This window comes from Benincasa hispida, chromosome 2 (assembly GCF_027475165.1).
Source record: "Benincasa hispida cultivar pf3 chromosome 2, pf3_genome.v1.1, whole genome shotgun sequence".
Taxonomy (NCBI): Eukaryota; Viridiplantae; Streptophyta; class Magnoliopsida; order Cucurbitales; family Cucurbitaceae; genus Benincasa; species Benincasa hispida.
In genome coordinates, this window is record NC_143479.1 from 58,838,610 (window position 1) to 58,910,698 (window position 72,089).

Genomic DNA, 72,089 nt, shown 5'->3' on the forward strand with positions numbered 1-72,089 from the left:
AGTTGTTCCAAATATGAATTTGCCAATCACTCTCTATTGTGATAACAACGGGGCTGTGGAAAATTTGAAGGAACCTCAGAGTCATCGTCGAGGCCAAGCATATAGAGTGAAAATATCACTTGATCAGGGAGATTATGCATCGCGATGATGTGATAGTCACAAAGATCGCGATGGAGCACAATGTTGTTGATTCTTTTACAAAGGCTCTTACGGCTAAAGTGATTGAGGATCACCTGGAAAGTTTGGGTCTGCAGGACATGCGACATCTTATCTAGGGCAAGTGGGAGATGATACTGGGGTATGCCCTAGTTTATTGTATACTGTACTTGTTTTTATCTTGTATTGTACATTAGTCTCCTGAGGCATTAGAAGAAGTGGGAGATTGTTGGGATTGGTGTCCTAATTCTCTCGGAGTCTCGTAGTCTGTAATATATACACATTGTTATGAATAAAATAAAAGTTATTTTATCTGGCATTTACTCATATCCAATAAACAAAGCTTCATGATTATCGTATGTAAACTTAAGCATGTATATGAGATATACAAGTGGATCATGCCTTAAGTGATAATCTAAAAAGGTCTATAGTATAAGGATCAAGGAGGGATACTTGATCCTTGTGACACTACGAATATGGCCCATTTTGTAGAGGTTTACAAGTGTTGTGAATTACTATAGATGGTAGATCCTGACCATTCATGTGGAGACATGCGAGCGAGGGTGTCTTATACAAAGAGTTTGCATACAAAGAATTTATACAAAGGGTGTCCTATACAAAGATTTTGTATAAGACTGGACCACGCAATGATTCGTCTCTGTATATAACGTTGTTGATACTAGAGACTTACATCTTACCTAAACGACCATAAGTGATATGACCTTAATCTTGAGTGTTTTGGAAACTCCTACCTTTGAGGGTGGTCTTCTGATTAGTATGAGTGAGAGTGGCCAGATTGTCAACTCAACATACCTACCTTTTTGGGGATTTGTCTGATTTGGGAGCTGGAAACTCAGTTACATAAGATAGAATTCACTCCTTCCTTGAAGCAGGGGTAAGTAGATATATTTCTCCCTTAAGGGCTGATTCCAGGTCTTGAACATAGTGGCCACAGCTTCCCTTTCGAAAAGAGGACTTAGTCATGGTAGGACTATGACTTATGTTCACTAGAGGGATCGGTGGCACGTAAGGAGTTAGATGTAACTATAGGGGCATAACGGTTATTGGCCCAGCTGTACTTACTAGCGATATGTGAAGGATTATCGCACTGTTGATTGGTTGATATGGACACATAATATATCTGTAGTAAGGAGAGTTCAGCTATCAGTCTTTAGTGGAGTGGCTAGCAGTTAACAGATGGTGGATCCTGTGACTAAAGAGTTTAGTCAGTTATTCACATACCGTTGGAGATTCGAGCTACAAGTCCACAAAGTCCCCTTGATAGCTCAATGGATTCAAGTGGAGAATCAGTTCTTGGTGTTGATTTGAAGTGTTTAGATTGACAAGAGGAACTTCGATTATATATGATATGATCGATATGATGTATGAGATACATCAAGTGGAGGGTTAATGTAAATGAGATTTACATTAAGTACCATGAAATAGAAAAATAACTATGGTTTATATGTTTCATGAGATGAAATATTAAAACTAAAGGTTATAAATATAGTATAGTAAGTTGGTTATCATATATATTTATAATAATATTAATTATTGGATAATTATCTCTTTTTCTCTAATAACCAATTGTGTGGGAGGTTATTAGTGGTTTCATGGTAACCGTGAGATAAAAGGAAATTTTTTTTCCTAAATTTAGTGTGATTGAGATTTTCTATTCTCGAAAAGACTCACTGAAAGGCTGTCAAGTGGATTAGATTCACCAAACGATAGCTGAAGAGAGAATAAACGATCATGGAGTGATACTACATGATAATTCACTCAGTTGGCCATTAGTTAAATGATCACGAAGCTTCTGCTAAACGATCGCATAACATTTGTTAAATATTTGGGCATTGTCTATACGATAAACCTCTGTCATCTCCCACTTGCTCAATCGTTTACACGATTGTTCTTCTTCCAGTCTCTTCCTCTAACCAAGTCCAAATAGAGCCCACACTTCTGGATTCTCACACCGAGAATACCAAGGTAGTCATTATAGTGGTGTCGTACTCAACTCGACATAGTCGAGGTTTTTAGATGTCGTTCGCTGTGTTCGTGATCTTGGAGATCGTTGAGTTTGTAGTAGCTGTGATCGTGCTGTGTTGTGATTGAAGTGTTCAGCGTTCGTGATTGTTGTCTTGCTGATTGAATGAGCGTTCGGGATCGAGGGAGGTTGAAGATGAGTCTTCAAAGGTATGATTCTTTATCCCTTGATCTTTGTTAAGCATGCTGTAATTTCGTGCGTTGCATGACCAGTTTGTTTCCGTTTCTTGATTGTAATTGTGTATGTTCATATACAAATGAATTTTGGAACGATCATTCCGCTGCTCATGAAAATCCTCATATCCGATTTCCTTCATTCACAACTTAGACTTCATAACTTCATCACCCCTTACCTCATACACCACCCTTTACAGTATAACCACAAATAATTCAATGAGTTAATTTATATTAGGGTCTGTTTGGGGGCCTAATATCCTATGTGGGAAGATGATATAACCCCTATATCACTGTTTAGCCCACTGATATACCATCTCCCCTTTTCACTTCCTTCAACATGTGCACAGTAACCCTCATTTAACAATTCTCTCAGCTTCTCCACCCCCTTTCATATGTCTCCTCCCTTTTCATACCCGATCGTCACTCTCTCCTCCTTTTCTATGGCCCACTTACATTTTTATTTCTTTATTCTTTTCTTGAGTTTATTTCATTATACTTCGAGTGTAATTTTTTTTTCAGTATATCTATTTTATTAAGAAACCATGGTATTTCAATTTAGTTCCATGCACCCATTTTTTACCTTCAATTTACATACATCATTTTTCCTCCAATATCCTATGATAGAGTATATTAATAATTTATTACCTATCAATTATGTCATTCAAGTTTTCATTTTTATTTCCTTAGTATATCAATTATTTATCTGTATAATGTCAATTAAGAAAATCACAATATTTTGGATTAAATCTTTGTACACAATTTCTCAAAAATAAAAAAAATAAAAAAAATCTCTTCATATACAACATTTATATTCAAAATCTACTATTCAAAAGCCCACTATTAAACGTCAATAAAAAACTCATCCGTGAATATATATATGAGAAAAGTCTCAACAGAATTCCTAAAATCAAATAGAAGCAAAACTTTTTTCTAAACGTCTCACTAAAATATTTAACTGATCTTTCATAACTCTTTAGTTTTCGATAGTTTTTAAAACTTAAAGTTATAAATACTACTTTCACTCGTTTATTTTTATTTTATTTTTTATTTGTCTTACTTTTGAAGACTCTTTTCAAAATTCAAGTCATGATTGAAACTTATATATATATATATATAGAGAGAGAGAGAGAGATTTAAAAGTGGAAAAGGGTTTTAAAAAAAAGTTGGTACATCCATCCCTGACTTAGAATTAAATTTCATATTTTTAAATGTTGGTATTTCGTTGACTATTTATGATTAATCTTAAATTTTGATTCAGTTTTTTTTTACAACAATGATAAAGAATTATTTAAAAGACAATAATTGAATATAAAAAATGAATTGATACAATAATTGAATTATAAGTTTTTTTTTTTTAAAAAAAAAAATAGTATTCATACAAGAAAATTATTTTAGAGTACAAAAAACTGAACTAAATATCACTAACATATGAACTTTGCACACACAGACATATGAACTCAAACATAACAACTCTGCACACCCAAACACAGACATATGAACTCAGATAACACAACTCTACACCCAAAACATAGACATCAGAACTTTCTAGACATCAGAACTCCAGACAACTTATATCATCTCAGTGCCCGAAACAACCCCTTAATGTTTAACTAATATTAGAATAAAATTATGATATAAAAAATTTAATAAATTTAAACTAAATCAAAATTAATGTTAGAAACTAAGAATGTAATCTAAGCTTAAGCCAAATCGAGCATAATTCAACTAGCATATAGATGTATTTGCAATCAAGAGATTTGTAGTTCAAATTTTTCTTTCCTTATTGTACTGAAAAAAAAAAACCCGATTATTGTAAGGTGTTAAATTATTAAAGAAATAAGTTATTGTTTCTTTTAAAAATACTTTATAGTTTAGGGATATTTTCAAATATAGGAAACTGAGCCAACTTATTTACCAATGTAACAAAATGTCAACCAGTGATGGTATGATTAGACATGATAGACAACTATCTAATATTTCTAGCAGTTTTGCCACTTTAAATAATTACTCTATAGTTTACGTTATTGTAAAATTATTTGTATCTCATAGAAATTTTTTTCTTTTCGCATGTGTAATTTTAACTTTGAAGCTTGTGTATATTCAGTCTCAATATATCTAAATTTGTAAATTTGCCGCCATAGCATACATTATCACTCTCAGGGGCTGTTTAGATAAGGTTTTGTAGATATCTGATAATAAAGGATGTGGAAATAGAATATCTGGGGGTAAGATGTCTGAGAATCAAATATTGTATTTGGTTATTTATGAGAATGTAAATAGGATATCAAAGAATGTATTATACTTTTTTATACAATTATAAAATATAAAAGTAATAAAAAAATAATTTTAATACTCACTTTTCGTTTGTTAATTTATTTTATTACATTAAATCATTAAATCAATTTTAAAACCATTAAAATTTAACTAAATTTACCCACTCAACTTCCAGTTTAATATATTTATTATCAATTAATTTTTTTATTACACATTTATATTATCAATTTTTATTAAAAAAATATTGGTAATTAACTTAAATATCTATTTTTTTTTCTATAGTTCTGTTAATTGAAGAGTTAATTAACTAATTGTTTAATGTCAATTATAATTCTTATATATATATATATATATCTATATATAAGAAGCTAATATAAATTAATTGATTTTAAGTCATCAAGCAATGTTTTTAATTTTAAAAAATAACTATGATTATAGATTAAAACTAGAAGTACAAGTGTATAAGATTGTTTAATTGAAAAAAATTAACTTATTTTATTATTAATTAATTAATTCATAATTTTTTAAAGATTAATTATCAATTTTAATAAATAATTTATGATGTTAATATATATTATCAATAAAAGGAATTTAAGCAAATATAATTATGGGTATTCATATATTTTTAAAAAAGATTATAGTTTTTCATATTAATTCATAATAATAGAATAAATTATTATATTAGCATTATTATTAATAAAATTAATTATATATGTCAATTATAAATTTAATTTAAATATATTTATAAAAATTAGATAAATTAACTAATATCAACAAATAAGAAAAACAAATAAAATGAAAAGCCATTGAAAATGGAGAAAACCCATCTATTTAAGTTGTTATGAAAAACCTCAATGGATGAGAATATGAAATGACTTCGAATAAGATATTCTCATTCCCAAAGTTAAAAATTTGTACCAAACATGGTGGTAAAATATCATTTCCCATTCCCTCCTCTTATTCCCATAACCAAACAGGCCATCAATTCATTACCATAAAAGTAAAGTATCGTGAAATGTCGGTGTATTTGCTTGAACATACAACATTTTTTATTATTTTTTTCTTTTTTAAAATACCATTTTGACCTCTATATTTTGAAGTTTTCAGTCTATGTACTTTCAAATGTCCAATTTTAATCATATACTTTCGAAAAATCTTAAATTTAGTTTCTACTGCTTGTTAATTATTGATTTTTTAAAAAAGAAATGTTATCTATGCACAACTTCACTAAAAGTTGTAAAACCATATTCACAATTCATTTAATGCATGGAAAATTATTATTAGTATTTAGTCAATTTCAATAAAAATTAACTTTGAGAGACTAAATTTAAGATTTATTAAAAGTTTTCCTATCTCTCTCAACCCTATCACTAAAAATTTGAAAAGTCCAGAGTCTTTCCCAGCAAAATATTCCCGGTAGAAGTTTTATACATATCTTCTAGTATCATTTTTATTTGATTATATCCTATGAACCCATCTAACAATTCATACTTCGTTTTAGGACTAAAATTAGACATTTGAAATTATATAGACCAAAATTAATAAACTTTAATATACAGGAACTAAAACGATATTTTAACCTTTTTCTTTCTTTTTTTAATTTAACAACATGTGAAGTTAAAGAGATTCAAATTTCTAGCCTCTTGATCGAGGTTAGACTATAACTCAATCTGACATTTATTTGATTGTATTTAAACATTACAAATGATCCAACAATTACATAAAGTAATAGACCTCCAAGAATGATTTTAAATGTGGATCAAAATTTTGAACCTAAGAATATCATTTATTTCTATCTACATTAACAATCTTCATCATTGTGTTTAGCATAAATTCCACCCTTGGTTGCAAGGCAGCCTCAACAGAAAGTTTCCTGATGATATCACTATCAGGCCACAGTTCTCTTGACCAAAGAAATCCCTTCAGGATTCCCACCAATTTCTTCAAAAACTATCAATAAGTTGCCGTTTGGGCTTAACCAATCACGAGGAATGTGATACCTGAGATTTTGAAACGTTATCAATGGTGATAACCAGACAAAAACTTATAAGGTCATGTTTGGAAATGATTTTAAAATGGTCAAAATCACTCTAAAACTCATTTAGAATCAATTTTGACGATGTGAAAATTGTAGATAAAAGTCTAAAAGTAAACCTTAAATTGATTTTAAATGATTGAAAACATGTTTTAGAGTGATTTTGTACCTAACAAAAGTGATTTTAACAATTTAAAAAATTATTCCCACACGTACTAAATCAGTGTGCAACAATAACTAACCATTTTTGAGACGGTCCACCACAGTTCCACAAACATTTTTTCTCAGTAAAGAATCCAGTATAACTGCATTTGTTACAGTTACCACTTGCAATGTATGCAGGAAAATAGCGCCCAATGCTCCGACCGTTAACCCATATTTGACCTTTACTCATGCTGCTCGTATCTAAAGCTAACGGTTCATTGCCAGCCGGAGTATTGAAAGTGGTCTGCAGATTCGATACGTCAAGGAAGTGTTTGTTATGTTATAATCTGAAAAGTTTTATCACCATAGAAAAAGAAGTAGAAATTTATGTTAATTTGAACTTCTCTCACCTTGTACCATGTAAGGGGTTGTTTTTGAACCAACCATGAGCCTTTTGTCCATTGCACAGAATTACTTCCTTTAACAGAATGAAGATTCAAGATTTCTCCTTCCAAGCCAACCTGCACAGAAACATTAAGGATTACTACTACTGTTTTTCCAGCACATAGAACAAATCGTACGTAAAAGCTGAAGGTACATCGATTTGATAATGTACCTTGTAAGACCATTTATATTTTGACATGTCTCGAGTGCCCTCGTTTAGACCCTTCAATGTGACAGGGCCTAAAACGCCAGCATTCCGAGTATCATAATGCAGGCCAACATTCTAACATCAAACAAATAGGAAGGTAAGTTGATTTTATAATCAATAATAAGAAATATAGAAACAAAAAAACTAACCGGAAGACCGACAGTAACACTCAGCATGGAAAGCTTGTTAACTCCTTGCTTTAGATTAACGTATTTACTGAAAGTTATTCTGGGATCCTCCAAACTCCCATATACAGTTCCTACATTCAGAAAATAATAACGCTACGCTCTTAGAATCATTTAGCTAATGCTTGGAAGATCTTTAAGCTAAAAATGCGTGTGTTTAAAACGTACCAGATAGTTGGTCATTTATGAAAACATGCAAAACATGGCCTGCTGAATTGACAGTGAGAAGTGGCCATTGTCCGCTCTTTAGAAAGCCTTCATTCGAATCGATCCTTATACTGAGAAAGGTAAACATGAGACAGTAAGATATTATTGATTTTGTTTTCAACATTTTATGCTCAAAAGATGATGAAGCTGCATTAAGTATGGAGTTCTTACTCTGTCATGTACCACAAATAATCTGTTGTATCCCAGGTGACACTTACTTGCTCCACTAACCCATCCTTAGTTGTCGTATCATTCGCATAACCAGAGGCAGTTTCTTCTTTGTACGAAAGCCACCAAAACGAACTAATTGGCGTCATTTTTGCCTGATAACTTCTAACCCCAATCTGCAAAGATCCCTTGCATTAAACTTCATACTTCCAACATAGAAAAGATATCCAAATAATGCCACTTTGGCTTTTCAAGAGTTTCAAAAGTTCCAAAAGCCTATATTTTATCATTTTGATTCTTTAAACAGCTTTTTCAGAGGCAATGCTTAATTCTCAACAACCGTATAAGCATAAGAAGGTTTGGAATAAATGATTTTGGATCTTGTCTTACTCTTGCAGTGTTGAAAGTTACAGTTTTGCAGTCAGGAAGGATGCTGATGGACCAAGGTGGTAGATCGTATGGGTGATTCCAAAAGTTTACCCTTACAAAAGCTGATGTATCATAATTTGCTAGAAACGCAGCACATGCCCCTGAACTTGACTTGAAGACACGAGCCTTCAATAGTCATAGGAAAAAATCAAATTAGACAGTCTTTGAAAGAAAAATGCAATTGTTCATAGATATTCTTTCATCAGCTACCTCTTGATTTTTTCCAAGCCATGTACTTGTAGGATCTACCGATACTAAAGCAGGTTCGCTTTGCTTGATGGCTTTGTGCAAATCTCTCAGATGTCCCCATTTCGGTTCCCTTAATAGGCCTGTCAAATCCAATAAAGATTATCAGAGCAATAGAACATCTAATAACCTAATTTTGGGAGCTACTATTTCAGTATTTCTCAAGCATACCATATTCATCGATTGGAGCATCAAAGTCATAGCTAGTGGCGATGAAAATACCGGATGTTCGGCCAAAGTTAGTTCCTCCATGGTACTGGCATGTGAGAGAATTTTGACAGAGTTAAGGATGTGATATAATTTCCATTGATCAGCCAACCTTTACTGAATACTCAATAGCTCATTACCATATAATAATTGACGAGAGAACCACCATTCTGTATGAATCTTGCAACTGAAAAGGCCACGTCCTCAGGTGGCCTGTAAGGAGTTGGACCACCAAATGCAGTGTACCTTGAATATTACAGAAATGAGAAGAATGTCAATTCTAAAGGACCTATGACATGTAAGTGATCTAATCCCTCAAAAGTCAATTTCTTTTTTGTACAGAGGATAAGTCACTTACCAACCGCTCCAGTTTTCTGTCCATAATTTGGGTTTATAAATCTGGTTTGGTTTGAAATTTTCGCAGTAAAACCCATTGCAGGTGTCAATCTGAAGTAGAATCACCATGAAGATAAAAGTTTTAAGAGAGGAGAATGTAGAAGATGACAAAGAAAGGCTCTACAAGATTCAAGAATCTACTGGTTTAGTTCATTAAAAAAATATATATACTTAAAAGGAAGACAATCAAAGCTGTATGCTCAAGAATCTATAGGATTTTAACTGATCTAGAAACAAAGACAAAACTTCAGAGAAATCCCAGAAAGAACAGAAATAGGGGGAAAAAAGGAAGAGTATTTCATTTTTCACTTTCAAAGGGCTTAAGTCATTGAGAATACAGAAAATGACAAACTCACATAGTGATCAAAATAAGCAAGAGGCTGATATAAAAAAGACAAGCATGGGTCCAAGAGTATAAAGGGAAAATCCACCAGTTGAGGCAAGGAAAAAGAAAACAAGATCAAGTACAGTTAACATTGAAATCCCACAAAGAAATGAGGTTCACATTTCAGATTAAATGAAAAAAATAACTCATGAACTCATAAGGGAACAGTACCAAAGTTTTTTTTTAAACTCTCTTTCATCCCATCCACAGTTTGAACAAGCCAGACAACCCTAATACATGTTCCCCAGTGCAGAGGCATCCTCAAAAGGAAAATAAATTCACAACAGAAAGGGATTAGAATGGTTTACCACAGGGTCAGGGGCATCCTCTTGCTTGCACATCACCCATGGGACTCCAGTATTAAGACCTACTGCCATTTGAGCAGCCCATTTGGTGTAAGCTTTACCTGGGGCACCTATTTCCCATTCCACTGGTCCATATTCATTCTCAATCTGCCACCCAAAACATTGAGACAAACAATGTAAAAAAAAATTTATCACTGTTAATTGTTTTTACTGAATGGTCAATTTGCAGGAAACCCAGTTTTGAATCAGAGCAAAGAATCTTGTTCATATGTTTGGAAGTTACCTGAGACAAAATAATGGGTCCTCCCTGGGTGTGATATAACTTCTCCCACTTCATCATATCGACAATCTTATATACAAATTTTTGCATAGCCGCCTTCATTAAAGAAAATTAGATCCATTATTAAAATTATTTGCTTCGAGAGAGAAATTGGGGGGTGGGGGGGTTGTGGGGAGCATTTTCTAACCTTGAAAGGTTCATTGTCTGTCCTAAAGGCGATGCCAGGAACAAACTTTAGCCAAACAGGAAATCCACTGAATTATTGAAGTTAAAAATAGGGGTGACATCAGAACAGAGAGCCACAGAAAAACAGTTCATATATAGATTCTGGTAATATCCTTTTATTTTACCCATAGTTCCATTCTGCACAGGCATATGGACCAATCCGGAGATGAACATATAAGCCTGCTTGCTGAACCAGCTTTATAAATCTCACCAAATCGTATCTTTCCTCGAAGTAATACTGTATATTTGCAAAATAAAATATAAAAAAAAATACTAAAACAATAAATCCCAGAAAGCAAAAACAAAAAGTTTTCCCATCATACCTTGCCAGGAGAAGGTTCATGGCCATTCCAGAATACATATGTCTCTATAATATCCAACCCTCCATCTTTGGCCTTCTGTATGAGGTCAGGCCACATCTACAACCACCACAAGAACCCCAGCAAAAGTCTTAGAAAGAAAGAAATAGAAAGCACCTGCGATTCATCTTGGATGTATTCAAACCTGGGGTGTGCTTCTTGGGTAATGAATAGAGCCAGAAATCAAAATTCTTCTCTGGCCATTGATGATGATGGCTTTGTGGTCATAAGTCACAGAGCCTATTGTAGAACAAACCCACATAAGCAAACTAAAAAACAATAGCACAATCTTTGACATTCTGAAAATTTTGCAAGCCAGCCTCTCTGCTCCTCAACAGCAACTTGTTTTGTATCTCGCTCTCATGCAGAGATAAAATACGTTTTCAGTAAAAGAAAACAAAGGCGAGAGCATGGATTTCTTCTTCTTCTTCTTCTTTTTCTTTCTAGTCCTCTCTCTCTCTTGTTTTATAAAAAAATTGGCAGATAGAGAATGGGAGAAGCAAATGCAAGAACATTGATGGAATGGAGAGTTCTGCAAGAGCAAGGTGCTTTATAAGCATTTGATGTATGAGAAACAGAGGAAAGGACTATGTCACTGTCTTCTTTTAGAAAACTCCTCTGCCTCTGTCCTATTTTCAAGCCAAACCTTCTGGCATTTTTTTAGGATTAGTTCTATTGGATCTAAAGTTTCAATTAATTAAACAAGTCTTGAATTTTATTCATCATCATTCCATTTTTACTTCACATGAATACATATAAGAGTTGCTTTTTATAAGAATACAGGTAAGAGTTCTAATTTTTAATTTTAATTTTAATTTTTTTTTATCATACATGCATGTGAGTGCCCGTGTGCGACAATGTAGGTTTGTGAACACACTCATGGCTCCTTGAAATAATACAATATGCATATTTAACGAATATCCACCTGGACTTGCGATTTTAGTATGATTTAACATAATCAAATTTTAATTCACAGTTTAAAAAGATTTGTTATAAATATAAAGTCAAATTGTGTTCTGTAATATATTTGAAAGATAATGATAATTTTGGTTCAGTCTAGCATCTCTTCTTCTTTGCTTTCTTTTTTCAACTTCTTTTTGTTAGATGTTAATGGTACAAGCTTGTTTTAGGTTTTACTGAACTATTTTAAATTTTTTATTAATTTTGATAATACTTTAGGATGAATAGATGATAAGGATGTCAAGGAGATAACTTTAGTATTGCTATATTTATCTTAGAATATTTCTTATAACAATTTTGTAACTATTTTTTTAAAAAATAAGAATCTTGAAAGTGCATTTCACAAAAAGGATAACAACAACCTAAGGTTGGGCAGAGGTTGCCCCCTCCCAAAGGAAGTACTTACATAGGCTTTGCCAATCATATAAATTCTACAATAATATAGGTAGGGTAGTTAAGCTTGCAAATTATAAAATTTTGTAACTAATTTTAAAAAATTAAGCTTATTTACCGATAACTTTTCTCATGTTATAACTTCTAATCTACCTTTCTGCCTAATTTTTTCCCCTAAAATTTTAAAATTTTCAAAATTATTCATAAAAATGAAAAAAGAAAAAAAAAAAGGAAAAGTTACACCAAATATGACTGTCAATAGTCAAGTTAAATTTGTCACGATAAATTCTCTTCTTTAGGTAGTTTTATGATTGTTGTGTTTTGTAACGCCACTTGGTGTAAATGCTCCCCTTTTTAAAAAATTGTAGTCTCTCTACCATAGAAGATCATTGAGGTCTTTTTTGTAATCTACCACCCTATCATTTTATACATTTCATTCACCAATGAAATCTCAACAACTTCCTCCTCAAAAGAAATAGACAAGTGAAATTTTAGAAACCAAAAACTAATCACAAAATCATTATTTAACAAAAAAACAGATGATTTGGAAATTTTGAAAAACACACAAATATTTCTGAATGTGAACTTCAAGAAATAAAGGTAATATAAGGGATTTTTTTTTTTACTTAAGTAATAAAATTACTTGATCGGGGAGAAAACAATTCTGCGAAAACAACATGTACTTGACAATACTAAATCAAGAAGCCCTATATTAAGGTACTTCAGTATCCAACACTATCGTGTCAATTTTGCCCATTAATTAATTAGTTACTGCATCAAATTTATTTTAACATTCATCGTACAGAAGTCAATTCGCAAACAAGGACATTTCAATGAGAAAATATGCATATGATATAACAAATAAGAGAAATCTACAGAAAGATCCATACCAAGAAGACAAAGGCATACTGGTCCTCCAGTAAGTTCCTTGGCCAGACTCCGGATTTTTCTAGAAGATGTAGCTTCATAGCTGCAAATGATATTCAATGTTGGTTAGAGTGACCATGTATAGGTTCAATGAGAAGATGAAAGTTGGATTTCATCTATTTAAATGACACTAACATGACATCTGGCTCTGCCATAACAGAAAACAATGGAATGTCATTGTGTTAGATTATTGCATTAAAAATTGATATAATCAAACTTCAAACCAAATTTATCAATAATTATTGTAAATTAAGAGCAAATAGACTTCATTTTCAAAAACCAAAAACAAAAAATAAAATGGTTACCAAAGGAGCCCTCAATCATTTATCAGAGTTCTTAGCATTGTGTCTAACAGCTCCAAGTTTCTGGTGGAGCGTTTATCTACAATTATGCCTTTGTTAGACCCCCTATTATTAACGCATATAAAATAAGGGGTAGAAAAGGAATTATACCAAGGATAGTGAATGAAAATGGGAATAATCATAAAAGGGGCTTAACCGAATGGAGAGAGGAAAAGAATAATGGGAATGGTGGAAATAACCGTATGGAGAAAGAGGAAGGAAGGGACCACTGAAGCTCTATAAAACCAGAGGAAAAAGGAAGGCAAGGGTATCATCATTTTCAGAAGCTCCAAGGCTGTGGGAGCTTTGAGAGGAGAGATTGTCATCCCTCTCGAATAGGCTGGGTACCTGTTTCTTTTCCTTTTATTTCTTTTGCTGTATATCTCCTAGGTTTACTATGAGGAGATTCTTTAGTATCTCATCTGTTTGTCCACTGTTATTTTTTCTATTTCAATAATACGATAATCAGAGCTCTTACTCTATTCTTGTTCTATCCTTGTTGGGTTTGCTGAATGTAGGAATCAGATACCTAACAAATTGGTATCAGAGCCCACAAAAAAATCCTAAGGCGAATAAAGAAAATGGCACAAAAGCAAATGGAGGACAAAATGGAGGCGAACGAGAAGGAAATCGCAGGCATGAAGGATATGGTGTTAGGCCTCTACAAAAGCATAGAAAAACTCACCGAGGAAGTGAGGGAGAACAACTCGATCCGGAAGGGCGGTGAGTCAGGTATTTTGGACGACTCAAGTTGAAGGGGAAACTGAACGAAGTTGATTCAAACCAAAGACAGGGAGCTGGAGGATCTGACAAAAGCAAATACAAACGATTGGAAAAGCCAATCTTCATCGGAGATAACCCCGAGTCCTAGGTATATCAAGTGGAACACTATTTTGAGATTCACGAGCTGAGTAATACTGAGAAGGTAAAGGTTGCAGTAGTCAATTCTGCTCTAGACGAGGTCGACTAGTTCAGATGGAGCCACAATCGCCGTCCGATACTGACTTGGGATGAGCTTAAGAAAAGGATGTGCGAGCGCTTTCGTCCAATGGCAACAGGAAGTCTAGGAGCAAGGCTTCTCCAAATCAGACAAGAAGGTAGTTACGAAGACTACTTGAAGAAATTCTTGATCAATTCGGCTCCATTACTAGAGATGACGGAGAGCGTGCTGATGGATGCGTTTCTCAATGGGCTTGAGCCGTACCTAAAGGCTGAAGTCATCAATAGACACCCAGTGGGCCTGGACAAATGTATGAAGGAGGCCTAAGTAGTCAATGATCGAAATTTGGCACTAAAACTGGCTCTAAACGAATTGGGGATTAATGGGCCTACTAAGGGCGAAGCCCAAAACCAAGGTGGGAATAAGTCGAGTAACTACACAACCAAAACAAATCCTAAGGGATCAGAGGGTGGATCGACGAGACAAATAATGATTCCAGTTAAGGGAAACTACATGAAAAAGGAGCCACCAGTCAAACGACTGACAGACAGTGAATACCGAGAACGGTTGGAGAAGGGACTATGTTTTCGATGTAATGACAAGTATTCGCAGGGACACAGTTGCAAGATCAAGGAGAGCCGCGAATTGAAGCTGTTCATTGCGAACGAAGAGGAAGAAGACGAGGGAAATGAAGCAACCGAAGCAAGAATTGAAGAGATAGTAGAACTAGCATCGATGGAGATCATGGAGGACATGTAAGTTTCCTTACATTTGATAATGGGGTTCTTCAAGAGAGGGACGGTGAAATTGAAAGGCACGATACAAAGGAAAGAGGTTATTATATTGATTGATTGTGGTGCTCCCCATAATTTTGTTAACCTGAGACCGATCGATGAACTGAAGCTTCCAATTACAGGCATTGCAAAATACAAAGTGGTAATCGGGAATGGGGAGGCTGTGAAAGGAGGGGGATTTGAAAGATAGTGACCATCGAACTACAAGAATTGGTAATCATTGCTGATTTCCTTCCCATTGAGTTAGGGAAGATGGATGTGGTCTTAAGAATGGAGTGGTTGTTTACCACAAGATTTATAGGAGTTCACTGGCCATCTCTGACCATGTGTTTCAAGGAAGGAGACATAATAGTGATGCTGCAAGGGGACCCATCTCTCACGATAGCAGAGATTTCCTTAAAAACATTGACTAAGGAATGGGAAAAAGAAGATCAAGGGTTCCTTATTGAGTTCCAAAATTGGGAAACAGAAGAAGGGGGAGAATATAGGGAGAAAACGGTCAAACAACAAGGAGAAGCATTAATGGTCATGATTCAAGCACTACTTCAGGAAAACGAGGATATTTTTTAACTGACCACTGACTTACCCCCGAGACATGCCATTGATCATCAGATTATCACCCGAGAAGGGGAAGCCCCTGTTAATGTCCGACCATACAAATATGGACATCACCAAAAAGAAGAGATTGAAAGGCTCGTGGAAGAAATGTTGCAAGCTGGAATCATCAGACCAAGCCATAGCTCCTACTCAAGTCCCGTTTTGTTGGTTAAAAAAAAAAAAATGGGGGATGGAGGTTCTATGTGGATTATCGAAAGTTGAATCAAATCACGATAGCAGATAAGTTTCCAATTCCGAGTTACTCGACGAGTTCCACGGTTCTGCAATTTACTCCAAATTGGATTTAAGGTCAAGGTAACACCAGATTTGAATGAGTGATAAGGATGTGGAAAAAACGGCGTTCAGGACTCATGAGGGCCATTACGAGTTCTTGGTAATGCCTTTCGGGCTAATAAACGCTCCAGCTATCTTCCAGTCATTAATGAATCACATCTTCCAGCCATTCTTACGAAGGTTTGTGTTAGTTTTCTTTGACGATATTTTGATATATAGCCCTGATATCACAACTCACGAAACACATTTGGCTGTAATTTTTAGTGTCTTGCGAGACCACAAACTATTTGTCAATCAAAAGAAGTGTTCCTTCTGTCAATCTTGAATCCAATACTTAGGGCATTGGGTATCCCAAAAAGGCATGGAGGCAGACGATGAAAAAGTGCAAGCATGGTCAATTGGCCTCAACCAAAGAACGTGACAGAGTTAAGAGGATTTCTGAGCTCACACGTTACTATAGACGGTTCGTGTAGAATTATGAGTAGATAGCAGCCCCCTTAACTCAACTCCTCCATAAGGATGGGTTCCAGAGCAGGCTATTTAAGCTTTTGAGGAATTAAAGATAGCCATGAGAACGATTCCAAAACTTACTTTACCTGATTTTACTCTTCCATTTGTGATCGAGAAAGATGCATCCAGTTATGGAGTGGTGGCAGTGTTAAGCCAGGACGACGGACCAATAGCCTACTTCACCCAAAAATTATTCCCACGAGCTCAAGAGAAGTCAATCTGGCTGTGGTGCTAGCCATGCAGAAATGGTGCCATTACCTACTAGGGAATAAGTTTACCATCATTTCAGATAAAAAAAGCACTCAAATTCTTATCGGAACAACGGGAGGTACAACCCCAGTTTCAAAGATGGTTAACCAAATTGATGGGATACGACTTCAAAATATTATACCAACCTGGCTTACAAAACAAAGCTACAGACGTCCTATCAAAGCTACCAATAGAAGCTGAGATGTTTGTGTTAACCTCCCCTGCATTGGTAGAAGCTGACTTGGTGTTAAAAGAGATAGAGGGGGATGAAGAACTACAAAAGATTATTGCTATATTGAAGGAAGATCCGGATGGGAAGCCTAAGTATCAATTGGAGCATGGTAAGCTACTTTATAAAGGGAGGTGGGTGATCTTCAAAAATTCAGCTTTGATTCCTTCACTCCTCCATACTTTCCATAACTCAGTGTTAGGAGGCCATTTGGGTTTCCTCGGGACTTATAAACGAATGTCAGGAGAGCTGTTTTGGTAGGACATGAAGTCGGATGTTAAAAAATACGTAGAGCAATGCGAGATATGCCAACGAAACAAAACAGAGGCTTTGAACCCAGCTGGTCTGCTATAACCATTACCTATTCTAGAACAAATTTGGGAGGCGCTGACCATGGACTTCATTGAAGGATTACCTAAATCTGAAGGGTACAATTCCATTCTTGTGGTGGTGGATCGATTGAGCAAGTATGCACACTTCATCAGGTTAAAACACCTTTTTTCTGCAAAGCAAGTAGCATAATTATTTGTCCAGGAGGTGATAAGACATCACGGAGTACCAAAATCCATAATAACTGATAGAGACAAGATCTTCCTCAGCCATTTTTGGAAAGAGTTTTTCTCCATGATGGGAACCGTTTTGAAAAGGAGTACCTCCTTCCACCCTCAGATAGATGGCCAGACGAAACGAGTTAACAGGTGTCTTGAGACGTACTTAAGGTGCTTTTGCAATGAGCAACCTTCGAAATGGAGCAAGTGGATTCCTTGGGTAGAGTTATGGTACAACACCACCTTCCACACCTCGATAAATACGACTCCCTATCGGGCAATTTTGGAAGGAAGCCACCTCCTCCGCTATCTTATGGTGAAAAGAGGACTACAAATGATATGGTAGAACAACAATTAATGGCTAGAGATGCCGCTTTACATGCCTTGAAGGAAGACTTGAATATAGCTCAAAACCGAGTGAAGAAACAAGTTGACCGTTACAGAAGAGAATTACAATTTGAAGTAGGAGAAGAAGTGTTCTTAAAGCTACAACCATATGGACAAAAGTCCTTGGCAAAGAAAAGATGCGAGAAGCTGGCTCCCAAGTACTACGGACCTTACAAAATTTTAGAAAAAATAGGGCTGGTGGCTTACAAATTAGATCTACCCCTAGAGGCCAATATACATAATGTCTTTCACGTTTCTCAGCTGAAAAAGAAGCTCGGACAGAACATCCAAACGCAACAACATCCCCCGACCTTAACAGAGGAGTTTGAATTGCAAGTAGTACCTGAAACTATTATTGAAGTTCGTTGGAACAGAGACTTGGCTACAAAGGAATGGTTGATAAAATGGAAGAAGCTGCCGGAAAGTGAAGCCACGTGGGAGCATGCGCACTTGATTTCAGAGCAATTTCCTAATCTTCACCTTGAGGACAAGGTGCAATTCGAGACTGACGCTATTATTAACACATAAAAGAAGGGGTAGAAAGGTCAAGGTTCTTCGATCAAGACCTATCAACAGGATTCCCAATGCGTGAAAATAGAACACCTTTCAGGAGTATCAATACCGTTACATGAATCGTAAATGCATGAATAGCTAAAGAGTGCTGTCAAAGTTTAGTTAAGAATACATTTCTTTTATTAAGCTAGCCGAAGATCTCTTTCCCCTCAAATCTTCTGATCCTCTCAATATCAATCCTAAACTTGTTTTGAATCAAAAAACATGTGTGGTCAGACATTGTTGCAGTCCATGTCCTCCACACCTCAGCCCCAACCAATGTCATTTCATGAAGATGGACACTGGCTTGGGGGCGGGCGCTTATAATCGATTGAAGTACAAGTGCTTCGATCAGCATGCATGACTAGGTGCTTTTTGTTTCACAATAAAAGACCTGGACGATTATCCCTACCCTCCGTAGCTTACGAGTTTACGTCCATCCCTGGTCGGGTACAGCGGATATGCTACTAATAAGTAAGAACCCATCTGTGACAACATAAGTAATATATATGGTAAGACCTCCTCTTTCTCTTCCAATAAAAATCTTTCAATATATCGAAGTGCTGCTATTTTCTTTCCTATAAAGCTTGGGCCCACACACAAACTAGTAAGTAGCCTTTTTGTTTCTATAGCTTCAAAGCCAAAGAGGAAGTTTCTTCTGATTGGAAGGTTTTCGTTGTAGCAGTAAAGAAGAAGGAAATTTCTGCTGCTAAAGAGTTGTTTCAATACCAAAGGAATAGGCCGCTTTCCTAATCAAAAGATAGGAGAGCACCCCTTCTCCCGACTTAACCGAATGGAGAGAGGAAAAGAATAATGGAAATGGTGGAAATAACCGTATGGAGATAGAGGAAGGAATGGACCACTAAAGCTCTACAAAATCAAAGGAAAAAGGAAGGCAAGGGCATCATCATTTTCAGAAGATCCAAGGCTGTGGGAGCTTTGGGAGGAGAGATTGTCGGCCCTCTTGAATAGGCTGGGTACCTGTTTCTTTTCTTTTATTTCTTTTGATGTATATCTCTTTGGTTTACTGTGAGGAGATTCTTTACTATCTCATCTATTTGTTCACTATTATTTTCTCTATTTCAATAATACGATAATCAGAGCTTTTGCTCTGTTCTTGTTCTATCCTTGTTGGGTTTGTTGAGTGTAGGAATCAGATACCTAACAACCTTCCTCCCAAATTTGCCAATTTCTCTTACTATACCCATTTGTGCAGGCAAGAAAAGAGAAGATCAGTGAGAGAATGAAAATTTTGCAGGACTTGGTTCCAGGTTGTAACAAGGTACTGTTTATCTGTTACTTTGTGTGCAAGTAGCCATTGGGGGAATTTTAAAAAACAACCTTGAACTGTGAGAGTAGGTACAATTTAGAGTTTGATTTCTAATTTGATCAATTTTAAAGCCAAACAAATTACTGCAATGCAATTCCTGCCATTAAACACCTGGAAACTTATTGGAGGAGCTTGGGTGAGAAGTTGACTTCTCTCTCTCCTAAATGCTAAATTTAACTGATCTAAGGCCACGTTTACTTTCTAGTAAACTTAACCAATCAATTATAATATGAAAGTGGGCCCATAACCCACAGGTCCCAGGATCGATGATTTGTTTGATCAGTTTCAAGGTACAACGGTGTTTTCCAAGATCGATTTACGTTCGAGATATCACCAGTTGAGGATTAAAGAGAGTGATATTCCCAAGACTGCATTTTGGGCATTACGAGTTTATTGTATAGTCGTTCAGATTGACAAATGCTCCTGCTGTATTCATGGATCTGATGAATAAAGTGTTCAAGGAGTTTTTGGACACTTTTGTTATAGTCTTTATAGATGCTATCTTGGTTTATTCCAAGACGGAAGCAGAGCACGAGGACCATCTACGTAAAGTCTTGGATACCCTAAGGTCGAACAAGCTATATGCTAAATTTTCCAAATGTGAGTTTTGGTCGAAGCAGGTGACTTTTCTAGGCCACGTGGTGTCTAGAGATGAAGTTTCAATGGACCCGCAAAGATTGAAGCGATTACTAGCTGGTCTCGGCCTGCTACAGTTAGTGAGATGTGCATTTTTCTGGGGTTAGCTGGTTATTACCGGCGGCTTGTTAAAGATGTCTCTCGAATAGCTACACCTTTGACCCAGTTGACGAAAAAATGAACCCCTTTGTTTGGAGTAAAGCTTGTGAAGAGAGTTTTCAGGACCTTAAGCAGCGACTTGTTACTGCCCCTATTCTTACAGTGCCAGATGGATCAGGTAGCTTTGTGATTTACAGCGATGCCTCGAAGAAAGGGCTAGGGTGTGTGCTTATGCAACAGGGTAAAGGTTGTCTTAACCTCAGAACCAGTTGTGAGAGAATACCCTGATGTGTTTTCGGAGGAACTTCCAGGTTCACCTCCACCCAGGGAGATTGATTTTGCGATCGAGTTGGAGCCAGACACTATTCCCATATCCAAAGCTCCATATAGAATGGCTCCGGCCGAACTGAAAGAACTTAAGGTCTAGTTGCAAGAACTGCTTGATTAGGGGTTCATATGACTCAGTGTATCCCCCTGGGTGCACTAGTATTGTTCGTAAAGAAAAATGATGGATCGTTACGCCTATGCATAGACTACAGGGAGTTGAATAAAGTAATCATCAAGAATCCTAGTCTGAATCCTGGACCTGGGGCATTACAGATGGTATCAGAGCGGAACCTCTCCCAATAAGATGTCGTCCGACCCGAGTTTAGGAGAGGTACATGAATGAACCGATATTACATCCAAACGAGAGGGATCCTGAGGATATGAAAGTATGGTTAAGAAAGGCTAAAAAGAATTGAAAGTTACTACCTATACTAACAAGGTGTACCTTCTTTTTCGATGGTTCAAACATAAGAACTCCAAAGTTAAGCACTTAACTTTGGGCAATCCTATGTTGGGTGACCTCCTGGGATACTTCCTAGGATGCATGTGAGTGAGGACAAAGCATGCGGAAAAGACCAATGTTGGTTTGTGGGGAGAATTTTCACTTCTAAAAAACATTCAAGACAAGGGAGGATGACCTAGCCAGGTCGTAGGGAATGTCGGGGCCGAATTCGGATTCCAAATCCTGGGCCTAAGGCGTTACAATTTTTCATGATACTAATTATCATCTAAACATAGACAATAAATAGAAACTTCAAATCCTCATGCTACCTTTTTAATCTACTACTAGAAAGAACATTATTGACCATATTACTTATCAGTTTCCTTCAGTAAAAGAAGAAATGACTATTTACTCATTGTTCCGATCAGGTTCCACATCAAGCATCAGAGATTCAGAAATGTAGGGTAACTCAAACCCTTTAGATGGCAGGAGGTCCACCAAATACAAGGTGAAAGCTGATGCATAACATAGTCAAATGATCTCATCTACAACGAAAGCAGATTGAAAAAATTCAAGCACCACCATCATCAATTATTCCAACCATTATGCATTTTGCCAAGCATTCCAAGACCAATAGGATGATAAAAAGTGAATGAGATGGGACTGGGTAAAAAAAATATTTTGAAGACTCGGCTAAAGATCAAAAAGCAAAAACTTCAGCAACTAAAGATCTAAAAAAATACTTTGAATTCTATGTAAACGTCTAAATAAAAAATCATTCCAACAAGATGGTTAATAAACTCAAATTAACCACGCATTTACATTTGAAGCCAAAGGGAAGAAAAACCGAGCAATACTTGAATTCCAAAAGGGAGATGCTTCACACAATACTTTGGGAGAAAATGTGGAAGCTGATTCAGATCAGAGAAAGGTTTGACAAGGCTAAGTGATGATTAAGTTGAACGAAACAATCCAGAGCATCAACCAAGAAATTCTACGATGCTCATCACCCACAGAGGAAAAAGTGACGTCTTAAAATACTGATTCTATCCATCTCTAAATTCTCTTTCTGGAGGAATTCCATCATTAAAGGAAATGAGGATAAATTGTCTTCATTTTTCTTTTCAAATAAAATTCTGAAAATATTGCAAGAAAAGAAATTCAAGACAGAGGGCAACTTCACTACTTCTCAACCTAGTAACAAGTGAAAAAAAAATCCTCAACATCAAACAAAGGTCTGGTCCTTGTGGAATCTAATCTACCTTCCTAGAGCTGGGAATTAACCTCCTTGCTCACTATTAAAGGTTGAAGGTTCCTATAAATGGAGGACTTCTATTGAACGAGAGTACAGTGGACTCTTCTTTATTGATGGTCAAGTTGACCCTCGTTTGCTGGAAGGTATGAACATGGATTTGAGTTATGGAAATTAGTTCCACCCTGAGTTTTATTAAAAGCATGGAGCCTCCTAAAAAACTGCTTCACTTTTCAACGCATTCGAAATTCAATTTCTCATGGCTTTCCATTATTAGCATGAATGGTGGCACAGTGGAGAGATTATTCAATTCTTCCTCTTAATAGCCACTAGATGTAAATTCGATAATCTACATGCCCTAATAGCCACATTGTGGCAATCTGTGCTAGAGACAACCTCCAATATATCTCCACAATGGTATGAGATTGTCCACTTTGGACATAATCCTTGTGGCTTTGTTTTTTGTTTCACCCAAAAAGTCTCATGTCACTAGATATAGTTGTTCTCACTTATATAATTATTCCCTTATTTAGTCAATGTAGGACTTTGGTCACACTCTAACAGTCTTAGAACTCAAGGACACAGTTGTAAACCTATAGAATAGATCCTGTTCAAGTAAAGCCGTCTCACTCTAACAGTCTCTTCAAACAATTTCTCAACGTGGTATCATAAAATGTGTGAAAAATGGAAATGAGGATGATATTTGATCAAATCGATAAGTTTGCATATTATCTCCTCCCGGACCAAACAATTGATCTATCTTCTAATGGTTTCATAGTAATCAAAAAGAATTAAGCAAGCAACAAACGGCAGAAAGTAAACCGTGAAATCTACTGGAATAGAATGAGGAGGAAAGCAAATCCATCATTTCACATTGAAAAACTAGCATAACCCAGATTTCATTACGCTACAAGACACAGTTCCGATTGAACTTACATGACAAAGGAAGCGGCAACGATGAGGCCATGGAGGCGACCATTGAGACCCCAGTTGGGTACCACGATTTGAGGAGGGGACTGGTAACAGGTTTGGGCGCCTGCAGAAGCCATAATCAACGAAGTTACAAAATGCGAAATGGAAAAAACATCGAAATCAACAGAAAAGTGTTGGTAAAGCAATTCAATCAACTTCAGTTTCAACTCACCATCAAATGCAGTGAGGACAACGAGATTGGTTCCAAAGAGATGCTTTTCCCTGGAATTGAAGAGCGAAATCGAGCTAGAGAGAAAAGATTTGGGACTGTGAAGCTGAGCTGAATGAAATGGACCAATTTTGACTAAGTTGTAGTTTTTTACTTTTGAACTACTCTAGTTTTAAACTTAAAAAATTACAAACCAAGTCGATATATTTTGAAAAATAATTTATAATCGTATAAATTTTAAACTCCGAATTTTATCAAGTTTTATCCTCCATTACATTGTGTTTGTATAAACATCACGTGTAAAACTTATAATTTTATCCATTAAATTCTTAAATTTTTACAAGTAAATTAATTTAGACATTTAAATAAGATTTTCTTTAAAATTTGTTCATGCTTCAATTTTATTAGTTTATTTTATTAATCTGACATGTGAAGAAGTAATTTGTACATGTTAATTGATACAATTATTAGTTTATAGTTTAGGATAATACAACCTCCAAAGTTTACAAGTCTTTCTAACTTTTTCTTTTGAAACTCCGACCTAAAGAGTGAGAGTGCATATCAATTACTCGAAGCTCAATTGACATAAAGTTTGTACAATCGATCTCAATGTTAAATGTTCGATTCTCTTACTCTACATATTGTCAAAATAATAATAATGGTGATGATGATAAGGGAAAATATATTTTCTTGTCATTAAGTCAAGAGTCTGATTTCTATTTGACTTTAAATTTCAAAATGTTAAACTTTTAGTTCTTAAGTTTAGGGCAGGTTTGTTTCAAAGATTTTGTCATGTGATTACATGAAAACTCTTGTTTGTTTTACAATATTTCACTTTTTAAAACCCATAATATTATTATCTAAATAACTTTAAAACTCATCTGACATGTTTTCTAATACCCTCCATACAGATGAGATTTTATGTCTAGGAGATGAACACTAAATGTATAGCCTATAAATTAATTAATACTATCAATTTTAATTAATTAACAAATATAAATATATTGTTTAGATTTAATACATTTCAACTAATAAAATTTATTATTAATCAATACTATTCTAATTCATTTATAGTTATTCAATTATGTTTAGTAATTAAATTATAATTTAATTAATGTTGTTTTCAAATAAAGGAAAATTTATACGGAATGGTAAAGGGGTGAGTCATCTTATTTATAAATATAGCAAAATGTCATTTTCTACTAGTGATAGACCATGATTTTAACTTCTATCACTCAGTCAAATGATAGAAGTCAAAATCATGGTCTATCACTGATAGATATTTTGTTATATTTGAAAATTCAATTGTTTTACTATTTAAAATTGGGAGATTTTTAAAAGTAGAAAAATAAGGGAAACTATTTATACAAAATAGCAAAATTTTAATCTTTTTTTAGAGGTTGATAGAAGTCTGTCTGATAGAAATCTATCATTGATAGACGCTAATAGAAATTTATCAGAGTCTATTAGTGTTTTTTTTTTCTATTTTTGTAAATAATTTGATATTTTTTCTATTTGTGAAAATTTTCCTTTAAAAAAATTACTCATTTAATTATTGTTCAATTTAAAAAAAATAGGAAAACTATAATGGATAGAAAAAAAAATGTAAAGGTATTTGTAAATATAACAATGATTTTTAAAAAATTGCAAATATAGACAAAAAATTTAAACCAGATTCTCAGGTTTTTTATTTTTACGATTTTACACTCATTTATGTATCAACAGGTGTATCTGATATACTCTATATTTCGGTAAATCAGTCAATTAATATACATTATATTTGCTATATCAATTAACTAATATATTTTATTAAAAGAATATCATTTATACAAGTGATATATCATGACTTTAACTATGTTGTGGTCAATATTGTTTGTTCGATTAAGATAAACATTACTTTTATCTTTTTTTCGTGTTGATATAAAGTTATTTTCATTCTATTAGTTCAATTTTGATGTTGATGGTATATGTTAAATGCATTAATTTTGTCAAGTGATGTATCAAATATAAATTATATTAGTTAATTTGTTTTATTTTCAAAATTTTTATATGATTTTAATGGTATATAAATTATATTTATTTGGTATATTAATTATATGACAAATATTTCTTATTTCGTATATTAATTGATTGATATACCTAATTTAAAAATTTTAAAAAAAAAAAAAAAAAAAAAGATATATCAATGATATTGTCAATATACCAAATATGAAGTGTATCATTCAAAATGATACTTAAAGTTTAACATTGGCATTTCAATTGTATATTAGTACTCATTCAAAATGAATTGTAAGTAGAACATTGGTGTATCAATAGTATATCATGGTCAGCTGAAAATGCAATACTAAGTAATTGGTATACCAGTAATTTATCAACACTCATTCAAATTTTGTTTAAATTATAACATAGATGTATCAATAGTAATTGAAATTCATTTTATGTACATTTTTATTCTCTCAATAGTATATCACTCATGATCTAAATCTATTTTAAGTATTGTATTGGTGTATCAGTAGTATATCAATATGAAGGAACCTGTGAAGGTCTTGAACGGAAACATGGATCGTCCCATTTTAAATTTTCACAGAACGCAAAATTACATAATACAAACATTATGCAATAACAGTAAATTTACGGCATGCTATCAAAATTAAACAGGAAATAAATTAGGGTTTCAAGTAAACCTCATCCTTGAAGAACCATTCTTCACGAATCCTTTTCTCTGGTCATGATCTACCACGAACTAAAAGACCTCCAACAATGAGGACAACACCACAATAGAATCTTATATTCTCTATTGGGATAAGAATAACTAAGGAGTTTATTGGGCTCTTAGATTTTTTTATAGGGAGAGATTGAGAGGAGAGAAGAGTTTTCTTGAGAGGTTTTCCAGAGTCACACACAAAGATTGAATCTCCTGTATTCTCTTCTTTGAAGAAGAATAAGTCACCCAATCAAACACACCTCACACACGTAAAAGGTTGAGAGATATTAGGGGGAGAAAGTTATAACTCCCTCCATTTTAAATTCAAAATTCAAAATAAAATTTAATAAATTAAAACTAATTTCAATTTATTTAATATATAATTATACATTAACTAACTTAATATATAATATATACTTACTATATGTTATATCTAATATAATATATAACCTATAGTTTATATTATATCAAATACAATATAACCTATAGTTTTTATTTCTCTCATTAATACATGGTATTTAATATAAATCTCATTTATATTAAATTTAATTATATGAAACCAATTCACAAAATTAATATTTGAATCATATTCAAATATTTATTTCCTCTCAAATAAACTTTATATTATAATGTATCAAATACAATATAATAATTATATCATATATAATTAATTCCCTCAATTAGTTTGAACAATTCAAACTAATCCAAAATTGATTCTCATTAAATCCCTGTTGAGCTACAGAGGGGACCTCATGAATCTGTAGATTGAAGCTCTAATGGTACTTGAATAATCAATTAAACTTCTTTAATTAAATTATTCAACGTCCATTAACTGTCGGGCACTCCATTAAAGACCGACAGCTGCACTCTTCGCACTACAGATATATTTATGTGTCCATTGGATATAACCAGTCAACAGTGCAACAACCCTTCACAAATTGATCGTAAGTACAGCTAGGGCAAAATTATCGTTTTGCCCCTGTAGTTACATCTAACTCCTTAAGTATCACTGATCCCTTTAATGAATAATAAGTCACAGTCCAACTATAACCAAAACTTCTCTCGAGTCAGGAGAGGGTGTGGTGCCACATTCTAGAGTGGTCATTCAAACCGCAAAAACTGAACCATTTCTAAAAATCGAATCGAACTGAACCGAAAACTCAGTGAGACCAAAGAATGCGGTTTGGTCCGGTTTGAAGAAAAATTGAATTAATTCGGTTTGGTTTTGTTTCAATTTCGATTTTCGAAATTGAAACCGAACCGAACCGTTTATATATATATATATAAAGATTAAAACCGAATTTAAAACTAAACCGAACTGAACCATTTTTTAATTAAAAACGCATATATACAGTTTGGTTCGGTTCAGTTTGAACCAATAAATCGATTCGATTCGATTTTACATATTAAAAAATTTGGTTCGATTCGATTTGACCACCAAACAGAACTGTTTCCACCCCTAGCGCCAGAATCATCCCTAAAGGGAGCAATTTATCCACTTACCCCGACATTGGAGAATGAGTGAATTCTGTCTTGTGTAGATTCCCAACTCCCCAATCAGATGAATTCCCAAAGGCTTATTGAGTTGGCGTTCTGGCCACTCTCACCCATACAAATCAAATGACTGTTTTCATAGGTAGGAGTTCATAACTCACTCAGGATTCAGATCATGTCACCTATGGTCATCATGGTGAAATGTAAATCTCTATTATGAATGGAGTTATATTCTAAGATCGAGAAGCTTGCTTTAATCCATAATGGACTGATTAAGCTTGCAAACCTTTTGCTCTTGACCTTGGATTATGAATCCTTTAGACTACTCCACATAAATGGTCTCCTCAAGATTGCCATTCAGAAAAGCAGTCTTGACGTCTATTTGCAAAATCTCATAGTCATAATATGAGGCAATGGATAGAAGGATCCGAATAGACTTCAACATGGCAACAGGTGAGAAAGTCTCCTCATAATCAACTCCCTAAACTTGGGTATAACCCTTTCCCACAAATCTAGCCTTAAAGGTTTTCACCTTCCCATCAGTATCCCGTTTTCTCTTGTAGATCCACTTGTAACCTATAGGTTTAACACCATCAGGTTGATCTACAAGATCCCAAACACAATTGAAGTACATAGGTTCCATTTTGAGATCTATAACTTTGATCCACTCATCTTTGTCAACATCCTCCATTGCCTTCTTATAAAACAGTGGATCCTCAACATCTCTGTCAACTACCATAGCTAGGATTTTTGTTAAACCCATATAACGAATAGGCGGGTTTGTAACCTTTCCACTAAGTCGAGATTCCTTCAACACTTGAAGTGGATTTGACTTACTAGATGAACCAACTTCAACAACTCTTGTTGAGGTGTTGGGTTCTTCAACAACTCTTGTTGAAGGTTCAATAGTTTTCTTAGAAAGCTCATTCAACACAACCTTACTGCGAGTTTATGCTTCCTTATGTGGTCCTCTCCTAAAAATGTAGCATTTGTCGACACAAACACTTTATTTTCTTTAGGATCATAAAAGTAACCACTACTCGTTCCTTTAGGGTAACCTACAAATAGACACAATTTTGAATGAGGTTCCAATTTCTTAGGATTTGCCTCAAGCCTCAAGCACATATGCTGGGGAATCCCATATTTTGAAATGGTGTAAACTACCTTTACGACCATTCCATAATTCTAAAGGTGTTATCTTAACACTCTTGGATGGAACACACTGCATTATCCTAAAACGAGTCAGGTAAGGAAGCATAACTCATCATAGACCGAACCATAACTAACAGAGTTCAGTTTCCCCTTTCTAATACACCATTCTGCCAAAGTATACCAGGTGCTGAGAGTTGAGATACTATTCAATGTTCTATCAAATAGTTCTTGAATGTAAAATCCAAAAACTTTCCACCTTGATCAGATCAAAATGTTTTAATCGTTTTATTTAATGCATTTTCAACTTCAACCTTAAACTCTTTGAACTTTTCAAAGGATTTAGACTTATGTTGCATTAAATAAACAAAGGATTCAGACTTATGTTGCATTAAATAAACATACTTATATCTTGAATAATCATCAGTAAAATTAATGAAATTCAAACCCTCTTCTTGCTTTAACATTCATTGGACCACAAGAGTCTGAACGCACAAGTTCCAAGGGTTCTTTATCCTTATGACCTTTTCTAGTAAAAGATTTTTTAGTCATTTTGCCATCAATGCATGACTCACACATAAGTAAAGAATTTTCTTCTAACTCGCTTAGAAGTCCATTCTTAACCAATCTCTCAATCCTATTGAGATTGATGTGTCTTAATCTTAGATGCCAAAGACGGGTCTTTTCCTTAGGAGAAATTTTAAGTCTTTTATTTTGAGTTGCCATAATTTTAAACATTTCAATATTTAGGAGGGCTTTAGTTGCTAACGGTCTTAGCACATGTAAACTATTTTCCAGCTCAACAGAATAAATATCTACACCATTCTTGAAAATAAACGTTTTATTTACAGAGACATTAACAGTATAGTTTTGTTTAATCAAACACTTCACAAAAATTAAGTTCCTTTTTAAATCAGGAACAAAAAATACATTTTCAAGTAAAATATATTTATTCTGTAAAGTAAGCTGGAGACGATGTGCCCAGTTCCAACACGCATCGTCATCTCCCCAGCTACCAGTTGCCTCCAAGAACTAATTCCCTGAAATGAAGAACAAATATCGTTAGTGGCCTTGAATCAATTATCCAGGCAGAATTATCATTCTCTACTAAACAAGTCTCCAATACAAATTAATCATATTTAATTTGTTTGGATTTCTTCTTTTTTGCCAAGTATTTGGAACAATTCCTCTTCCAGTGTCTCTCGTGGTTGCAATGGAAATAGATTCCCTTTGCAGCCTTGGCTTTCTTACCCTTTGATAACATCGAAAATGTGCTATCTTCTTCTACTTAACTAGAGGTTATTAAGCTACTTAATATGTTTAAATCAATTGTTTTGTAGGACTCGAGTGTACAAGTGGTCGAATAAAGTGTTCGGGACAAAAAGACATTAAAATGGCCAAGATAGGAGCCAAATTGAACAAATGAAGAAAGAAGACCAACACATTAAAGGATTCTGCCCTGCCGAGTGTTGCAACGCTCTTCCAAAACATAAGCTCAATGCTCGCTTGATGCTTGAAGGCAGTAGGCTCGGGTGCAGAGCAGTGTTGCAACACTACTCTAAGGTTGCAGTGCTCCGAAGATGGAACAATGCCATCGTTGCAACGCTAGTGCAACGCTTAACCCCAACGCTATGCGGCAAAATGGTAGCATTGCAATGCACAACCATACTGTTATGACGCTACGTAGTTTGATGGAACTCCCACCTCCGCGCGTATGCAACCAAGTGTCAGGGGTAGCATTATAACGCCAACTTAATGCTCAGCAAAAATGCGCCGCAGCATTACAACACTCTCCCTAGCGTTGTAACGTTGCGACAAACTTATAAATAGGCCATTCGGGGCCAACACTTAAGACACACTCGAATAGACGGCCACCCTTATGTTACCTTTCGATTTCTTCCTATGTTTTCACCAGAATTCTGAATCTTCTTCCCCTTTGAGCATTGTAATGGACCGGGATGAACCACCTCAAAATTGGAAATACAAATTCTATCTATTACATATTTCCATCGAGCAAACTGGTTCATAGGCGAACTAAGTCTTGAACCGTCCGGGCGAAGCTCCCCATTGTTTAGTAAATGCGGCCAGGTATACGATCGATTAGTTATGATTGAATACCAATAACTATGCGATGAAGCATGAGGTACCCGATCGTTTAGTGCACAAGACAAAAACACGCGAGTGCTAAACGATCATTTAGACGACGACGTAGCTGTGAAGCCCGATCGTCTAGACGATCACTTAACAAGCGCTCAAGTAAATGATTTACTATATGATCGTGTAGTCACGAACTAAGTCATGAAGCTTGCTAAGCTACACGATCGTCTAGTACGCGCGCATTAACCTGCTTCCAAGTATCCGATACTCAACGATCGTCTACCCCATCATTTACACGAGCCGACCAACGCTTGGTCGTCTTCATCCTCAAAGAACAACAACTTCTTGCTAGAAGCTTCTTCACGAACGACTCACAGATTTAAACTCTTTAAAATTATAGATAGATAACAGTTAATACACCAAAAAATGCAAGGGTCCTTACAATTAACTTCAAATGTAAAAGAATTTAAACAACTAGAGGCTTCATCCCAGAAACTCCATTAATCTCACATCCATAAACTATTTAACGTTTAAACAGAGAGCATACATGTTTTTTACCCATCGAGAAAGTAAATGTAATTCTTTGCATCAATGAATTTGGAATATCAGAACCTGTCTCTGATACCAATTTAAGGAACTCTTATACAAGAGTACCTCTGAGCGGAAGCGAGATCGTTCCAAACTCATTGTAACAGAATTAATGCATTCACAATCTACTAGATTAGTTATGCAATATACAACAAATTACAGGCATGCTTTGAAACTTAAACAACAAGAGAGCAAGATACGTACCAGTTGAACAATTTTTCTTTACCAAAATCTCGCTCTCGCCAAGGTCTACTCCTTTCGCTCTCGTTGAGAACGTATACTCCAGTCGTTCACCAAATCACGATCGTCTACCCACGAACAACCTCTACACAAACACAGCAATAGGGAGGACACCACCACTTAGAACCCTCAGTATTCTCGGTGTGAGAATCCAGGAGGTGTGGGCTCTGTTGGATTTAGCAGAGGGAGGAGGAAGAGAATATCGTATACCACAATCAAGCAAGTGGGAGAAGGCTGATGTTTATCGTATAGATGATGCTTGATCGTTTAGGAAGTGGTACACGAACGTTTAGTAAATAGGTTGCGATCATATAAACGATCGTTTAGTAAGCATTCGAGCGCACGATCGTTTAGGAAATAGCTAGACGATCGTTTAGCAAATCCTATGCTATCATTTATAAAGAAGGTGCGTGTGTATACGATCGTGTAGAAACGTTGAGCTATCGTGTAGACTCTCGGTTTGCTATGCAATAAGCTGTATACACCAAACGTGAGCGAACGACCGATCTCTTGCAAAATGAAAACTATTTTCATTTTATTCTTCAGTTACAAAAACTGAATGAAACCTCCCACTATTACAGGGTTACGGAGAAAATGCCGGCACAATTATCCCATAATTGTCCAAATTAAATAATAAATATAATTATATTATATTTATTAACCTATGGTTTAATATCACATCGAATGCAACATATGAACCATAGTCTTTTCTCCTCCACTAGATATAAATCATATTTATATCATTTTCCTCCAAATAATGTATCTCATACATAAAGCCAATCATATCATATATAATTAACCAATTCAATCATATCATATATAATCGAACTTCTTCTTGTCAATTTGAACACGCGAACTTCTTCTTGTCAATTTGAATACTTCAAACTAACCCAAAAACTGATTCTCAACTTGAATTCATTAAGCTATCAAGGGGACCTTATAGACCTATGACTCGAAGCTCCAACGGTACGTGAATAGCTGACTAAACTCTTTAGCTACGAAATCCACCATCCGTTAATTGCCAGACATTCCACTAAAGACCGATAGCCGCACTCTTCTCACCACAGATATATTTCTGTATCCATCGGATATAATCAATCAACAGTACAATAACCTTTCACAAATGCTCGTACGTATAGTTGAGCCAATTTACCGTTTTGCCCCTGTAGTTACATCTAACTCCTTAAGTACCACTGATCTCTCTAATGAACAATACAACATAGTCCTACTATGTGTGGACACCTCTCGAGCCATGAGAAGGTGTGTGGTGCCACATCGTTCAAGCCCCGGAATCAACCCTTAAGGGAGTAAATCCATCTACTTACCCCTACTTCAAGGAAGGAGTGAATTCCATCTTGTGTAGTTGAGTTCCCAGCTCCCAAATCAGACGAATCTCCAAAGTGGTAGGTTTGAGTCGGTGTGGCCACTCGCATTCATGCAAATCAAAGGACCGCCCTCAAAGGCAAGAGTTCCCAACTCACTGAGGATTGAGGTCATGTTACCTATGGTCATCCTAATGAAGTGAAGTCTCTGTCATGAATGGCGTTATATAACGAGACGTTAATACTTTGTGGTCCGGTTTTATACAAACTCTTTGTATAGGACGTCCCCGCTCGCATGTCCCCACATGAATGATCAGGATCAGACTATCTGTAGCAAGTCACAATACTTGTAACTATTCTACAAAGCGGGTCGCATCCGTAGCATTACCAAGATAAGGTTTCCTTCCTATATCCATATACTACAAACCATTTTAGTTATCACTTAAGACATTATCCACCTATATGTCTCAATATACATGTTTAAGTTACAAACGACAACCAGGGATCTTAGTTTATTGGTTTGTGGTAAAACAAATAAAACATCCAATGTTCATAGACAATAAGTGAAGAAAATATTATATATTATACATCACAAGCGTTTGTTCAAAATTGTGTTTACAAACTATAGGACACGAGAGTTTAGGGCATCATCCCCAACAAAAGGAAGATAACTTAAAGTTTTGATTTCTTTTCTACTCTATAATTCCCATACTGACTTAGGCATTGGAGTCATTTTTCTTTGTTTTGCAAGTCATCTCTTCCTCGAATTACAAATTTACAGTTGTTGCCACGTGAAGGTCAGATGGGATTTTCTTGGCTAAACTTTGGCATCAACGATACCCATCAAATAAAATCAACAATTATAAAGGAAAATTGCATGAACTTTTTTTTAATAGAAAAAAACATTGGCATATTGTATAATAAACAATTATACTTAAAAAAGGCTTAGTCAATGTGTGCCTTTAGTTGGGTGTTGGAAAGCTAGACATTGAAAGCCCTAACATATTTTCTTTGATTGATAACTTTAATGACTCAGAGGATGCCTTGTGTCTACAGTCTGATAGAGACATTGCTAGTAGGGTTAATTCATAATTTGAAATTGTTATTGGAATCAACTTTGAAGTACGTGTACATTTTTACAAAGGTAGGTATCAAGCAAGGAATTAAATCAATAAAAATCACATCAATGGAGAGCATTCATAAGAAATACATTACGGTCACTTTGAAGTCACTTTTGTGAAAAGTATAATGGTATTGTGTACTTTGCTTGAATATTTGTATCGTATTCAAACATTACAACTTCGACCGATGATCGAATCATTACATAAGTTCCCACATAAATAAATTTGGGTCTGAATCCGGGATCAAAGTATTGAACCCAAAAATGGATTTTCCTTTTATATACATAGCAAACTTCTTCACTATCTACATTGGTATAAAAATGGTGTTTGATTATGGTATTCTTCTCCACTTATTCTCTTGCGAATTCGATCACTATGTATGTGTTCAGTCCGAGATGTGCAAAGCTACTAGCCTGAGTTTGGCAAGCGGTTCAAGCAAGCAACTCGAGATGAACTATATAATTTGAGAAATCTATGTGTATATAGTAAAACTAGAGGGAAATATGAGGCATGGTTGAGCTTAGCTGTAGGCAGCCTCAATTGAAAGCTTATTTGTGTTATCAGGATCTCTTAACCAAAGAAATCCCCCCAGGATTGCCACCCCATTCTTCAAAAATCACTAAGATGTTCCCACTCGGTTTCAACCAAGCACGAGGAACGTGGTACCTGAAATTTCAAAAGCTTTATCATAAAAAACGAGCACAAATGATAGGTATACATAACTTATAAATCAGTGTGTAGGGGTTAACTCCTTTTACCATCTCTGTGAAGGCTCCCCACAGTTATAATGACATTTCTTCTCAGTAAAAATTCCAGCATAGTTGCATTTGCCACAACTACCCCGTGCGGTATACGCAGGCCAATGGCGTCCGATGCTCTGACCATTAATCCATACCTGCCCTTTACCCATGCTGCTCATATCTAAAGCTAACGGTTCATTGCCTCCCGGGGCATTGAAAGTTGTCTGCATATTCGGTTTATAACAGAAGTTCACATTATGTCAAGGTTAGAAAAGTCTTTGTCCACATAGAAATGTAGATATTTAAGAATGTTTATTTGAACTTCTCTCACCTTGTACCATGTGAGGGGTTGTTTTTGAGACACCAATGAGCCTGTCATCCATTCAACTGAGCTACTTCCACTAACGGTATGAAGATTCAAGGCTTCTCCTTTCAAGCCAACCTACCCATGAGTAATGTAATTTAGATTCTCTAGCTTCTAAAAACTTTAATATCATTGCCATCACATCCAACGAACTGAAATACATAGCTGAAAGCGAAAATGAGGGTACATTGGTGTAGTAATGTACCTTGTAAGACCATTTATATCCAGACATGTCTCTTGTACCCTCGTTTAGACCCTTCAATGTGACGGGACCTAAGATGCCAGCATTCCAAGTCTCAAAATGCAGGCCGACATTCTGACATCGAGCAAACGAAAATATAAGTCAAATTTGGAATCAATGATGTTTTAAAGAAACATGAAAAATTGGAAACCAAATAAACTAACCGGGAGACCAACAGCAACACTCAACATGGAAAGCTTGTTAACTCCTGCCCTTAAGTTAACATATTTACTGAATGTTAATTTGGGATTATCCAACCCCCCATATACAGTTCCTACATTCAGAATATAATAAGATCATGATGTTAGAATCATCAAGTTGATGCTTGGAAGGATATGTAAAGAAAAAAAACATATTTACTGTCATGTACCAGATAGTTGGCCATTTATGAACACATGCAAAGCATGGCCTGCTGAAAAGATGGTGAGAAGAGGCCATTGTCCACTCTTTAAGAAGCCTTCATTCGAGTCGATCCTTATACTGAGAAAGATAAACATGAGGTAGAGTAAGATATAAGTGATTCTTTTCCAATATTGTTCGATAAAAAGTTCGAAAAAGGGCGAAACTGTAATAGGTGAAGGAGTTCTTACTCTGTCATATACCACAAATAATCTGTTGCATCCCTAGTTACACTTATTTGCTCTACTAACCCAGCCATGGTGGTTGTATCATCAGCATACGCAGAAGCAGTTTCTTCATTGTATGAATGCCATGAAAATGAACTAATTGGCGTCATCTTAGGCCAAGAAGTTGGAGCATTGACCTATAAAGAATTATCTCATTAAATTTCATCGTTTCAAAAATTAAAAAAAATTGAATGGTACGTTTCGAAGAGGTTTAAAGTTTCCAATCCATCAGCATACATAGTTTGTCATTCTGTTTCTTTAAAGAAAGATACAATTTATAATACTCTATGAACCATTTAAGTATAAGAAGGTTAGACCTAAGCAATTTGAATCCTGTCTTACTTTTGCAGTGTTGAAAATGACAGTTTTGCAGTCAGGAAGGATGCTGACGGACCAAGGAGGCAGGTCATATGGATGATTTCCAAAGGTGACTCTTGCAGAAGATGATGGATCATAGTTTGCTAGAAAAGCAGCACACGCCCCTGATCTTGTCTTGAAGACATGAGCCTTAAATAATCATCAAAAGAGTCGAATTAGATTGTCTTGCAAAAAAAAATGCATCTATAGTTGCATGATTTTTCATCAGCTAAACCATGTTACTACCTCTTGCTTGCTTCCTAACGATGACACGGTAGGATCTACTGATACTAAAGCGGGTTCGCATAACTTGATGGCTTTGTGCAGATCTCTCAGATGACCCCATTTTGGTTCCCTCAATAGGCCTACCATATCCAAGAAAAATTATTAGAGTAGACAAAATATTTGATAATCTTATGGACATCTCATACTATACTCTGTTTTCCTTTTTTGTTTTGTTTTGTTGAGTATATTTTTGGAAGCTATTATTGCCACATGCTTACCATATTCATCGATGGGGGCATCATAGTCATAGCTAGTGGCAATGAAAGGTCCGCCAGCAGTTCGGCCAAAGTTAGTTCCTCCATGGTACTGACATGAGAGAAAATTATGAAAGAGTTTAAGGATATGATATCATTTCCATTGATCAACCAAACTTTATGAAACAATCTCAATAGCTCTTTACCATATAATAATTAATGAAAGAACCACGATTCTGAATGAATCTCGCAACAGAATAGGCTAAGTCTTCAACTGGTCTATAAGGAACTGGGCCTCCAAATTCAGTGAACCTTGAATATTTCACGAATGAGAAGCATGTCAATTCTAATCCTTTAAAAATCAGAATTTCTTTGTCAAAATTTGGCGAATAGAGGCCGAATAAGTTACTTACCAACCAGTCCAGGCTTCTGTCCACATTTTGGGTTTGTAAACCTTGTTCGGCTCGAAGTTTTCGCAGTAAAACCCATTGCAGGTGTCAATCTGAAGCAGAACCAAGCAAATAGAAGTTTTAGAGAAGAGAATATGGGAGATGCAAGAAAAGTTTATTTTCAAGAATCAACTGGCTTCTAATAAAAGTCAATAGTTAAAGAAGACTTTTATAGGCCTATAGTCTACTCAAGAATTGATAGCATTTTAACTGATCTAGAAACAAACAAAACAAAACGTGAAAAGACAACTCCAGAAAGAGTAAAATATAAGGGGAAAAAAAGAAGAATATTTCCTTTTCAGCTTCAAAGGGTTTAAGACTGAGAATCAAGAAAAGGACAGATTCACATAGAAACTAAAAAAAGCCACAAAAGAAGAGTTTTATATAAGAAGGCAGGCATGGCTTCAAGTCTATAAAAAGAAAACCTACAAATTAAGGGAAAAAAACAATCAAGATCAAGAACCGTTAAATGTTGAAATCCCACCAATAAAAGAGGTTCACTCATATTAAATGTATGACTAATGAATTCAAAAGGGAACAGTATCAAAGTTCTGTACTCCCTATTTTTCCATCCTCAGTCCAAACAAGTCGCACAAACAACCTAGTACATGTTCCTTGACACGGAGAGCATCCAAGAAAAGTAAAAGAAACCCGTGACAGAAAGGGATCGAAGTAGCTTACCACAGGGTCAGGGGCATCCTCTTGCTTGCACATCACCCATGGTACTCCAGTGTCAAGACTTACTGCCATTTGAGCAGCCCATTTGGTGTAAGATTTACCAGGAGCACCTATTTCCCACTCCACTGGTCCATATTCATTCTCAATCTGACATCCCAAAAACATTAAAAATGAGGAGGGGGGAAACCTAAGTAAAAACTTCGAAAGTTCATCACTGTAAATTTGTTTTAACTGAATGGTCAATTTGCAATAAACCCAGTTTTGAATCCAAGAAAAGTCTCTCATTTATATGTTTGTTGGATGTTACCTGTGACAGAATAATGGGTCCTCCCTGGCTATGATATAACTTCTCCCCCTTCATCATACTGACAATCTTCTCAGTGAATTTTTGCATAGCCACCTTTATTAAAGACCATTAAATCCATTACTCAAGAGTAAACAACTCATAAAATTATTTGCTTCAACATAGAGATAGAGAGGAATAACTGAGAAATGTCCATGCCTCCATGGACATTTCAGAACTTTTCTTACCTTGAAGGGTCCATTGTCAGTCCTAAAAGCAATCCCAGGAACATACTTTAACCAAACAGGAAATCCACTGAATCATTGAAGTAAAGTAAAGATAAATTAATCAGAACAGACCCACATGAAGACAAATTATTAACAAGATTCCAGTAAATATCCAATTTAATAGTTTTACCCAAAGTTCCATTCTGCACAAACATATGGACCAATCCTTAGATGAACATATAAGCCTGCTTGTTGAACCAGCTTCACAAATCTCACCAAATCATATCTATCTTCAAAATAGTACTGAAAATTTACAAAACAAGAAGACCAAAAGAATCAGTATAATCAAACCCCAGAAAACCCAAATGGCAAAAACAAAATATTCTCCATTTTACCTGTCCAGGAGAAGGCTCATGACCATTCCAAAAAACATATGTTTCAATAACATCCAACCCTCCATCTTTAGCCTTCTGAATAAGGTCTGGCCACATCTGTAACAACCATAAGAAAAAACCCAAAAACAAAAAGTGATTAGATAGGGGGGGAAAAAAAAACCCGTGATTCACATTGGAAGTATTCGAACCTGAGGAGTGCTTCTGGGGTAATGAATAGACCCAGAGATCAAAATTCTTCTTCGGCCATCGATGATTATGGCTTTGTGGTCATAAGTCACAGAAGCCATTACAGAAGAACAAACCCACAAAAACAAACCCAATAACATCACCATAATCTTTGACATTTTCAACATTTTCCCACTTCCCAACACAAATTTGTGGTAACATACAAAAGGGTCTGTTTCTTTTCTTCTTCTTCTTCTTTGTTTTCTTTTTTCTTTTTCTTCAATTCCTTCTCTGTATTGGAATGATTCTTTTGAGGAAGAAAACAGAGAGAAACAGAATGGGGAATGAAAATGTAAGGATTTTTTATGGAATATTGAGAAGCTCTGCTGCAAGAGAGAGCTGCTTTTTAAGCATTTGAAGCACAAGAGAGAGAAGGGTGGGGGCCATTTCACTGTCTTTTTGAGAAAATGCTTCTGCTTCTACCATTTTCAAACTACCCTTTTGCGAATTGGTGTAATTTTAGAAGTAATTCCACTGGATTTAAATTCTGCATTAAATAATAATAATTATTATTATTATGATTATAGGTTCTTGAAAATTGTATTGTTTTTCAAAATAAATTTATTATATGATCATTTCACATGAATGTGTACAGGTAAGTAAGAGAGTAGTGGACTTGTGATGGCTCCCTGAAATATAATAATATGTAAATTTAAGGAAGAGAAAAAATGGATGGACTTCGACTTGGACTTTGTAATTTTGGCATGTTTCAAATAAGTAATCCATTTTTATTTGAATTCTAGTTTTCTTTTTTAAAATAACAATATTGATCATGTAACTCAATAATTATAACTCGACTAGCTAAAATATTATATATGTTCAATTACTCGCTCCCACATTATCGATAAAGAAGATGGTTGGGCTCATTTATTGTTAAATTATACAAAATGCTTCAGATTTATATTGAAAAAATATCTTTTTAATCCATATATTTTAATATAATTTTTATTTAATTTCTAAATTTCAAAATGTTACACATTTAGTCTTTAAATTTTGAGTTTGATTTCAATATCGTTCATAAACTTTAAAATGTTATGATTTTACCCTTGATATTTGAGTTTTGCTTCAATTTGATACATATGTTTCAAGATTTACACTTTTAAACTCATTTATTCACTGCATACTTGTTTTTTCGTCTTTTGTATTGATTTATGTTAATAAATTAAAACTTATTAAAAGAATTATAATTAATTAAGTTTAATTCTTTTTTATTATTTTTAAAATTAAATTCAAAATTTCACTTCATAATTATTTTTAATTAATTAATAGAAATTGACATCAATGACTGAAAGTAAGTATTTAATGAAAAATTAAAAGAGAGTATTTAATGAAAAATTGAGATTAAAAATATCAAATCTTAAAACCTATGGATCAAATTGAAACAAAACCCAAATCTCAAAAATAAAATTTTAACATTTTGAAACTTAGGAATTAAGTTAAAACAAAAGTCAAAACTTAATGACCAAATGTGTAACATTGAAAATTCAAGGATCAAATAGAAATTACACTCAAAATCTAAGGACCAAAAATGTATTTTGTCCATTTATATTTTATATACACGCATGCACAGTAATTTAATGCTAGTTTTTTTCTTAATTCTAATTTTCTAATATAATTAAATTTATAACAAAAAGTATCTTATATTTTTTAATTATTTATTTAAACAAAAATAATAGTAATGCTAATTTCCTACCTAAAATATTTATAATTTTAATATAAATACTAAATTTTAAACAATAAAAATAATAATAATAAAAAATAGAGATTTTTCCTCATGGAGATTTCCTAATCCGACTCCTCAAAACGGGAAATGGGACGGGGATAGAGATTAAAAAGTCCCATGGAGACAAGGACGAGGAGTGCATCTCGAACCTCGCCCTGTCCTATTGTCATACCTACCATTATGGTCTATCTCCTATGATAGATATTTATCGTGGTCTATTACGATTGATCAGTTAGTGATATTTTGTTATATTTTAAAATATTTTAAGCAGTTTTATCGTTCAAAATAATTATTTTTTTAATCCTTTATTTTAACACTTTTTGGTAGAGGGAAGTTGCAATTTTTCAAGGATTTATTTTAGATAATAAAGGCGACAAGGATATGACTTTGTTGTAACATCAAGGTGTATTTTACTGATATATATATATATAGTATTTTTATGATATTTTTATAAATTTGATAAGTTATATTTATTTACTAACAACTTTCTCACTGTATAATCCATATTTTGAAAATCGTTTAATAAAACAGTCGATAATTTTTTAAAAAAATATTTAAGAAATTACTCGTTCAAAGAGAAAAATAAACCAAATATAATTGTTAATGGATAAGTTAAAACTTAAAAAAACTAAAAAAGTAATAACAAGATCATAAAAGGAAAAAAAATCCTAATATTAATTTCGTGTAAAAGAAAGTAATGTAATAGAGGAAATGTTCCTTTAATGAAATAATAAAATTACTTTATTGGAGGAAAAAAAAAACAAGAAAATGACGCACAACCACGGCATTAAATCAATTTCCTCTACAAAATCAAACCTTGACGACATTAATCAAAATATTAATTGTTTAATTAATACAATCAAATTAATTTACTATAAAATTTATATTTTGTTGTCTGTTATTTTGATAGACATGTTTATATTCTACTTTTGAATACAAACACACCTATATTTATTGTTTATTTGAACTTTCATAAAAATAGTTAATTATTCAAATTACGTTTAATCGAAATCTTAAATCAAATGTTAACGCCAATACGAAAGAATGGTATCAAATGCTTTAGACGATAAATAAGAAAAGTTTAAAATGTTCTTGTGTTATACTCAACTTGAAAATTGTATTAAATCATATATTTGATTTGGTTAAAAAATCACTTTTAGTCTCTAAACTTTTATAAAAGTAACAATTTAATCCTTAAATTTTACTATGTAGTAATCTAGTCCTCGTACTATAAAATTTGTAATAATTTAGTCCCTATTGTAGAAATTATTGTTAAGATTTAATGAGGTTTCTTGCCTAAATAAATTGATAAACTAATTAGAGACTCGATAATTTTTATAAAATATAAAGTCTACATCACAAAATAATAAAAATTGGCATCTAATTTTGATCAATTTATTTATATAAGGGACTAAATTGCTATGAATTTTAAAATATAAAGACCAAATTGTTACATAATAAAGTTCATGAACTAAATTGTTACAAATCAAAGTTTAGGGATTAAAATGTTACTTTCATGAAAGTTTAGGGACAAAATGTGTTTTTTAACCTATTTGGTTTTTATGATTTGGGCCAAAGTATAATTTGGTTCCTATAATTTGTGTTTTTATTTTCATTTTAGTTTTCGATGATTTTAAAAGTTTCGATATTATATGGTTTTTATTATCAAGCTTAAACTTTAATACGGTCAATTAACATAAACAAGTAAATAAAGACATTATAGTTTATTAATACATAAGTAGAAAACTATATTATGTCGGTAATTGAATCGATGACTTATGAAATACTATCAAACCAAAGAAAGAGAGTTGAAACTTTTAGAATTATATGGATGAAATCGGAATCAAAGTCAAGATCATTTTTGAAACTTTGAAAACTAAATTGAAAAGGAATACAAACCACATATATCAAAATTTTGATTTTAGAGGAAAAAAGTCAATTTTTTAATTCTAAATTTGTCATGTTACATCAATTTTAACTCTGAATTATTTTATTTTTGCATTTCAACTAATTTACATAAGTTCTCACTTCAAACAATGTCAAAAAAGTTTTTTCTTATGATTCATTGAATTATAAACAAATGTATTGAATGAAATTGATAGCATTTTAGAAGAAAAAAAACAATTGAATTAAAATTTCACTTGAAAAATATATACTTTTAGTATTCGAACGTTAGTTTTTACGTTCGTCGGAGTTATTCTGGTACAAAACTTCATAATATCGAAGCTACAAAGTTTACTTAGATTTTCACTTTTTTTTAATTAAAATTAATCTATATAAATTAATCGAAATCAAACTAACATAAATTTGTAACACTTATTTAAATTTATGGTCAAAGAAATTGAAATTTTGGGATACAAATTAATACAACCCAAGATGTTTATAGTAAAAATCAATGTTGTTTTCTAATTTGTTTCAACTATAAATTAAAATATAATATTTTAAATATGAAAATAAAATAAATTTAATTTTTTGAAAGTGAGCCAAAACTCAAATATATTAGTTTATAAGATAACAAGATAAGGAGTCCAAGGGCCATCACTAAAATTTACGGATAAGGCAAATTGCCGCCTCGTCAGCACGACCTTATGACGTGGCTGCTTTGACTGGAAGGTTATCAAGTTCAAATAGAACTGCCGATCACACACGTGTCAATTGCCAATTGGCCAACTATCAAATTAGTCTTGCTAAGTTAAACTAACCCACGAGGGCTTTATATGAACAAAATTAAATGCTCATCAATTAATTATGGATTAAATTATGAAATCTCAATTTTTAAATCAAGATATTAGCATGCCCATGATAATTTATTGCTTAATTATGGACTATCCAATACTATTTAATTGGTAGTGAATTGTAAGTTAATTAAATAACTCAAGTTACTATTTTTTATGGTTTGTATTTAGTTGACTTCAATTTTGAAGTTTCTTAGTTCAACAAATATGTGAGGTTAATGTCTTCTTGGATAACTATTTAGGGACATTTGGGGTAAGAGTTGTTATTATAGTTTTAAGTTATTATAATTAGGTTATAATAATTTATATTCGAGGTGTAGATTATTTTAATGTGTGTTATAATAATATTTGTTTAAGATGTAAATTATTTTAGATCGAGAAAGAAATAGTAAATATTGTAACAAATAATAAAAAATGATGAATATAAGATAATAAAAAATGTAGCAAATAATAAATATTTTAGTAAATTGAGATTTTGAAATAATGTTGACAGTAGCTAATTGGAGGTTTTAAAATAGTGATTATTATAGTCTTAAGATAATTTTTTCCCAAATGCCCCCTTAGTTTTTAAAATTAAGTCTATTTCCTCTCAATTTCTTACAATGATTTTTATATTTCTTAAATAAAAAAGTTATCTTAGCTAAATTCAAAAAACAAAAACAAGGTTTTTTTTAAATCTATTTATTATGGTTTTAAAAAATTGACTTGGTTTTTAAAAAACATTGTTAGAAAATATATAACGAAACAAGAAATTTAAAGGTGAAAAGTTATTTATAGTCTTAATTTTAAAATATTAAAGTCTCATTTGGTAATCATTTTGTTTTTTTTTTGTTGTTATTTTTTAAAATTAAGCATATGAACACTACTTCCATCTACAAATTTTTTCACTTGTTATCTATTTTTCACTATAGTTTAAAAAACCAAATCAAATTTTGAGAACTAAAAAAAATAGCTTTCAAAAAGTTGTTTTAGTTTTTGGAATTTGGTTAAGAATTCAACCATTATATTTAAAGAAATATGAAATATGAATGATACAGACTTAATTTTTAAAAAATAAAAACAAAAAACCAGATAATTATCAAACGGGACTTAAATGATTATCAAGAGCAGAGTATCTTAATTAGTTGACTTATATATTTAAGTTTGCACATCTCTAGAAGTCATCACTCTCTTATTTGCTGAACTAAAAAATTGTCTTATTTTGTGTTGGATGGAGTCCCACCATTTTGAATCTCACTTTGATTCTTATAGTTTGAGCTTTCAGTTTGGTCTTTTTAAATTTTTTAGATTATGTTATATAAAAAACAAATTTGAAACATTTTACCACTTCATTATCTTTTATTTTACTCAAGCCTAACCTATAATACAAGCGCCAAATAGGTAAAATTTTAAACCTTTGACCGACATCAAATAAAGAAGTAGATATAATATTCATTGAGTTCTACTTATTAATAGTTAGTCAGATAAATTTATCAACTCGTCACTACATAGGTGATTTATAAAGTTGTTCAACCCATTTAGATCAAATCCAAAATCAATACTAAAAGATAGGTACATATTTGGTAATCTAATCTAAAATTTATTTTACTAGCGATAATAAAAAAAAAGGGTTTTGACCTCTTACTTTAAATTTCATTATATTTTAGCTCTTTGTAATTTAGTCATTACATTCTCAATAAATCTTGAATTTAGTTATTTGAAATTAATTTTTATCAAGATTGATTAAATAATAATAATTATTATTTATAGATGAAACTAAAAAAAAAGAAAAAAGAAAACACCTCTTTTTTATATAGAAAAAAAATCAACAATAAACTAAGTTAGTATAGAGTATTTTTTTAAACATTTATTGATGGTGCAATGAGACTAAAATAGAATATATGGATGAAAATTATAGTTTAAACTAAAAATAATCATGAAATGATGATAAATATATTCCTTGAAGCATAATATATTGGAATTATGAGAAGAGGAATAATAATTATAAGAACAAAATTATGGTATTGGTGGGAAATTGATTAGTGATATATGAACAATAATGGATGTGAAAGAGATGACAATTTCTAATGGATTTGGTGAGGATTTTTATTAGTAATTTCCAGCAAATTTTGTTATGATTTTGTCAACATGAAATAAGCCATAAAGTCAAGTGGGTATTTTCTATTATGACGGTTGTTAGGGCCTTTTTTAGACCCTTTTATTTGTTTGCCTAGGGCCGCCCCTATAATTGTATTCTCAACCATTTTCAATTTAAAGTAAAAAATAAATAAATAATAAATAATCGAAAACGGTAATTGACATGTATTTCTTATTTTAACATTAAAATTTGAGTTTTGTCTCTTGTACTAAAAGAATTTGTTGGAATTTAAAATTAATATTTTAATACTTTTTAAGGAGATAAATAAATTCATCTTTATTAACTAAAAATTATCTTTTAACAAGGTTAAAAAATATTTTTGATTCGTAAACATTTATGAAAGTAACAATTTAGTCATGAACTTTGGTTTGTAATGATTTAGTTCCTATACTTTTAATGTTGTAACAATTTAATCCATGAACTTTAATATATAATAATTTGGTAATTGTATTTTCAAATTTATATCAATTTAGCCCATAATGTAAAAAAAAACATTAAAATTAGATGTCAAGCTTTTTTATTTTATGATGTAGACTTTGTATTAAATAAAAATATTGAGTCTCTAATTTGTTTAACACTTATTCATACAAAAAAAAAATAATACTAAATCTCGACACTAATTTCTATAATAAGGATTAAATTGTTACATATTTTAAAGTATAAGAACAATATACCAAAGTTTAGGGAATAAATTGTTACAAAATTGAAAATATAGGGACTAAATCGTTACATACTAAAACTTAGTGATTAAATTGTTACTTTCATAAAAGTTTAAGAACTAAAAGGGATTTTTAACCTTTATTTTCTTAAAAATAGTTTTCTATGTATAGAGAGTTGAAAACACAAACATGGTTTGGTTACCAATGATAAGTATTTTTGTTGTTAAAACAAGGGAAAAGAAAACGTTTTTAGTTCCTAAATTTGGGTTTAGTTTCCATTTGATTTTAAGTTTCAAAATGTTATATATTTAGTTCTTAAATTTTGAGTTTGATTTTATTTACCTTTGAGATTTGAGTATTGTTTCAATTTGGACTATATGTTTCAGGATTTTACAGTTTAACTTCAATTTTTAATCAAATACTCACCTTTAATCACTCGCGTTGATGTCTATTATTAATTTACAATTGAAGTGAAATTTTAATTTTAATTTTAAAAGTAATGAAAAATATTGTTACTTAGGCCCGATTTGGTAACTATTTGGTTTTTGTTTTTCAAAATTAAGTTTATTTTATCCACATTTCTTATAATGATTTGTATGTACAATGCTTGAATTCTTTAGCCAAATTCCAAAAACAAAAACAACTTTTTGAAAGTTATTTTTTTTTAGTTCTCAAAATTTGGCTGATTTTTTAAACCATTGGTGAAAATTAAGTAGATAACAAAGAAAGAAATTTGGGGTGGAAGTAGTGTCAATAGACTTAAATTTTCAGTAACAAAAACAAAAAATAAAATGGTTACCAAACATGACCTTAATTAATTATGATTATTTTAAATTAATTAACATGCATTAACACTAAAGATGTAAAATGAGCATTTAATAAAAATTCGTTATTAAAAGTGTAAATCTTGAAACTTAGGAATCAAGGTGAAACAAAACTCAAATCTCAATAGCAAAATCATAACATTTTAAAATATAAAAGCTAAATTGAAACCAAACTCAACGACAACTAAAAATACTAAAGATATGTTCGAAATCAATCGACAATGTCACAAAAGGGACTAGAAGTAAGCAAAGAATCAACAAGACAAATAGAAATTCAATACTCCCAACAAAAAAAAAAAAAAAAGAAAAAAGTTCAAAATAAGATACGATAGACAATCGTTTTCTAAAGAAGTTTTATCACTTGGACATAGCAATCAAATGTTAATAGATAGCAATATATATAATTCATTACCGTTTTAAAAAGAGATTCGTAAGGTCCACTAAACTTAAGAACAACAATAATTAGATGAGAATAACTTATTTTAGAAGCAACTAAGTTAACAGATTATTTATCAATCGTGAGACGTTGCGTCATTAGTAAGTTAACACTATTGAAATAGAATTAAAACAAAAGCATCACTCCAAATCACTATAATACAACTAGTATTAATCAACATATAAACCATATCAATTAAAAAAGGTTTATACAATGTCGTTTTTTCTCATCGTGTAATTTCATTTTCAACATCGCACATAATATATAATAAAACGATGGACGGCATTACATCATAGTAATCATTGACAACAATATGTTCCTAATTCATTAGGTCAAAGTATAATTGTGAAGTTTTGTACTAAAAGAATATATAAATGTGAAATTATAGGTTATCCATCAATTTCCAATCAATAACCTAATTGAATAGGGCAATAAAAACACATAAATTAGGAATGACTTACAAGCATAATGAATTAGGAAAATAATTAAATGCCCAAATGGAATAAATGAGTTATAATTAGTCAAAATTAGTCCAGCACTAATTTAATTGACAGTAATATTTGTTAATTTCTTTGTGTAAACATCGTGATCATGCACGTTTAATTAATTTATACACCGCCCACCCATACCTAACACCTTTGGGCAAATATCTATACCTTTCACCAAAGAGAAGTTTGAATTTTTTAAGGTTAAATTATACCATATGTTCTTGAATTAGGTAGATTTTAATTATAACTTTAGTTTTTTAAACCCTACCTCTACTGCATAGAGCGACAGAAGGTTTTAGAATTCAAGAGAAGATCACAACGAGATGAATCCTTAATCATTATGATAGGTGAAAGAAAAAATATTTGTTAATACCAAAAAATGAATCAATTGTAAAATTGTATTTCGAAAAAAAAATAATCCAAGTATCCTACCGGACAAAAGAAATTGACCATTGACCAACTTACTCTTATACTAATTGGAGAAGAAATAACGATGCAGGATTTAAGCAGAAGACCTCTTGAACAATTTTTGATGAGTGAAGGTGAATAAAATAATATATTATCTAATAGTAACAATGATTTTTATTCTTCAACATAGTTGAAACTAATTTAATATGAGGTCACATATGCATTCAAATTTTTATACGTTGTCATATCGAACATTTTAAAAAAAATTAATTTCAAAGTAAAAAAATTAAAATGAAACTTCTCAAAGATTGGAGACTTAATTGAAATAGTATCCTGAATCTAATATGTTTTTAAATGTATTTTATTTATTTGATCGTTAAGTTGATTACGTAAGAAACCCTTTAATTTTCGAAGTTTGAAAAATAGTTCTAAATAGATCGTAACTAACTTTAACATTGGTTAAACTACTCTTAACTTAATATGTGATAGTTGACTTGTTGACTAAATTTTAGCGGCATGTCAATTTGGCTTATTAGAGTAACATGTCCATCTCTTTTATCTCACTCATTTACCTTCTTTATTCTCCAACAAATCTTTCCATTGTCATCTTTTATATCAAGATAATTTACACACTAATGTTTATTTATGGGATATTATCTAGATGCCCTGCTGTCATGAGTGAATTCGGACTTTAGGAACAAATTCAAAAGGGTAGAATAAGGTCAAGCACAAAACTGAAGTGAAACAAGCCCAAACATGACTAGCAATGAAACCCATAAAATAGGTCCCGGGGCACAAGAAGTTTTGAGGGCTAAAAGTCCACCTTGGACAAGTCCAAACTGATCGAGGCCGATAGAAGTGAGTTTCATATCTCTAGGCCATGTATCTTGTTACGAAATCGACAATTAAAGAATACAAAAAAGGGAACATAGAGTAAGGAAGATCGACACACAGATATACGTGGTTCACTAACAGTGTGTTAGCTACATCCACGGGCAGAGGGAGAACAATATTATTTCGAGAGAATGTTTTCAGAATTACATTAAAAAACGACGCCTCTAGGTTAGAGAGTTTATATATCGCACTGCTCTAAACCCTAGGGTAAAAAACGTAAATAACTGCAAATAAATAAATATGCTAAATACAAAAATCTGAATAAGTTTCGGAGGCAGCTGAATACAAAAATTTGAATAGGTTTCGGGGGCATTGCGCCCAAACCCCCACCAGGGCGCGCAGCCCTTGGACCCCAGATCGCTAACCGGGCAACGAGACCTCCGAACTAGGTTGTTCGAAGCGTCAGCAAACAGATTCAAGGCATTTCAACATATCTTGCACACCTCTAGTCTGGAGAGGCCTCCGTGGATTAGATTAATTAGGTTCAACCTTTTTTAGTCTAATTTGAGAGGTAGATTGAAAACTTTGGGTCAACAATGAGAGAAATGCATTGTTATGAATCCAATAGAGGTAACTTCTTCCTCATTCTTATAATCTACCTTCGGAGTACACTATTTTTCTTCATCTTTGACTTAAGCTCGAGTCAGTGGGTAGTGGTGAACCCAAAATTTTTATATAGGGGGTACTATATGCAAAAAAATATCTATAAATGAATGTAAAAAAGTATTCATGACTTCATAAATTAACTAATTAGTACATTGCAATTGCCCTCTACGAGTTTTCATGTTTTGAAATCGATCCATGATAACTTCAATATCTAACTTATTAAATAAATCCTTTTCAATATAGGCTATAAGACAATCATTCATCCATTAATCTAATATTTGATTACGCAATCGAATCTTCATAATATACATAGCAGAAAATGTTCTCTCTACAGTAGCTATGGCGACAGGTAAAATCAACTTCAAGGTGAGTAATTTGTAAACTAATGGATAGACTTTGTCTTTATTCGTTAGGATCATTTTTACTGCAAGATCACATATGCTTTTTAGCTCAACAAACTCAATATTTGAATGCATATCAACAATAATTTTGAAGTTGATCTTCAAGCATAAAGAGTTCAATAACTGAAAAATCTCTTAGGTAAAATTGTGCAAGTTAATTAAGTTTTTTTTCTATCAAAAGAACAAATGAATTACTTGAATTTAGATATGCCACACAGAGAAGCAATATAATATTTGTTTCGGTAAAACGATTATTCAACTCTTGAAGTTACATATCAATGACGACATAGAAAACTTCAACACAATAATGATATAAATTTGTAACTGGTTGAGTTTTTTGCCTTTGTCTTCCTCAAATTAGAAATAGGTCATCCCTTTTCTAGACTTCAATATCATGACTATGTCACAAATCAAAAACCATACTCAATAACAAATCCCAATTAGACTCTCTTGTTTTTTTGCAGTCTTTCTTTACAAATTTTAACTAAATTCATTGCATTCACAATATCTTGATCTTTGTAATGCTTGAGACAAGTCATTTGTGATTTTTAAGATAATTTTCATAAAATGTATATGAAAAACAAAGTCAAAAGATAGAATTGAACTTATTAGAGTCGTTGCTTCATATTTATGTTCTGAATTTGATCCACCTTGCACAATTGTCTCAAGTACATCAACTATTGAAGATAACATTGTAATAAAACTTGTTAAAGTGTAGTAACGTGATCCCCATCGAGCATTTCTTGGTCATTTAATTATTATCTCCCGATTTAATCTTTGACCACTTAATATTTCACCACTATTTAAAGCTTAAAATTTTTCATTCTATGTTTCTCTTGTAGAATATCTCGAAGTTTTGTTGACGCCCCAATTACATTCACCAAATTTGTAACAATAAAAAATATACCAACAATTTCCACATGATTTTTAGCAGTAGCTATAAGAGCTAATTGAAGTTAATGAGAAAAATAATGAATATAAAAAACACATTCATGTTCTTGTAAAAAAGTACTTTTCAATCCATTGAATTGACCTCGTATATTACTTGCTCCATCATATCCTTGTCCTCGTAAACTAATGATGCATAACCCATGTTGAGAAGAAAAAAAAATCATCTATGACTTTCTTAAGTGATAGAGAACTTGTATCATTGACATGTATGATTCCAACAAATCATTCAATCACATGACCTTTATCCACATATCGCAATATAATTGACATTTTCTCCTTTGAAGATACAACTTTTGATTTGTCTATCAAGATAGAAAATTATTTGTCACTCATATCTTTTACGACCATATTAACAATGAAATGCACTATATTTTTTTGAACATTGGGTGAAGTCAATTTCAAATTATCTGGGATATTTTTCAAAGTCACAACTTCAATATCCTTATTATGGTTGCATAACTATTGTAAAAGTTCAAGAAAGTTACCTTGATTCTTCGAATCATCTGTCTCATCATGCCCACGGAATGCAAGTCCTTGTCGTAATAAAAATCGAATACAATCAATCAATGCACCTAATCGAGTTTGATACTCAACTCGTTCTTGGTCAAACATCCTATTTAAAAAAGTCTCAATATGTTGTTTTTGTTCCAAAAGAGTCTTACATTTACCCAAAGTTATATTGTGTGCACTATTAAGACCACCAACATGAATATGCAATTTCTCTTTTTTCTTCCAATTAGAAAATCCTTTACTAACAAAATAGTCACCTCCTGACTCTTCACTTACTTCTAGTTTGAATAGATATCAACATAAACAAAATGTGGCTTCCTTTGAAATGCTATATTCTAGCCAATTAAAATATTCACTAAACCAAGCTGGGTTAAATCGTCTTGACTTTGTACCAAATTTCTTAAGTGGAAAAGTATGATTTCGAGGCTAACAAGAACCTTTAAGCAAATATGCTCTACGAACTTGATCTCAAATATTATAATTATAATCATAAATTTTGCTTCTTAAACCATGATTTGCGGGTAGTTCTTCTAGATTGAATTCTGTATAAGATCGATTAGAACCCAAACATTTTTCTTCTTTGAAGATGATGTCTCTATTGTCTCTATTGTTGTTTTTCTTTTATAATATCTCTCTATATTAATTTTGAATTAACTTTACAAAAGTATTAATAATAAGACTACTACATTCTATTATATAGATTTAAAAGCATAAAAACTTAAAATCTTAGAAGATTTTAAAACTTATCAAGTTCGTATATCCAAACGAGTGACAACAAATAGTTCTCTAACTTGAACTCTGAAATTAATTTTAAAAACATATACGAGTTATGTAAATGTAAAAATAACATGGAAACAAACGAAAATATAGAGAGAGTAATGTGAATATAAAAATTATGTAAAAAAAATTAATGTCACAATAAAAATATCTCTCCATATTGAATTAGAGCTAACTTTATAAAAGTATTCAAAATAAAAATATTAAAAACTATTATGTAGATTTAAAAATATAAGAACTAAAAAGTTTTAGAAGAATTTCAAACTCACGTATCAATGATATTATACATATAGCCTAACGAGTAACAAAGAAATTATCTTGTGCAACTCTAAAACTAATATATATAATGAAAATTATATAGGAAAAGAAAAGTAAATATTACCTATTCAAGAGAACGTTATTGAGAATTGAGATTAAAAACTTCCATAAATTTTGAAGGGAAGAAAACTTCCATGAAAGATAAAGGAATTACACTGGTTTCTAATTTTTTGGAGATTGATTTGCAATTGCAACCTAAAAAGCTAAAACCTATTTTATATTTTAACTTCATATTTGAATTTTTTTTAAAACCTACTTTTATTTCCATCAAGATAAATCAGTTCAGATGTAGGAATCCCACTAATTTTAAATGAGAGTTAAAAAAAAGGATTAAATAAGATTCAAACTCAAGTTCCCTGCAACATCAATCAACCCTTTTACCAGTAAACCACAAAAAGGATTTGACAATAAAACTCATTTATTAATAATATTATTAATTATTAATTAAAAATTTATATTAAAATACAAAAATCGATAATTTAAGAGGAGGCACGTGCCCCTAATCTCTATATGGCTTTGTCCTTGTCAGTGGGACAAACATCACAGTTGTGTGTACGTCTTCCTATATCGTAGGTTACTTGTTTCTTGGTTCCTACATTAGTAGTTGATCCCTGTGGAGAATAATAATGCACCACTAAAAACACATTGAAATCGAAAAGAAGCAAGATGATGGGTGATCAAAATCACATCTCAAATGAAGACTTTAGCCAAGGTCAACATTGAAGGAGAGTTTAAGAGTCCTACGACACACCTTTTAAGTTTTTGCAACCTATTCTTCTAGGGTAAAATCACCTCAACTTTTTTCAAAAGAGAGAAAATGATAGGTGCTACCAAAAAAAGGTAATTAATATAAATATATAGTTCTGACAAGTAGTATATTAAGTATTTCAAGTATTAATTGTACGTTTACGAAGTATTTTTTAACAAAACTTTATCAATTTGCAACTATTGGTAAATAAGAAATTATAGCGGGCAATGTTGAGAAATGTGAGTAAATGGGTGCTATAAACAAGGATGTAGAGACCTCATTGATAATGTGGTTGTCATGAATGTCTTCATTATTAAGTCAATTTAAAAGAAGGAGGAGTTTTGTTTATTTATTATTATTATCTTTATTTTAGATAAAACTAGGTCCTCAGTAGCAAGTAAACAAACAACAACACTCCCTTTAAAAAAAGCACTCCCCTATTTTTTTTTTTTTTTAAAAAAAACAAATCAAAATTTAATAAGCGAAAGTTCACCTCAGAAATTTGATGAAATGCATAAGCTATTATACTATTTGTCAAATGATTCTGCAAACAACCTATATGCTGAAAATCCTGCATAATCACGTTCCTATTGACCTCATGAATCTTCTCCACAAAAGATTTGATAGTACTCAAATTGACCTCCTTAGCCTTCAGCAATCGTATGACAGTCAAACTATTAGACTTCATGATAATTGAACATCCACCTAGCCATTGAGAGGTAATTGCCTTCAATCCTTCAGCTATCGCCCAAACCTCCATCAACAAAGAATCAAATTCCCCATGAACATGTTGACAATCGATCCACATTGGTTCCTCTCACGGTCCCTCAAAACCCAACCTAAATCCCCTACCCAATCACTCTATCTCCATCCCATGTCATAAGACAAAGACAAGACCTAGCGAGGGGGGTTACATCTCTTAAATACACGACAATGTACTCGAGATTTAGTCGCATTGCCGCCTAAGCTCCCTTGCCCCTAAAAAACTTGTTCGCTATATTCTTGATTCTTAATGGTGCTTATAATGATGAATGTAAATGGTGATGAATGATTATGAATGACGGATTGATCTCTCTTGGTATGAAAATAATGCGATGCGTTGGTGATAGATTTGATGTGTGCAAACCTTATTAGCGTGTACAAGTTCTCTTAAGCTAGACCTAAGTGTGAATCTAACCTAAGTTTCCTGGTAAGCCCAGGGTCGAATGTAGGGATTCTAGAGTATACTAACGCAAGAATTATTTTCGGATCTAATGTAGAAGTTTTTTAATTAACTAATAGTCGTTGGTTATTTACACTAAGCTAATAGCACACATGCAAGAGGGAAATAGGAGTTCTGAGAGGGAAAAAAGGATTCGTGGATGAATGACTTTAAGTGTAAATGGAATACATTAATTTCTTAGTAGGAACAACAAGCCTATATGAGCACAATGATAATGGAATGAAGATGGTACAGATGTTTGTTAAGTGTATTTTCTATGCGTGGAAATATGTTCTTTAGTTCATGCTATGTTCAACATCTCTCGATACGAATGCCACATATAATCCTATCTCTAGAGTGCATGCGTTATTACAAAAAACAAACAAAAAACATGCATAATTCTATCTCAAAAATTACTTCACGCCCTGACTTGATGCGTTCAACAATTAAACTATTCTCTCGAGTGACTTAACCACTATTTCACTTCAATCTACTTATTAGGAAGATTTAAGTAGCAAATTTCATGCATTCATCAAGCCAGAAAGTTCACAAACACAAACAACTTTGAAAGTAAACAGATGGAGAAGTGAAGACTGGTCGAAAATAAGATTGAATAAAAGATAAGAAATGTTGATATAAATAATCTTAGTTCAATTGAATGGAATAGTGGACGGAAATACAAAGTAAAAAGGAAAAAGTCAAGTCGCAAAGTTCAATCTCCTAAATATAAAGATAGGACTTGGGGGGGGGGGGGGGGGACATCTCCTAAATACACAAACAATGCACCCGAGATCTAATCGCATTGCCCCTTGAAAACTTATTCGTTGTATTCTTGATTCTTAATGGTGCTTATGACAATAAATGTAAATGGTTATGAATGAAGATGAATGATGGATTGATCTCTTTTAGTATGAAAATAATGCAATGCGATGGTGATAGATTTGATGCATACAAACCTTGTTAGTGCGTATAAGTTTTCTTAAGTTAGACTCAAGTATAAATCTAACATAAGTTTCTTGGTATGCCCAAGGTTGAATGTAGGGATTCTAGAGTATACTAACACAGAGTTTGTTTTTGGATTTAATGTAAAGGTTTACTAATTAATTGACAGGTGTTGGTTATTTAAACTGAGCTAATAACACACATGCAAGAGGGAAATAGGAGTTCTGAGAGGGAAAAAGGGATTCTAGATGATGGCTTTAATGCAAATGGTATGCATTGATTTCCTAGTAGGAACATTTAGCCTATATGAGCACAATGATAATGGAATGAAGATGGTATATATATTTGTTTACAATCTAAGTGTATTTGCTATGCATTGGAAATATATTCTTTAGTTCATGCTATGTTCAACATCTCTCGATACGAATGCCACACATAGTTCTGTCTCTAGGGTGCATGCGTTAGTTACAAAGAACAAACAAAATACATGAATAATTCCATCTCTAAAATTACTTCATGCCCTAACTTGATGCGTTCAATAGTTAAACTACTCTCTCGAATGACTTAACCACTTTTTCAATTCAATCTACTGATCAGGAAGATTCAAGCAGCAAATTTCATGCATTCATCAAGCCAGAAAGTTCACAAATACAAACAACTTTGAAAGTAAATAGATAGAGAATTGAAGAATGGTTGAAAATAAGACTGAATTAAAGATAATAAGTGTTGATACAAATAATCTTAGTTCAATTGAATGGAACAGTGGATGGAAATGAAAAGTAAAAAGGAAAAAGTCAAGCCGCAGAGTTTAATCTCTTGTCCTCTTTGGTTTGCTTTTAATGCTTGCTATGACCAACTTGATGGAGGAATCGAAGAAGATATCTCTCTCGAGCTTCTCTTTGGCAACACCTCTTTATCAACAATGGAAAAATGGTGGTCGTCCCTCATACTCCTTGCTTGCAGACGTTCAGAGGTGAAAAAGTTTTAACTACTGGCTGTTTGTTATCTAAATTCTAACTGTCTAATTCTTCTTCTTGCAGGTGACCTTTCCTTATATAGGAAACCTCTCAACAACTTGGTGATGTGATTGCATTAAATTCCATACCTAAGATAGCCGTCTGGCACTTTGATTTGATCAGATGCCGTCAGTTAGATGCCCATGCATGTAGGTTGTGATTAACGTAAAATGCACAAGCCAAATGAATCCTTCATACATCAAGTAGACTTGGACACATACCCCTTGCATTAGCTTTGTCTTCAACACTTGGTAGATTTTTCTGATTCCTGCATTAAATTGCGTTACTGAAGCAGCTTTTATTTAAAAGGATACTTTTGTACGTGTTAATCACATATGTAGAATTTCATTTGTTTTCCTTTGTAAGAATGCGTTTATATCACTAAATATCCTAATTATTCCAACTTTGAGAGAACGGTAACTTGTATTTCTATAAGTTATCACATCTAAAAAATTTTGAACAATGCTCGTCCTTGAGCATTCCTAAAATAATTCCTTAACATACTCTCATGATCTTAACGCACTAGCTCCACCTCTCATCATATCTTTTAACCTACAAATGTCTGAGATTGTCATTTAAAATATAGGTTTGTTCCCTTCCTAAAGAAATATATAATTGATCTCTCCTGCGACAAGCACTTATTTAAAAAATTCTTTTGCTTTCCAGAACATTTCCATCTTTCAAATCTAGTAATGCATTAGAAGGTTTTCTTGTTATAAAAATTCTTTAAAGTGCAAGTTATTATTCTCTTTTAGGACTACCCATGCGTTGATTTAGGTAACTCAACTTAGTTTTGGCTTGCTTCCACGAGTGTCATGCGAACATCCAACTACGAGCAAATGCCCTTCATGATTAAACTCTTATCTAAGTGTTTAGGCGTTATGTTTTTCTTCCTTGGGTTTTGATACCGGAGTTTGGGACGCATTAGTCTTGGTTACATACCTTCGTTTTGATTTACCCCTACAGGTGTCATACAGGCATCCAACTACGAGTAAGTTGCCATTTCTATTGTTAACTCATATCATGCTGGATTTTTTCCCCTTTGCATTGATAGTGGAGTTTTGCTATTATGTCTGAACTATATTTATTTATTAATTGTGGTTGTTATTATTATTATTATAATTAAATGAAATTATGAAGATTTTTATAAACTAGAGAATGCATCAACTCGAACCTCCCCCACCCCCAAATTTTGGAGGTCAGCAAGGTTCTCATTGCTGAAAAAGAACTATAAAAACATGTTAAAAATTTTAAAAGAAGGTTTAAAGTGAGGCTTGCATGCATGGGAAATAAAAAATCTATTTCATTTGGTGAAGTTTTTGGCTTATATTTCTAACGCTTATCTTAGACATGTAAGTTATCATATATTAGTGTTATCATTGAGGTATCGAAGCTTCGATGCAATACACAAAAGTAATAAAGGAAAGACAAGAGGAATACTGAAGACAAACGCAAGGATCAAAATGATATAAATTTCATTCATTTAAAAATACGTATACATGAAATTCAAAATGTACAAACGCATACAAAAGTTAGAAATAACTATGAAATAAAAAAGGCCAACACCCCCAAATTTATCTGAGGCTAGCGTGTCATCCCTATGTTCAAGTGCAGGGTCTTCATCCATGAATCTAAAGGGATTTCTCAAGTTTTGTGGCAAGGAAGGAAGGGCGAACATTCCCATCAAGACTTAGTTGTGTCATGAAGTTGAATTGGCCTTGACTCCTCTACATTTGCTAATGCAGGTAATCCCTTAGAACGACATTTTTGCTGTAGAGTTGTCAATTGCAAATGTAGTGCTTTCATAGATGCGGCTAAGGGATTGATTTGTGCTTGGATGAACTGTTTGAGTTCATCCATGTTAGCTTGTGAGATAGAAGGTGTAGGTGCATTTGGTTGGAGTGGCTAAGGTTCACTCATTTCCCCAACTAGGCTATCAGTGGTATGGGCGTTACTTGTTCCCAACCCAGTTGGCTCATAAATGGTTGTTGGAGGATCAAAGGTGGGAGGTAAAGATAAGTAGAGAGGGGAACGTTGTAGGTTTTTTGTTTTGCCAACCTGATCCCTATGCGTTTCATCTTGGTGCATTGGGCCAGATGGTTCATTAATAGGAGATGTTAATCTTAATGGAGGGAGAGGTAAGTTGAGGTCCGCAATGTTGGTGTCCTTTTGTTCTAACACCGACTCAACTTAAGATTTTTGTTCTTCTAGTGCAGCTTCATTGCTTGGTTTTTCTTCAGAAGTTTCGATGTGTCTCTTCTTTGTCGCACATTTTGAAGGTTGAGGTCTCGAAGTCTTAGGCTTGGGAGGCAAGTTTGGCTGATTAGGTGAGCCTCAAAGCAGATGCCTGATAAGCTTGATATCCATTAATCTATCAACCTCTTCAAAGTCATCCCCCCATAGGGATTCTGTCACATTCGCATAACACACAGATGAGCCACGGGAAGTACAGTCGCCCGCGTGGCTTCCCCTTGAAGCTTTTATTTGTTCTACTATGATTTTTTCTACATCAAGAGGGATGCGTTGCATTATGCTTAGATAGCCAAGATCCTTCCCTTGATACGGTTTCATCGTGCATTATGAGCATGATACGGTTCTTGATCAAATATAGTCATAGGTTGGCGTTATGGAGAAGGTTTCTATGGGCCATTGTCATGATGCCCGTTCTGAAAATGTGTCATGAACTTCCAAGCTTGGCTACTACACGTATCACATCATCCAGTTAGTTTGTAGTTGGTTGTTCAATGATACGGTTACCGTCTATATCTGGGTTGTCTTGTGCATCGAGCACTTCATTGATAATTTTAGGGGAGAAGCAAACAACATTATCTTCCACCAGCGTTGCGTCCCTTTCTTCATCGAAATCACTGCTGTAGAATGTGCGGATGAGGTGGAGCCAGATCCTTGATAGGCCTACACAATGTTGACACCAACCCATTGCGTCGATGGTGTCAATAATGTATTTTGGCAAGGGGTTGCGTTCTAGAAAGAAGCCTTTCTCTACAAGTATATTGTTAAATTGTCGTTTTCTTCCCCTTGTTGGTTTGGGTGACGTAGCTGCTACTCTTTTTCCTTTCTTTTCACCCTTCTTGTATCTCTCAACCTCTTGGGCCAACGCCCTTGCTTCTTCTTCAAACTTTCTTTAGAGGGCATTTTCCTTTGTCCTTGTCGTGTAGGTCAGTATTCCTCCAACGTATGTTCAAGCTCACTTGAATCATGTGAGCTATCATCTTGTATTGTAACCGTAGGACCGGTTACAACTTCATCATCATCATCATCATCACCATCATCTTCTTCTTCTTCAACTATCAACCTTATTTTCCTTCGTGAAGGTTGTACTGAGGGCCCTTCATTTGCATCTGACCGGTGTGGTAATGAGCGTCATGGCTAACTCTCTACGTCCTTTCTTCATTAGCCATTTCCTTTTCTAACATAATGGCATAACGGTCAGCCTCGTACATCTCTTCTTCTACTGGTCTTGAGGCATTTTTTACATTCTCTCTTTTAGGCTCGTTTTCAGCTAATGCGTCAGAAGCTTCTTGGCACATCATTTGCTCAATTTCCACAAAATTGCCTTTGGTCAAGGCTGGCTAAAATTGGTCCAAAGACCTCTTGCTCATCTCTTTGAGCCAACTTGTTGAGTTCAGGTTGTTTAGTGGATTGTGCAATTGGTTCTAACGCAAGGTTGTTGGAACTTGTAGGTTCATTGGATGGTGGTGGTGGTGTAATAGGAGGAGGGTCAGAAGGTGTATGCGACGAACCATGTGAGGATGGGGGGAAGGAGAAGCCACCTCGATGGGGGAAAATAGTGGCTAAGGGCTCGATGGTTAGGAGAACTGCTAGACGCACGACAAGCGATGGAGCAATTTTAAGGTGTTCAGGAATGGGGTCGTGCATCGATGTGTTAGGTGTAATGGTTGAGATGATTGGTGGAAGGGTGGCTTTTTATAAGACTTTGCAGTAACTATTTTGGTCGGGCTTTTCGACACAGGTTGTCACGTCGGTTTGAAGGGAGTTGAGGACTTAGGATTTTTAGCTTTTGAGGAGATGAAAGGTTTGGGATTCAAGATGGTTTTAGAGGAGGTGGATGATCATTGGGAAGGTTTTGTCGACATTGTTTAGGTTGATAGTTTAGATTGGCCGGTGGCTTTCTAGGAGGAAAATGAAATGATTGTTTGTTTAGTTGGGGCAGTGTGTTTTAAAGGTGGAGAAACCGATGATGGTGGTGAAGGGGAAACAGATGGAGAGGAGAAAAAGCTTATCTGGCTATCTTTAGCGAAGCTTAGTGACTCGTTCTAGCTATATGAAGCTTCTGGAGTTTTTTTTCCAGTTAAATAAGCTTGACAATTGTGAAGAAGACAATAAGCGTGGAGTGATCGGGCGGTAAAGGAATGGAAGAGCGGTTTAGGTTTGAGAGATCGAAGAGAGAAGAAGAAGAAGTGGGGGTTTTAACCCATTTTTACAAAAAAAAAAAAAAAGGCATGAGGAGAGAGAAAGGGGACAAACGTGATAAGTATCATCAACACGTGACATTATGGCTATGCATTAAATGGAATCTGAAGAGACACACCTAGGGCCACCCAAATACTCGAGTGGTTCATCTCTTCATGTAACGTCTTTTCAACTTCTAATGCATGGGTGTGCATTGGCCTAACTCTAACGCCCCAATTTTAAGAATCTACAGTTCATTTTTAAAGAAATCATTAAAAAAGATGCATGGTAAACATAAACATGAAACAAACTTAAAAATTTCACTACCAAACAAGAATTTAAACAAGAACATAAAAAACACATGGTATACATAAAGCAAAAAGAAAACATAAAAGAGGAAACTATTAGGGTTGATACCCTAAAGTCTTGTGTCCTGTTGTTTATAAACAGTTTTTACGAACGCTTGTGATGTATAAGATATGATATTTACTTCTCTTCTTGATTTTGCTTATTTGGATGTTTTATTTGCTTTACCACAAACCAATAAACTAAAATCCCTGGTTGTCTTTATGTAACTTAAGCATGTATGTGATGACATATAAGTGGATCATTTCTTAAGTGATAACCAAAATGGTTTATAGTATATAGATATAGGAGGGAAACCTTATCCTGGTAACGCTACAGATGCGACCCGCTTTGTGGAATAGTTACAAGTGTTGTGATTTGTCACAAATGGTCTGATCCTGATCATTTTTGTAGGGGACATGCGAGCGGGGGCATCCTATACAAAGAGTTTGTATAAGACCTGACCATGAAGTATTAACGCCTCGTTATATAACACCGTTCATGACAGAGACTTCACTTCACTAGGATGACCATAGGTAACATGACCTCAATCCTGAGTGAGTTGGGAACTCCTGCCACTGAGGACGGTTCTTTGATTTGCATGGGTGCGAGTGGCTAGGTTGCCGACTTAAACCTACCACTTTGGGGATTCGTTTGGTTTAAAAGTTGGGAACTCAGCTACACAAGATGAAATTCACTCCTTCCCCAAAGTAGGGGTAAGTAGATAGATAACTCCCTTAAGGACTGATTCCAAGGCTTTAACGATGTGGTACCACACACCTTCTCATGGACCGAGAGGTGTTTACATGTAGTTGGAGTATATTGTATTATTCGTTAGAGGGATTATTGGTACTTAAGAAGTTAGATGTAACTACAAGGGAAAATGGTAAATTGGCCCAACTGTACTTACAAGCATCTGTGAAGGATTATCGTACTCATGATTGGTTATATCCGATGGACACAAAAATATATCTGTGGTGAGAAGAGTTCAGTTGTCGGTCTTTATTGAAATGTCTGGCAGTTAACAGATGGTGGATCTCGTGGCTAAAGAGTTTAGTTAGCTATTCATGTACCGTGGGAGCTTTGAGCCATAGATCCATAAGGTTTCCTTGGTAGCTTGGATACAAGTTGAAAATAAGTTTTCGGGTCAGTTTGAAATGTTCAAATTGACAAGAGGGAGTTCGATTATATATGATATAATTGAATTGGTTAATTATATATGATATGATTGACTAAATGTATGAGATATATTATTTTGGAGGAAATTGGTTATAAATATGATGTATATCAAGTAGAGGAGAAAACACTATAGTTGATATATGACATCACACTATAGGTTATGAATATAATATGATTATATTTATTATTTTATTAATTGGACGGTTATGAGATAATTGGCTGACGTTTTCTCCGAATTCGTGCGTTAGTGGGAAGTTCAATTCAGTTCTAGTAACTGAAGAATAAAATGAAAATGGTTTTCATTTTGCAAGAGACACACATAATTACTCATGGTGTGTTAAGCATTTGATTGTATAGTGTTTGAGAGCCTATACGATAGCTTACATTCACTAAATGATCACACACACATGCCCGCGCTTTCCTAAATGATCGCTTAGCACCTAAACTAATCTAAACGATCGTATAGATGATCGTTTAGCTTTTACTACCCAATCGTGTATCGCGCACTAAATGATCAAGCACCCGACTATACGATAGTCTTTCTAATATTCCACTTGCTTGATCTTAGTACACGACTATCTTTCCTCCTCACCTCTACCAAATTCGAACAAAACTCACCCTTTGGATTCACACTCTAAGAATACTGAGGGCTCTGAGTGGTGATGTTGTCCCTGTTTGTTGTTGTTCATGCGGAGCTGTTCGTGGTAGACAACAGAAGAGTTGTTGAATGATTACTTGCTAGTCTAGTGAGAGCGAGAGGTCATTCGTGAAGAGAGCGAGATTTCAAGCAAAGAAAAGTCTTCAACTAGTATGTTCTCTCGGTCTCTTGTTTATTTATCCTTTAAGCATGCCAATAATTTAGTGTTCTCAATGCATATCTATATGTCTGAATGTGTATGTGAAAATTCTGCCACAATGAATTGGAAAGATTCACTTCTGCTCATAGGTACTATTGTATAAAAGTTCCTTCAGAAGCGCCCTTGAAATTTATGTTTGTTTACACGCAGGGACTACTACAATGCGAGCTTCAGGCAAGCTGGTAACAACATTCAGCATTCCTTTCAAAGTATGTTGACTCTCTATACATTTACTTTAAAGGTGTTTGTGCCGTCCTCTTGAGTAAGCTCTATGGCTCCGTGAGGAGAGATTTCATTGATAAAAAATGGTCTAGACCACCTGGATTTTAGTTTTCCTGGAAAGAAACGGAAATGTGAGTTAAATAGCAAATTTTTTTTTTATCAATGAAAATTACTTTCTTACCGATGTGTTGGTCCTGCCAACGCTTGGTCTTCTCCTCGTATATCTTTACGTTCTCATATGCTTTTAGTCGTCATTCGTCTAACTCGTTGAGTTGCAACTTTCAATGTTCTCTCATGACTTTCAAGTCTAAATAGAGCTTTTGAACTGTCCAATATGCTTTGTGCTCCATATCTATGGTAAATTCATGCTTTTCCAAAGACCAAGGCATACAACGACATACCTGAAAGAACTTAACCAAGATAATCCCTGAGCGAAAGCGGATCTTTCCGATTTCATTGTGGCAGAATTACCACACATACATTCTAACATGCAAATATGTATTGTAACACTAATTACTGGCATGCTTTAGCATATAAAATACAAAAGATTGAAAAACTTATCAGTTGAAGACTTTTTTCAATCAAACTCAGTCTAACGGAAGCGAACTCCTATACGCTTCTTATCGTCTAGCAAACAGTCGCGTACCAGCACCACGGTCATCTATATGATCAATAGCGCACGAATCAATAGCAACCGGGGACGACACCACCACTCGAAGCCCTCGGTATTCTCGGAGTGAGAATCCAAAGAGTGAACTTTGATAGAATTTGTAGAGAGAATGAGGAACAGACGATCGTGTAGTACGAGCAAACAAGTGGGAGCTAGTAGAAAACTATCGTATAGTTGGGTGCTTGTTGTTTAGAAAAAAGTACACGATCCTGTAGGTTTTGCTAAGCGATCGTCTATCAAAAGGTAAGCGATCGTTTAGGTATGCTCGACGCGCTAAGCGATCGTATATCAAACGTAAGCGATCATGTAGATATCGCAGGCGATCGTTTAGTGTGCGAGTGTGCGATCGTTTAGAAAGACGGACACTATCGTATAGGCTCTCAATACTAAGTGATCGTATAGATTCACACCATGAGCGATTTTCTTGCGTGTCTTTTTCATACCTCACAAAATGAAAACAATTTTCATTTTATTCTTCAGTTACAAGAACTGAATTCGAACTTCCCACTTTCGCACGATTCCGGAGAATTACTTAGCCAATTATCTCATTACCGCCTAATTAATTTAATAATGAATATAATCATATTATATTCTTAACCTATAGTTTGATATCATATATACTATAGTGTTTTCTTCTTTACTTGATATAAATCATATTTATATCCAATTTTCTCCAAAATAATGTATCTCATACGTTTAGTCAATTATATCATATATAATTAACCAGTTCAATTATATCATATATAATCGAACTCCCTCTTGTCAATTTGAACATTTCAAACTAACCCAAACACTGATTCTCGACTTTATCCAAGCTACCTAAGGGACCTAATGAACCTGTGGCTCGAAGCTCCAACAATACGTGAATAACTTACTAAACTCTTTAGCCACGAGATCCATCATCCGTTAACTATCAGACATTCCACTAAAGACCAATAGCTGAACTCTTCTTATCACAAATATATTTATGTTTCCATCGATATAACCAATCATGAGTACGATGACCCTTCACAGATGCTCGTAAGTACACCCGGGCCATTTTGCCCCTATAGTTACATCTCACTCCTTAAGTACCACTGATTCCTCTAATGAACAATACAACATAGTCCAACTATGTGTGAACACCTATCGGGCCAAGAGAAGGTGTGTGGCGCCACATCGTTCAAGCCCTGGAATCAGCCCTTAAGGGAGCTATCTATCTACTTACCCTTGCTTCGGGGAAGGAGTGAATTCCATCTTGTGTAGCTGAGTTCCCAGCTCCCAGATCAGACGAATCCCCAAAATGGTAGGTTTGAATTGATGACCTGGCCACTCGTACCCATTTAAATCAAAGACCGCCCTCAATGGCAGGAGTTCCCAACTCACTTAGGATTGAGGTCATGTTACCTATGGTCATCCTAGTGAAGTGAAGTCTCTATCATGAACGGTGTTATATAACAAGACGTTAACACTCCGTGGTCAGGTCTCATACAAACTCTTTGTATAGGACGCCCCTGTTCGCATGTCCCCTACACGAATGATCAGGATCAGACCATCTGTGACAAGTCACAACACTTGTGACCATTTCACAAAGTAAACCACATCCGTAGTGTTACCAGAATAAGGTTTCCCTCTTATATCCATATACTACAGACCATTTTGGTTATCACTTAAGACATGATCCACTTGTATGTCACCACATACATGCTTAAGTTACATAAAGACAACCAGGGATTTTAGGTTTATTGGTTTGTGGTAAAGCAAATAAAGCATTCAATCGAGCAAAATCAAGAAGTGAAGTAAAATATCATATATTATACATCACAAGTGTTTGTACAAACTGTTTACAAACTACAGGACACGAGACTTTAAGGCATCATCCCCAACAATACCTACTGACATTGCAGTTCGATATGCTTAAAGTGTTAGTGTTTAAAATCAACAAGTGGAAGCAATTAGGATCTTAAGCACTCTAATTACATCAATTTTAAATCTAAAGCATGCATGTTCAACAAAGACAGAAATAGGGTTTCTGAGTATACCTTTGAAGAACTCTTCAATTCTTGAATTCCAACTTAAATTCTTCTCTCCAACAAGTTGTAGACCATCATTTGATCTTCTCTACCATCCTCTAGGCCCTTAGATTTGACGATGAGATCTAAAATGAGAAGAATTTTGAAGGAAAATTTTTAAAAGTTTTTGGTTTGGAGAGTTGAAGAACTTCTTTTCAATCAAAATCTCAACATTTTTTTTCAAAATTGCATCTCAAATATGAGTTGAAAACTTGTGGTTTTGATCAGTTCAGTCATGCAATCCAATTTCCTAACAAAATGACACCAAACATATTCCACAAAAGGGGAATTTAGGTGTTGCATTGTGGGGTTAAGTGGGAAAAATCCATTCAACCCTTATTTTTCCATTTTTTTAAAATATTAATTGATTTTCAATCAATCAAAAATCTCTTCTTTTTTTTTTTCAATTTTGAAATCTATTTTCAAAATTGAAAGAGGATTTTTAATCAAAAAATAATTTTGAAATATAATTTCAATATTTAAAAATGGAAAAATTGTTAATTCTAAAATTAATTCTTAATTAATTAAATAATTTATATAATTAAATTAAATTAATTTGATATCAAATATTAAATTAATAAAACACATGTACCAAATATGAATCTCCATTCATATAATTAATATTTAAATCATATTTAAATATTTTCAATTCTCAAATTTTGTTTAGTTCGAAAATCAAACGTTTTTTTAATTATGTAACATATAATTAATAATTCTCTTGATTCGAATTCGAACATTTCAAATTTTCTCATCACGTTATTCTAAGGTTTAACTTGTTTGTGAGCTAATAGGGGGACCTAATGGACCTACATATCACGAGCTCCAACGATCCAAGATTAATTGGCTAAACTCTTTTAACCGAATTAACAAATATTTATAACTACCGGATTACTCCATTAAAGCCCAATGGCTATACTCTCTTTGGATATATTTCTTTCCACTTGATTTAACCATGATTAGTAGGTTAATCATTTACAAGTTGTTCGTATTAACAACTGGGTCAAAATTACCTTACCCTTGTAATACATCTTGCTCCTTAATTCTCCACTAATCCACTAATGAACAATTGGTTTATGATCCTACCAATAAACCGAGTCCTTCTCAGTCATAGAGAAGTGAATTCAATCTTGCAGGACTATGTCTCCAGCTATCTACCTAGTCTTACCCCTAGAATGGGAGGTTTAATGAGCGATGCTTTTGGGCCACTCTCACCCATGTAGATTAAAGGATAATCCCAAATAAACAAGAGTTCATAGTTAGCTCAGGATTGAGATCGAGCTACCTTAGGTTATCATATTGAAATAGTCAGTTAACAATAAACGGTCGTTATAAAGAAAAGTGACTATTTCGTGGTCCGATCTTATGAAAACATTTTTTGTGCATAGGTGCTCCCACTCGCATGTCTCCACATGAACAATTTCAAGATCACATCATTTGTATCAAATACAAAGCGGGCCGCATTCATAATGACTCCAGGATAAGATAATCAACCCTAACCTTATACTTATAAACCGTTTAGGCTATATACTCAAACCTGCTCCACATAAAGTTCAAGTATTCATGCTATAGCCAGGGGTTCGTTAGTTTATTGGATTTAATTTTTGCAATTTACATATTCAATAGCTGCTTTATTGAATAAATCTCAATATAAAATTTTTATTACAAATAGAATAAGTTTAATTTTACAAACTGTGAGTTTTAGGACATACAACTCAACAAACTCCCACTTGGATTAAACTCTAGTGGGTTTACATATATATATATATATATATATATATATATATATAAATATATACAATATTAAGTATGAGAGAATAAATATAAATACAATAAACTAGGTTATCATGTACCCATTAATTCTCTTACTTGCTCTAGCTTTATCTATCTTGTAGTCCTAGCCGACTAGGTAACCCTCAAATAATTTAGTTGTAAGGGTCTTTGTAAATGGATCAGCTAAATTATCTTATGAGGCAATTTGCGTGATGATCATGTCTCCTGGGTATACTATCTCCCTGATGAGATGGTACTTGCGCTCGATGTGGTTTTCGCGCTTTTGGCTTCTCGGTTCTTTTGACTTTTCAGCTGCTCCATTGTTATCATAATAGAGAGTGATTGGAAAATGCATATTTGGAACTACTTCAAAATCGATTAAGAGCTTTCTTAGCCATACGACTTCTTTTGCTGCTTCACGAGCAACTACATACCTGCTTCTACGGTGGATTCAGTAATACAATTTTGCTTTATACTCCTCCATACTATAGCTCTTCCATTTAGAATGAATACTGATCCCGAAGTAGATTTCCTAAAATCCACATAAGTTTGAAAATCAGAATCAGTGTATCAAATAAGGATAAGATCCTTAGCACCATACACGAGTATATAGTCCCTCATTCTTCGAAGATACTTAAGGTTTTTCTTAATGGTAATCCAATGATCATATCAAGGATTGGACTGAAACCTGTCGACTATTCCAACTGCATAGCATATGTCTGGGCGTGTGCATAACATGGCATGCATCAAACTCCCAACTGTTGATGCATAGGGAATTTGTTTCATAACCTCAACTTCTTAAGGTGTCTTAAGATATTATTCCTTAGACAAATGAATTCCATGCCTGAAAGGTAATAAACCTATCTTGGAATTTTGCATTTTATCTAGACAACATCTTATCTATATAAGATGCCTGAGATAACACTAGCATTTTGTTTTTATGATTCTAAACTATATGGATTTCAAGAACATACCGTGCATCTCCCAAATTCTTTATTTGGAATTGCAATACCAACCATCTTTTAACATCAGCCAGGAATTTTACTTCATTTTCAATGAGTAGAATATCATCAACATATAATCCCAGAAAAGCTACAGTCTTGTTGATAATCTTCTTGTAAACCCAAGATTCGTCAACATTCTGTTCAAAGCTATAAGATTTGATCGCAGTATCAAATCTCATATTCTAGGTTTGTAAACCTTTTGCTCTTGACCCTGCTTTATAAACCCCTCTAGTTGAGACATATAGATACTATCTTTAAGATGGGCATTCAAAAGACTGTCTTGACATCCATTTGCCATATTTTGTAATCACAAAAGGCAGCAATGGATAAGAGTATCCTAATCGACTTAATCATGGAAACTGGAGAAAAGGTTTCTTCATAGTCCACCCCCTCTATTTGGGTAAATCCTTTTGTCATGAGTCTAGCTTTGTAGGTCTATACCTTACCAGCTTGATCTAATTTTCTCTTGTAGATACATTTTTAACCAATAGGTTTTACCCCATCTGGTTGATCTACAAGTTCCCAGACTGAGTTGAAGTATATTGATTCCATTTTGAGGTCCATGGCTTTTATCCATTGGTCTCGATCCACATCTTTTATTGCCTATTTAAAGGTCAATGGATCCTCTAAGCCATCATCATGTATGATGACTTGAGTTTCTGTTAAACCCATGTAAAGGTCAGATTGTTAAATAACCCTCCCACTACATCGAGGCACTCCCAACTGTTGAAAAGGATGTGAAGTACTAGTTTTATCAACAACTCTTATTGAAGGACTAGCTTGATCAACAACTTTTCTTCATTTGTCTTTACCTTCTATGGACATTTCATTTAATACTAGCTTACTGTGAGGTCAATGATTCTTTATGTGGTCCTCTTCTAAGAATGTTGCATTTGCCGATACAAATACTTTATCTTCCTGAGGGTCATAAAATAGACCACCTTTTGTCTCTTTGGGGTATCTTATAAATAGGCATACTTTTGAACGACGTTCCAGTTTCTTCGGGTTTTGTACTAGTACATGTGCTGGATATCTCTAAATCCTAAAGTGATGTAAACTACCTTTACATCCACTCCATAACTCGTAAGGTATTTCTGAAACACTTTTTGAGGGAAATGTTGAGAATGGTGTCCTAAATCTCCTTGTAGTCTCGTAGTTTGTAAACTCTGTATAAATATATTGTTATTAATAAAATAATTGTTATTTTATAAGAATGTACTCAATCCAATAAACTAAGATCCAAGGTTATTTTATGTAAATTTAAATAAGTATGTAGAGACATACTTGTGGATCTTATTTAAATAATAACCTAAATTATCTGTAGTAGATGGATAAGGTAGGGTACCTTATCTTGGTGACACTACGGATACGACCCGCTTTGTAGGTGTTATAAGTGTTGTAAAGTGCTACAAATGATTTGATCCTGATCATTCATGTGGAGACAGCGAGCGGTGGTATCCTATACAAAGAATTTGTATAAGACCGGACCACGAAATGAGTAGTTTCTTTATATAACACCCTTGATAATAGAGATTTACATTTCACTAGGATGAACCATAGGTGACATGACCTGAATCTTGAGTGAGTTGAGAACTCCTGCTTATGAAGGCGGTCCTTTGATTTGTATGGGTGAGAGTGGCCAGATTGCCAACTCAACAAGCCTACCATTTTAGGGATTCGTCTGATTGAGGAGCTAGGAACTCAGCTTTACAAGACGGAATTCACTCCTTCCTCGATGTGGAGGTAAGTAGATAAATTGCTCCCTTAAAGGCTGATTCATGGTCTTAAACATAGTGACCATACCCTCTCTTGAGAAGAAATGACTCAGTCATGATGGGACTATGACTTATTGTTCATTAAATGAATCAATGGTACTTAAGGAGTTAGATGTAATTACAGGGGCAAAATAGTAAATTGGCCCAATTGTACTTAGGAGTGATTTGTGAAGGGTCATTGCAGTGTTGCTTGGTTATATCCAATAGACACAAAAATATATATGTAGTGCAAAGAGTGTAGTTGTTGGTCTTTAGTGGAATACCCGACGGTTAACAGATGGTGGATATCGTGATTAAAGAATTTAGTCAGTTATTCACGTACCGTTGGAGCTTTAAGCTATAGGTCCATAAGGTCCTCTTGGTAGCTCAATGGATTCAAGTTGAGAATTAGATTTCAGTTTAGTTTGAAGT

At 33.8% G+C, this 72,089-nt stretch overlaps 2 protein-coding genes across 4 annotated transcripts; both read right to left on the reverse strand.

Moving 5' to 3' along the window:
• Window positions 1-6,303: 6,303 nt before the first annotated feature.
• Window positions 6,304-23,952, reverse strand: LOC120071643 (beta-galactosidase-like). 3 transcript variants are annotated; one of them, XM_039024007.2, is made up of 21 exons: window positions 23,825-23,952; window positions 23,617-23,716; window positions 13,117-13,196; window positions 11,019-11,113; window positions 10,838-10,933; window positions 10,640-10,752; window positions 10,477-10,543; window positions 10,293-10,385; window positions 10,013-10,156; window positions 9,282-9,370; window positions 9,064-9,169; window positions 8,888-8,972; window positions 8,681-8,799; window positions 8,432-8,596; window positions 8,045-8,217; window positions 7,835-7,944; window positions 7,631-7,740; window positions 7,446-7,556; window positions 7,240-7,350; window positions 6,928-7,133; window positions 6,304-6,650 (listed from the first exon to the last, which is right to left on the reverse strand). In XM_039024007.2, exons 5-21 carry the CDS (start codon window positions 10,931-10,933, stop codon window positions 6,539-6,541), a joined length of 2,010 nt encoding a protein of 669 aa, XP_038879935.2. In that variant the 5' UTR covers window positions 11,019-11,113; window positions 13,117-13,196; window positions 23,617-23,716; window positions 23,825-23,952; the 3' UTR covers window positions 6,304-6,538. The 3 variants fall into 3 exon arrangements, with proteins under 3 accessions (XP_038879935.2, XP_038879934.2, XP_090166912.1); XM_039024006.2 differs by having other exon boundaries at window positions 11,019-11,405; window positions 23,825-23,948; XM_090310786.1 differs by lacking the exons at window positions 13,117-13,196; window positions 23,617-23,716; window positions 23,825-23,952 and having other exon boundaries at window positions 11,019-12,456.
• A 10,695-nt stretch (window positions 23,953-34,647) lies between these two features.
• LOC120071583 (beta-galactosidase-like) lies at window positions 34,648-40,055 on the reverse strand. The gene is made up of 18 exons (XM_039023923.2): window positions 39,564-40,055; window positions 39,376-39,471; window positions 39,171-39,283; window positions 39,002-39,068; window positions 38,778-38,870; window positions 38,474-38,617; window positions 37,757-37,845; window positions 37,550-37,655; window positions 37,368-37,455; window positions 37,111-37,229; window positions 36,850-37,014; window positions 36,472-36,644; window positions 36,252-36,361; window positions 36,046-36,155; window positions 35,846-35,956; window positions 35,608-35,718; window positions 35,295-35,500; window positions 34,648-35,202 (listed from the first exon to the last, which is right to left on the reverse strand). Exons 1-18 carry the CDS (start codon window positions 39,726-39,728, stop codon window positions 35,097-35,099), a joined length of 2,172 nt encoding a protein of 723 aa, XP_038879851.1. The 5' UTR covers window positions 39,729-40,055; the 3' UTR covers window positions 34,648-35,096.
• Between the last annotated feature and the right edge of the window lie 32,034 nt (window positions 40,056-72,089).

Excerpts from the sequence above, each read along its gene's own strand:
- LOC120071643 (XM_039024006.2), bottom strand. The coding sequence starts at position 11,171 with ATGTCAAAGATTGTGCTATTGTTTTTTAGTTTGCTTATGTGGGTTTGT. Across the intron at positions 10,386-10,476 it reads CAGACAATGAACCTTTCAAG|GCGGCTATGCAAAAATTTGT; the intron begins GTTAGAAAATGC and ends TCTTTAATGAAG. Across the intron at positions 8,597-8,680 it reads GGCTTGGAAAAAATCAAGAG|GCTCGTGTCTTCAAGTCAAG; the intron begins GTAGCTGATGAA and ends TGACTATTGAAG.
- LOC120071583 (XM_039023923.2), bottom strand. The coding sequence starts at position 39,728 with ATGTTGAAAATGTCAAAGATTATGGTGATGTTATTGGGTTTGTTTTTG. Across the intron at positions 37,656-37,756 it reads ACAGAAGCCTGGACTGGTTG|GTTCACTGAATTTGGAGGCC; the intron begins GTAAGTAACTTA and ends GAAATATTCAAG. Across the intron at positions 35,501-35,607 it reads AACCCCTCACATGGTACAAG|ACAACTTTCAATGCCCCGGG; the intron begins GTGAGAGAAGTT and ends CCGAATATGCAG.